Source organism: Schistocerca americana, chromosome 1 (genome assembly GCF_021461395.2).
Source record: "Schistocerca americana isolate TAMUIC-IGC-003095 chromosome 1, iqSchAmer2.1, whole genome shotgun sequence".
In the NCBI taxonomy this organism is placed as follows: Eukaryota; Metazoa; Arthropoda; class Insecta; order Orthoptera; family Acrididae; genus Schistocerca; species Schistocerca americana.
The window spans coordinates 548,918,181-548,990,269 of record NC_060119.1 but is presented as its reverse complement, the minus strand read 5'-3'; positions in this window follow the sequence as shown (position 1 = coordinate 548,990,269).

Sequence of the window (72,089 nt, the reverse complement as noted above, 5' to 3'; positions counted from 1 at the left end):
TTTTCCGTTTCGGCTTTTGAGGAAGGGTTGGTTCCCGTACCCCTCTTACATTCAGACAAAGCATTGAAACTGACCCCAGCGAAGTTCTAGCTGTCATAACGGCGATGGGAGGACCCCATGTTAACGTCCACTAATAAGTGTCTGAATGCTTTTGATCAGATAGTGTATTTGGGGCAATATATCTTACCTGCCACAGTGTGAAGACGCCATAGTGGTTGGAACAGTGTGCGGTCGCTGAATTCTTCTAGTCGCTTTGTTTCAGACAGCGACAAGCGCGTTACAAGAGCGTGTTGATAGAAATGTATTTCTCAGTGCTTGGCGGCGAAGCTAGGATGTCTTGTACTTCGTGCTCTTTCGTTTTATTAAATGCAGCCTCCACATAACCGTATTTAGTTCCGTCTATCTTTATGCACCTCATCTGGCTTACCTCCAGAATGTCATTATTTCTGTTTCTTTCCGATTCTGCTTTTGAACCGTTAAAGCATTCCAGGAAACCTTCGCATGCTTTCAGAATCTCGATCCGTTTGTTAGTTTTCGTTGTTAGTTACATTTGTCATCTTAACTGTTGAGAATTTATTTCCACCCAAAATAAATGTCTAGTTTCTCTTCATCATACTCCTATCTTTTTCAGTCATTTCTGTAGTCATATTTACGTAATACTGACTCACATTCTCTCGAAGACGTTTCAGATATGTTTTGGTTAATTCAGTGTATTCTTTTCTGTACCGAGCGAGGTGGCGCAGTGGTTAGCACACTGGACTCGCATTCGGGAGGACGACGGTTCAATCCCGTCTCCGGCCAACCTGATTTAGGTTTTCCGTGATTTCCCTAAATCGCTTCAGGCAAATGCCGGGATGGTTCCTTTGAAAGGGCACGGCCGATTTCCTTCCCCATCCTTCCCTAACCCGAGCTTGCGCTCCGTCTCTAATGCCCTCGTTGTCGACGGGACGTTAAACACTAATCTCCTCCTCCTCCTCCTCTTTTCTGTATCAAGTGGAATTCTGTTAGCCTATTCTGAATCTTCTCAGAGGTACGTCATGGCAGTGCATCCCGGTATGCATATACAGAGAGAACCGAGCACCTTCTTACATGCTCTGAGAAGTATTGATTTAAATAGGAGTATGGAATGATGATTTTGTTATGGCTGCGTTTAAGTTCAGTGGTCGATACCCTTTTCCCTATCCGATTTACAATAGCAGGCAGAAATCAGTACCGTTATTCAGTCAGCCTCACGGATTCTTACTCTTTTGAGCTACCTTAAACGAGAACAAGTGATCATTCGTCAGCTACCATTATACTGCTCAAACGTTGAACAGTAAACGAAGATTTAGAAAATTAAATAGTAAAGCAAGTACCAATCAGGAAATTTACAGCCCTGGTCTGAGTTATGGTGTACACTTGCAGTTATCCGTCCAAAAATCGCACTCGCTTGTAGTTCAGTGAGTAGTATGACCGTGGTTCAACTGTGTCTATTCACATATTCAATCTAAAACCCGGAATGCGGTCCACATTAAATAGCTACGGCTAACTCCGGTTTTCTAGTCTGCCACTTACCAGTAGATTTATCAAAAAATTCATACCCACGAAAGAAGATCATTGTAAAAGTAGCGTTGGATATACGCGTAAAATGGGCAGCATGAACTCGTGGGTACTAACCTAACACACCGTCGTTCGGTGAAGGTACTCTTACGTAAATATCGGTGTCTGATCAATGAGATATTGACGTTTCCTTCTGCCAGTTTTAGACAATATGCATGCAACGCCCTTCGACGTGGCCGAGGCAGAACTTTAAGCTACTCGCTCTACGGAAATATTAACAAGTACGCCCAAAACGTTACATGGATCGTTAATATGGGAAGGGAGATTATTTTTCGTAAAAGGTAAGCGCCAATAAACGGATACGTTCCTTAATTTTGTTCTTGTGTCGTAAAAATAGCCTCGAAATATTTTCCTGCAATACTTTTTTTGGCTAAATTTTTCTGCCAAATCGGTATTCAGCATGTGTCCCGGAAAGGCCGAAACTCTTCAAAACAGAAAAGGGAAATGATTTTTTTTGATGGGCCATTGCGTGCTTTTGGCTAAAGTGAGAAAAATATGAGAGCCCCAAAAAATATCGGATGTAATGCGTTCTTTTACGTGTTAACAAGTTGTTATTAGGTCCCCTGTACAATGAGTGCTGTTGGCGAGAGTGGTGTTAAAAACAGTATTTAGATGAAAATATGTATCTTGAATAAATGCACAAGAACATTATAATTATGACATTGCGGCAATAGAAGCGAAACTGTAGGAAAAACGAGATGTACTCGAGTGTGCATCGTTCCCGAGAATAGCCCACTAGCCAGTTCCAGAGAATGTAAGTGGTCTTGCTTACATATACCCAAGTATTAGTGGTACTACGTCGTCAAACTAGTGATCTCGCATCGTCAACAACGCACCATGTTAGATGCGATCGGTAAGGAGGGCGGAGATATTCATCTGTGCCTACAGCACCGAAACAGTCATCGCCAGGAACTCTTGGAAACTCTCTGACAGAGGAATTCAAATGTCCAAATGTGTGCGAAATCTTATGGGACTCAACTGCTAAGGTTATCAGTCTCTAAGCTTACACACTACCTAACCTAAATTATTCTAAGGACAAAGACACACACCCATGCCCGAGGGAGGACTCGAACCTCCGCCGGGACGAGCCGCAAGTCCATCACTGCAGCGCCCCAGACCGTTCGGCTAAACCCGCGCGGCTGACAGAGGAATTACGTTGCCTGACAAACAAGGTGAAGCAGCCATTGTAACTTCCTACACATACTCACAATCAAGTAAGAGAGATTCATCGATGAATTTTGAACAGCATTCAAACCATACATGCAGGTGTATGAAACTCTAGAATTTTCCGAATCTATTAAAACCTGTGCTAAAAATTCCGATGATTAACTATAAAATCTGAGTTTTTTTCTAAACATGAAGTTTAAAATGTAAAAGCTCATTCAATTTTTCATAAATCAACTAAATTATAGAGTTTCATGCACCTGTAAGTATGATTTGTTTGCTGTGCAAAATTCATCGAAGAAGCTCGCTTACTTACGAAGAAAAGTGTATCTATAGCAACAAATGCAGCCAATAGTAAGTGAAAAAATGATAAATTTCACGTGTAAAAAAAATTATTTTGTCATTTTTTTGAACTTCCACTGCTATGAGTCTGAATCCGGAATCCTTCCTGGTCATGCTGACAAAGTTTTATGAATTTGTTTGTAAAAGCATAGAGAGTGGAAATTAAAATGTCCTGTGGTGCCTCTCCTCCGCCAGGTGGGCCCGTTTGACGTTCTACCCCCCCCCCCCCCCCCCAAATCTCCCTGAAAATGTCTCTCCTGTTTGGGAATATACGTAATGGGTGTATGAGTGCAGGTTGTAGACACATGGTTGACGACTTATGGTAGTTTGGGACTGGCCGTGAGGTATGCTCCGATGACTTAATGGTAAGGCGACGGCTCGCTACAAGCGGGAAATTCCATTGAAAAATGACATCGTGATGCTGTTACATGAGGGGTAGCCAATGAGCTAACAGGATATCCATCATGCACTGTTGTGTCATCAGAGTTCCCTTAATCACTACCAACTGTAACCTGAAGTCATACCCAATGTCTTCCCACAGTATGGCACCAGGAGTAACACTGCTGTGTCAAAACACTGGAAGTATGAGACCTCCACCCAGATCGTCACCATACTCGTCGACAGTGGTCAACCAGGGTAGCGCAGAACCGCAGTTCATCACTGAACACAATCACACCCCTTTCGTCAACAGTCCGTGGTACCCAGACACAGCACCACTCCAAAAGCAGTTGCTTGCATTGTGGTGTTAATGGCAGCCTACGCATCGGGTGGTAACTACCTAGTCCACTTGCTCCTTCTCTCCATCCAATGGTCTGGAAAGACATGCCTGCATGTCCGAAGGAACTTGCGTCATACTTTAGAACAACACAGGCACTGCAATACTGTACATACAACGAAGGAGGCTCACCATTTTGTGCACCAAGCACATCATAACTAATTCACATCTGCACCTCCATCTGAGAACAAATAATGGACGCATAGCGACGTCCTGTGTCTTCCCAGACCACTGAATGGAGACAAGGAGCAACTGGACTAGGGAGTTACCACCCAAGGCGTTGACTGCCATTGTCACCACAATGCAAGCAACTGCTTTTGGTGTGGTGCGGTGACCGGGTACCACGGGTTGTTGACGAAAGGCGCCAGTGGTGAACTGCGATACTGCAGAAAGGCTTGGCAGGAATGTTACCACTGTACATGTTGGTATCGGTAGTTACGAGACCGTACGGCCACAAGAAGACCGGGCTCCGGGCGGCAGTGTGGCACTACAGACAGGGAAGACCATCGTGTTCGGCGTGTGGCTCTGGCGCATCGCAGTGCTTCTGTAGCAGCAATTTGAACAGCAGTTGGCACCACAGTGCCACAATACTTCCTTTGTTTTCGGATTGCATTTCCTTAGGATTCTTCCAATGAATCTCAGTCTGGCATCTGCTTTACCGACGATCAACATTATATGATCATTCCATTTTAAATTACTCCTAATGCGTACTCCCAGATAATTTATGGTATTAACTGCTTCCAGTTGCTGACCAGCTATTTTGTAGCTAAATGATAAAGGATCTATCTTTCTGTGTATTCGCAGCACATTACACTTGTCTACATTGAGATTCAATTGCCATTCCCTGCACCTCTGCCTGCTTGCATTGAACATTTTGGCGATTGTAATGATAATTAATGTACCAATATTTCACATTTGCAACTGCTTATTTCACTCTTACATTAACCTGTGATCTTGCAATGTTAATCACTTAAATCTGTTACTTTGACAAATGTTTTCCCAAAATTTCATTACTCTACTTTATCATCATCATCATTATCATCATCATTTAAGACTAAATATGCCTTTCAGCGTTCAGTCTGGAGCATAGTCCCCCTTACAAAATTCCACCATGATCCCCTATTCAGTGCTAACATTGGTGCCTCTTCTGATGTTACGCCTATTACTTCAAAATCATTCCTAACCGAATCCAGGTACCTTCTCCTTGGTCTACCCCGACGCCTCCTACCCTCTACTGCTGAACCCATGTGCCTCTTGGGTAACCTTGCTTCTCCCATGCGTGTAACATGACCTCACCATCTAAGCCTGTTCGCCCTGACTGCTACATCTATAGAGTTCATTCCCAGTTTTTCTTTGATTTCCTCATTGTGGACACCCTCTTGCCATTGTTCCCATCTACTAGTACCTGCAATCGTCCTAACTACTTTCATATCCGTAACCTCAACCTTGTTGATAAGGTAGCCTGAATCCACCCAGCTTTCGCTCCCATACAACAAAGTTGGTTGAAAGATTGAACGGTGCACAGATAACTTAGTCTTGGTACTGACTTCCTTCTTGCAGAAGAGAGTAGATCGTAGCTGAGCGTTCACTGCATTAGCTTTGCTACACCTCGCTTCCAGTTCTTTCACTATGTTGCCATCCTGTGAGAATATGCATCCTAACTACTTGAAACCTGTTCTAACTTTGTTCCTCGTATTTGGCACTCAATCCGTTTATATCTCTTCCCCACTGACATTACTTTCGTTTTGGAGAGGCTAATCTTCACACCATAGTCCTTACATTTCTGATCTAGCTCTGAAATATTACTTTGCAAACTTTCAGTCGAATCTGCCATCACAACTAAGTCATCGGCATATGCGAGACTGCTTATTTTGTGTCCACATATCTTAATCTCACCCAGCCAGTTTTCAACATATGTTCCATAAATAATATGAACAACAGTGGAACAGGTTGCAGCCTTGTCTTACCCCTGAAACTACTCTGAACCATGAACTCAATTTACCGTCAACTCTAACTGCTGCCTGACTATCCATGTAAAGACCTTTAATTGCTTGCAAATGTTTGCCTCCTGTTCCATAATCTCGTAGAACAGACAATAACTTCCTCCTAGGAACCCGGTCATATGCCTTTTCTAGATCTATAAAGCATAGATACAATTCCCTGTTCCACTCGTAACACTTCTCCATTATTTGCCGCAAGCTAAAGATCTGGTCCTGACAACCTCTAAGATGCCTAAACCCACACTGATTTTCCTTTCAACAATACCTGAGAAGGTTTTACCCACAACACTGATTAAAGAAATACCTCTGTAGTTGTTACAATCTTTTCTGTTTCCATGTTTAAAGATTGGTGTGATTACTACTTTCGTCCAGTCTGATGGAACCTGTCCCGACTCCCACGCCATTTCAATTATCCTGTGTAGCCATTTAAGACCTGACATTCCACTGTATTTGATGAGTTCCGACTTAATTTCATCCACCCTAGCCGCTTTATTGCACTGCAATCTATTGACCATTTTCTCCACTTCCTCAAATGTGATCCTATTTCCATCATCATTTCTATCCCATTGTATATCGAAATCTGAAACATTATTGATCGTATTTTCACCTACATTGAGCAACTTTTCAAAATATTCCCTCCATCTGCCCAACGCATCAACTGGATTCACCAGCAGTTTTCCTGACCTGTCCAAAATACTTGTCATTTCCTTCTTACCTCCTTTTCGAAGACTGCTGATTACACTCCAGAATGGTTTTCCAGCAGCTTGACCCAAAGTCTCCAACCTGTTCCCAAAGTCTTCCCAAGATTTCTTCTTGGATGCTGCAATTATCTGTTAGGTCTACTTTAATTATCTTTAAATGTTGCAATTTTTTGTCGACACCTCCCCTGCTGGTCGGCCCCAGATTCCCTTCCCCAGCACATGCGGTCCCAGCTTGGTTCTGCGCATAGTGAGCCAAATCACTTGAAAACCTGGACATACAGCAAAATGGATATAATATCGTACAAAACAGTGTTCTTTATATGTTCTTTGGGCTGCTGATTAGGAATCAGATGTCGGAATTACAAAATTCAAAATGGTGAAGCCAATGTGAAGGAGCAAAAAGTTTATAAATTTAGCAGCTTCGATGTAAATCTCGGTATAAAGTATTGTGAGGTCGCTGACAACGAAATATAAGTCAAAATTGCCACGCTGAAATGTTTTATTCGATATTTTACATTTTGCAATCGAAATCATAGTTAAATTCGTCACTTGTGCCATTATTGCTTGCAAGAGGGTCGCTGACGGATTGTCCACTGGGGGATGGTTCAAAAAGCAGATCTTTTATCTCAGGTGGCATCTGTTTATTTTCTTCGTTTGTCATTTTCTGGACTATTGAAGTGAATGGATCCCAAGATGCCAAAAGGCGATGGAATAAGACGTGTATCGTTTCCTCATGGGATTATTAGCGTGTAAAAACTTCTTTGATAATGCCGACCGTCCTTAATTCGAACTTCCTGCGCATCTTCAGACAGCCCACCAATCGGCAGCGGCGCAGCTTCGATTATGGCATACGTGTGCATCAGAACAATGCGGACTGATATTGGCATCGGGCATTATTGCAGGACATTGTGGGACCAGTGAAACTGCCACTCAATTTTCGAGAAATATACTTCTTTTTCATAGTTCTTGATAGTTACGTTTTAGTTCTAGAGCTCTCTGTACAAAATTTAAATAGTTATGCAGCATTTCGCGAAAAAAAACATTATTACTCGGAACGATTTTAATTTTGTAAAAAAAAATTATTTGCCTATTTTCGAAAAAGAAATAATGACCACAATTTCTAATAGCTACCTAAGAATTCTACAGAAAACTATAATAACCTTTTATGTGCAGATAATAGTTTTGTGGTAATTGCAATAAGGAGGGACTCATTACATCGTGTGGCACTGCCGCACTGTAGAAAAATGATCGTCCACTAAAAAAGTGCAAATAGATGCACGCATATACATCAGAACTCTTTAACTACACTGTTAATGTAGTAGGAGAGCCACTTACAAAAGTGAAGCCACACAGAGGAAATTTTGTAGTCAATGATTTCAGATAATATCGATATTTCTATGCCGTTATATGTTCTTACACCAGTTGAAATTGTCGTAAACATACCTTCTAGGGTACTACTCATGTCGTTTCATCCTGACAATTAGGCAGGATCGCTGTCATGTATTAAAAAGGTCACACAAACAATATCTGATAATATATATGAAGATGGTATCTGTTCTTTCAGATATGTCGGGAAGAACAGATACCATGGGTGACCATGCAGCTCGTTAGAATGAAATTCCAATGAAATGAATACCCTTAGCTGCATACAGGCGTTGATATAAGACAACGAGGAGAGTTGAAAATGTGTGTGCCGACCAGGACCCGAACCCGAGATGTGCTGCTTACATGGCAGACGCTCTATCCAGCTGAGCCACCGAGGACACAGAGGATAGTGCGACTATAGGGACTAATCTCTGGTACGCCTCCCGTGAAACCCACAATTGCAACTTATTGTCCCGCACTATATTCATAGTGCCCCTGCCCATTATACTCGTTACTCGTGGCGTTACAGCCGATTCCCGTAAGAGTTCGGGCACTGTTTATGCAGCCACACAGAAGAAGATGGTCGGACATGTCTGAAAGAACAGATACCATCTTCATATATATTTTCAGATATTGTTTGTGTGACCTTTTTTAAAGAAAGAACAGATACCATCTTCATACATATATAGTTAAGGCTCACCAGCCATTTGACCGTCCTCTTCTGTGCGGATGCTCAAACAGTGCCCGAACTCTTACGGGAATCGTCTGTAACGCCATGAGTAATGAGTATAATGGGCAGGGGCACTATGAACATAGTGCGGGACAATAAGTTGCGAATGTGGGTCTCACGGCAGGCGTGCCAGAGATACGTCCTTGCAGTCTCACGATCCTCTGTGTCCTCGGTGGCTCAGATGGAAGCCGGCACGGTAGCTCAGCGTGTTCGGTCAGAGAGTCGGTTGGTCACTGTAATAAAAAAACTGAGTGGAAAGATCAACAAACGAACTTCGACGGATGTCATGTGATGTCCGCAACGACGAAACACAACGACAAACAACGAACAAAATGAAAAAAAAAAAAAATAAAAATGGATAGAGCGTCTGCCATGTAAGCAGGAGATCCCGGGTTCGAGTCGGGACACACATTTTCAACCGTCACCCTTGATTTATACCAGTGCCTCTATGCAGATAATGGTATTCATTTCAATATCTGAAAAATGTGTCGTTGTCCGATTCACTGTTTACCGTTAACTGTCACGGTATGTATCTTAACGATTTGAGACTGGAATGACATCGTACCAGTGGGGAAGTATGCACCAGTGCAATCTACACAAGTTTGCATCGGGCAAAAGTCGGAACGTGCAACAGTTTTTTTTTCCTATTCTGACCAGGTTTCGATGCGAGTTGGCTCACTGTGCGCCGTGGTGCTGTCCACAGGCCGCAGTGTCCTAGCCACGTCCTCTACGTGACCGCAGTGCCATCATATTATTCGGCACTCCAGCAAGTGGGCAGGAATCTGAACTTGCCATCAATCACGGCACAGTAACACCAGTTTATGTGGTAATCAAGACATGAACCACCTTGCTTCTACAGTGTTAGAAATATATGATTCGATGCAGTACATTCCAGTTGTGGGTAGGTGGTTTACACCACTTTGAGCTGTAAAGTATTCGTATGCCAAATGACGTTTTTATACCGAAACGACTCCAAACAAAAGAAGGTGTTGCTTAATAGCAAAGTTTCGTGCCATAAAATGTCTTCTGTACAACGTATCAACATTGTGGACCACAATTTAAAGCAGGTTTTGAAAAATAATTACAGGACCTGGCGAACGAAATGCACCGTCTATTGTCAAGGGGAGGCCACGACATTTGGATCACGGGAAGCTGGCAGTGGTGATGCGGTTAGTGTTCCAAGTCCATAATCGGTGGATCGCTGGGTCTTGCTCTTTTATATATATTTTTCAAGACTAGTCTTATAGTTTCGCACATACTACATTTGAAATGTAATGTGATGAAAAGACACGCGTATCGTCATGAAATTTTATTGAATTTACAGTGTTATCTGGCTGTTTACCAATTTTTATTATTGCAACAAATATTATGCGATTCTTATTTCTGTAGCAACTCCAAAACTTTATCAACCGCCTTAAACTTTTTTTAATTTGATTGACGAACGAGGAACTGTTTCTCGTGAAGATGCTATTAAAATACATTCAAATGTACATCACGAACTTTCGGCACCGATATTTACGAAAACGTTGCGTTACCCTTGGTTTACAATCAAAGGAAGAAAGAGAAATTTTTCAAACTGTCAACGACCTTTGTTTTCCTCTAGAAACCCTGGAGATCTATTGTACATGCGGGAAAACTGCATTCATTCGATATAGTAGATACCTTTTGATTTTTGTTTTCCGTGTCTGAATGATAATATCATCAATAACTTGTAATGTCGAAAGCACATCCAACGATTCATGTTATATTACTATCATATTCTCTCGTATTGTACCTCACTGTATTATTTACCGACGTTTCACTTGGGCTTTCCAAGCCTATCCCCCGTTCTTGAAACCTGTGTCTGCAGATTAAAAATTTTTTTTTCAAATGTGTGTGAATTCTTAATGGACCAAACTGCTGAGGTCATCGGTCCCTAGACTTACACACTACTTAAAATAACTTATACTAGGAACAACACACACACACCCATGCCTGAGGGAGCACTCGAACTGGAGTTATCCTGATGGGAAAAAATTTCACAGTACGACTCGAAACTAGTGTCAGACTTACTCAACTGTACCCTTCACCTACAAGCTAGCAGGAAAAAGGCTGGGTTGTAAGGTACTATCTTTATTTTTTTGCTGGGAAATATTTTCAACTGGTGAGATGTTGGTTTTGTACAGAGAGGAATTTAATAAGAGTATTACCCGTAAGTATACACCTGAGGACTGTATCTATCACTTTTTGACGTAAGAGTTCGCTACAAACGCCTGCTCCACAACCACCCTGCAGTCCAGGTAATTGAAGCCAATACACGCTACCACAACTGACGGAAAATGCATCGCTTTTCTAATTACACATTGAATGTGCCGTGAAAAAACCAGCACTCATAATCAATTGGACATAATGTAACACATGTGGGGGGGATTGGGAAAAAATCAACATAATAACACATCTGCTGCAATAACTGACCCCAGAAGATCGCAGAGCGGCAGCAGTTGCAGCTGTGTCTTCCTTAATGGACACTCATAAATAACCAGCTTGGACGTAGTCTTACCCCATCCCTCTTGCATGTTCTATTCCTCTCTCTCCTCACCACAGGTAGGGGTAGAGGCCTGTTCTATCTTGATGCTGGTGGTCTACAGAGAGATCGTTTTGGTGGCACTGATACACTGTCTCCAGTCTGCGGAAATCAGTCACTGACAGACAAAAGGGAAGAATGAGGCTTTCATGCAATCTGTTAAACGTATTTCTTGGGACGGCTGGACTCCCCCTGGAACAACAACGAAATTTTAGAGAACTCTTCTGATCGCTTTTTCCAACGTCCATTGGTTGGAAAACAGGAAGCCATCTGCCTAAGGCGACCGCAGACACCAGACCAACCTCGTATCAATCTAGTTACAGAGTCTTCACTACAATACATCCCCAATGAGCACATGGCTGGACGGTCAGCATTATCGACGCTAACAAAAGCTACACATACAATAGAGCGTAACACCAGCATCCATCAGAACAAAACCGAGATAAATGAGGGCTATCCTGACCACATGTTTTTTGTCTAAAATAACAGCGGCGACCTCCTATGGAAATCGCCCATCACACCTCTGATAGCCCAGCCAGCAAGCGCACGCCGTTCTGAGGGGGAAAAACACTGCATCCTAACATCTGTATTTAACATCAATGTGTCTCTTATAATCAAGTGTCTATTAAAAAGGAAAACACAAGTGTGATGATAATAAATCTCATCTTTCCCAGAAATTGGAGCAGTCTATTTTCTTTTAGTTTTATGAGCAAAACGCATCTCATTATTTTGCGACATCATCCAAGAAAGTGCACCACCATCAATTACAGATGACCAGACTCTAGAGACATGTCCACCCCGTGTAAGATCAGGCAAAAGCTTCCACTATATTACTGCGAAAACTACTAATCACCACAGAATTTCCTTGTTATTTCGGAAGCGTCATCAGTGTAAAGAAAAAGCGAGAATTTAAACTCAGAAAAAAAATCTACGTTAAGCAATGTATTTCAGCCTGATGGACAAATTACACGACCTCAGAGCATCTCCCATGTTCAAATCAATGTCTGTAAGTAAACTGCCATGGACGTATGTATTACAAATAGTTCAGACACGTGAAATAACATTACAGAATACAGCCTTTCACGCCATTTGCTCACATGTCGGAAAAAACTCAATCATTTTACATTCAACAACAAGAAGCTGTGATTCAAGATGACGTTGCTGTTTTGTACACTATGGCAGGTCCGATTTTACCAGTGCGATGCTATATCACGCTGTCGTTTATGAAACATATCGTGAGAGCGTTTCTTGTAGTAGAACCCCCTATAAGATTTTACTGTGTCCCTCTCTCTTCCATCACATCGAAACCAATTACTGTCTGCATGCTTACATTTGAAGATTTTGCTCCATAATTCCCCTATAACAACATGTCTATAAAGTTTCTATCATACAACAGATTCTTGTCTCCTAGTTTTGTAAGCAATTTGATCATAACCCCCTGTTCCACACAATCTACTCACAAGGGAACCTTCCCATCTCACCCCCCTCAGATTTAGTTATAAGTTGGCACATTGGATAGGCCTTGAAAAACTGAACACAGATCAATCGAGAAAACAGGAAGAAGTTGTGTGGAACTATGAAAAAAATAAGCAAAATATACAAACCGAGTAGTCCATGTGCAAGATAGGCAACATCAAGGATCTGGCGAGCTCAGAAGCGTCGTGGTCCCGTGGTTAGCGTGAGCAGCTGCGGAGTTAGAAGTTCTGGGTTCAAGTCTTCCGGCGGGTGAAATAATTTTATTCTTTATTTTCGCAAAGTTGTGATCTGTCCGTTCGTTCATTGACGTCTCTGTTCACTGTAATAAGTTTAGTGTCTGTGTTTTGCGACCGCACCGCAAAACCGTGCGATGAGTAGACGAAAGGACGTGGCTCTCCAATGGGAACCGAAAACATTTGATCGCAAGGTCATACATCAACCGATTCCTCGACAGGAAAACACGGTTGGTTGGTTTGTTGGGGGAAGGAGACCAGACAGCGAGGTCATCGGTCTCATCAGATTAGGGAAGGATGGGGAAGGAAGTCGGCCGTGCCCTTTGAAAGGAACCATCCCGGCATTTGCCTGGAGCGATTTAGGGAAATCACGGAAAACCTAAATCAGGATGGCCGGACGCGGGATTGAACCGTCGTCCTCCCGAATGCGAGTCCAGTGTCTAACCACTGCGCCACCTCGCTCGGTCAGGAAAACACGTCTGATATATTCTATACGAGACTGGTGACGGCATGTACGTCACATGACAGGAAAATGTTGTCGACCCACCTAACTTGTACACTTGGCGAATGGGTAAAAAGATTCTTCTACCTTGCCCGATTTAGGTTTTCTTGTGGATATGATAATCACTCCCAAAAAAGGGATGAAAACATAAGAGTTTGTCACATGAACTGCAACAAATGAATGCAACAGTTTGGCAGTCGCAGTTTTCCTTGTGCTCTGTCAAAACGTATGTTTTTAACGTTTTCAATTTTTTCCGCGTGTAGACCGTCAAATCCTGCATATGTCCAAGCAAATTTGAACATGTCCTGGAATTCTGGAGAGCGAAGTTGATTTTGTGTAAGTGCTTGAACTTTGATAATTGTCTGAAAATAAAAAATTAAAATTTTTGCCGCCGGGAAGACTCGAACCAAGGACCCCTCGTAGTGCAGCTGCTTACGCTAACCACGGGACCACGGCGTTCCTGAGTCAATATTTACAGTTATATTGCAGATGTTGCCCATGGACTACTCAGTTTGTATATTTTATTTATTTTTTTCATAGTTCCACACAATTTCTTCCTGTTTTCTCGATTAATCTGTGTACAGTTTTTCAAGGCCTATCCACTGTGCCACCTTATAACTAAATCTGAGGGGGGTGCGATGGGGAGGTTCCCTTGTCAGATGTCGGGAGAAACACTGCCATTTTTAGGTTCCATAATAAGCCATAATTCAAGTTGTGTCTACTTTATAATTAGAGGTTATGAAGTAAGAAATAACACAGGACTTGAGCCAACACCTATTTTTTGGTTGACATGAAGCATATTACATATTTACATATTGCTCCATTGGAGCACGTAGCCAGTGCTCGAAGTCACCTGCACAGATCTGCATCAAATGTTGTCGACTCTACTGGAGCAAGACCATATCAAACAGACTATCAATAACAAGAGAGGGTTCCTGTATTAGTCCATCATAAGCAGTTTCTTTTCTGTAACACATCCAAGCAGTGTACGGCTACAACTTTGTACACCACCATGCACTTCGTTTTCCTACCTTGACTTCAAGGTCTGCGTCAGCTGCTAAACTGACAGTAACACGTTTCGATCCTTTGGTTCTCACAGAAAGCTGAACATCACATAGTGTAAACTATGCAGCTCTCTCAACACACAGGTCAGCAGAAATGAAACACAGAGTTGATATTTCCCATTGACAAAAATGTGGAAGACATTGCAACATATGGAAACTGGAAGAGTTTGCGGCATTGTAGAGCATTTCCAACAACTATCCAAAGGTGATGACCAATACAGTTAATCTCATCTTTCACAGCAACAGGGTAGCAGATGTTTCAGTGTTCTATTTTGAAGAGCATTGTTTCCTCATTTTGCAGTCATGTACATGATTACCGTTCCAATGTTGACCATTGCCGGAAGGTGCTGTTCACAACACTTAGGAGGTAGTAGATATAAAAAGATGTTATTGACAAAAAAAAGAAAAGAACAAATAAAAACATGTGGAATGCATCGCAGCATATGGAAATAGGACGAGTCTGAAGCATTGACGAACACTTCCAAACAACTGTCTGAAGGTGATGACCTCTATATTTAATCCCATTCTCCACAGTGACAAGTAGCAGATATCGAGTGTTCCGCCAAGTCTCCCTCCATCTCTACTAAGTGGTGTCACTCAATCATTATGTGATAATCAACAGCGTACCAGTGGATGGACGGATGGGCAAGACACTGTTGATATGGGGCAATGTACAGCAGTACACGCTGCAGTTGACAGTGAAATCAATTTCAGCAATTTTACCAGTTGTTCCGTAATTTCAATGCCAGCCACTGTCACGGCAGAATAACTTCCAGTTTCTGTATCACCATTAAATCACACCTCCACTACTGTGCAATTATCATATACTAGATTGCGAATGCAGATAGGTGACTGTGTAGCACGACAATTCAGCCATATAAACCACAGTAGACCAGACAGCGACTATAGCGGTGCAATTAGGTTATCTACATATTTCCAGTTCATTGATCATAGTGCAGAATTTACGATTGCGACTGGCCACCTTTCCCTGTGTGGATGGGCGTCCCAGAGTATTCTCACATTCGTAGGATAAAGTCGGAGGTTGACAGACCCCTCCCACACTGTCCTTGACCAATCCTACTTGCAACACAAAACTGACCCACAGCACCCATCCAAAAGCACAAGATCTCTCCAGATGCATGTGCATCGAGGAGGGTATCACCCCTTATTGGGGTATGGTAGACATGAGTGTGTTGCGGAGATAGAACAGATGGTTATAAAGAAACATGTGGTTTACATGTGATGGAGCTCCAGATGGCTGGAGTTTGAAAAATTTACGTAAATCAACCGTGCTGTCAATTCTGAAGCATTATTCAACTATTTAGAGTCAGCGTTAGGAAGGTACTGACATGAGAGAAACGATCGTAGAGTATAGACACAAACGCTGATGGTTACATGGTTCTGCACCTAAAACTGCTATATTGTTAGAGCCATAGGGCTTTCAAGGTATTAGTCATGTGGAAGGCAACGCTCTTAATACTCTATAGCCATATATATTTGTCCAACATGAGACATACAACCACTCCACGAGTTTCCTGCCCCAAACCACTATGGTGAAAAACTTTAAAATGATAAAACTACTTCCCTTTACACTATTCTGGTGTCCTAGGAAGGCATCGTCAGTGTATATCCACTGCTCGAGCTGCTTAAAAACCAACTAGTTACTAGAAGAAAGTCTGGAGACTGCTGTTCTGTCTCTTAGGAAGTTAATGGATTTCATACGTCGTTTTAAGTTGGAAACGTATGTACTCTCAATCACACTTCCCATGTCGGACGTGCTAGTATCGGTTTTGCAGGATGTGGTTGTCTCACTAGGAAACAGAGCAAAGAAAATCCGACATGAATATTTTAGATAGCTGATACATTGAGGTACCACCCACACCTTGCTGAAAGAATATGCACGTGAAGAAGCAGCAACGTCTTATGAGGGAGTAAGAACCATGATAAATAGTCAAAGGAGATGTAACAGTCTTATTGCCATTTACAATAGCAGCGCCACAGCTCTGCTAGCACTCCTCTTGCAGAAAGAAGTCCTGGTCTGATGTTAGCTAATTATACTCATGTGTAATATAGCATCACACATCTTGAGTACACGCGCCTCACACTCGGTCCACTCTCCTACAGAACACTCTACGGAATGCCTTAAGTATGATTAACACATTGATTCTTCTTCTTAATACTTAAGGAATAACATTGCGTGTGAGAACCAGCCAGAATTCGGTAATATCCATATTCGATTGCACGTGTGAGAAGACAGTTAAGGATTGGGATACATACGTTTTGCCTGTTTTAATATGGCATCTCTGTATAATACTTATGTCGCCTTTGTTGGGTATGTGTTACGAAAACCCACATAGTTTACAGGGAATGGGGAGGGTTAAACGTGAATGCAGCCAAAGCATAATTTTTAAGCTTTTCTCGGTCTTGAGTGTCCGGGTACTCCCAACTCACCTCAATTCCCCGTATTTCGTGGTACTTTTTTCTTGATCTACTGTATGCATAGCTTTTGTTGCCGTCGATAATGCTGACCACCCAGCTACGTGCTCGTCGGGGACGTATTGTACTGAAGGCTCTGCAATCAGATCGGGGGGAGGCTGCTCCAGGGACTGCGGTTTCTTTAAGTGGAGGGCTTCCTGTTTTCCAACCAGCGGACTTTCGAAAAAGCGATCTGGAGAGTTCTCCGGTAATTCTTTATTGTTCCAGGGGTCCATTCTTTCCAAGAATACGTTTAACAGATTGCATGAAACGTCTTGCTCTTGTCTTTGGTTGTTTCACAAGAATTTCGATGTGTAATTAGAACAGTGCTGCATTTTCCATCAGTTGTGGTAGCGTGTATTGGCTTCGATTACCTGGGCTGCAGGGTGATTGTCGGGAAGGCGTTTGTAGCGAACTCTGATGTCAAAAAGTGACAGATACAGTCCTCAGCTGTATGCCTACAGGTAATACTCTCATTAAACTTCGCTCTCTCAAAAACCAGCATCTCATCAGTTGAATATATTTCCCAGCAAAAAAATAAAGATAGTACCTTACACCCCACCATTTTTCCTGGAAGCTTGTAGATGAAGGGCACAGTTTGAGTACGTCTGCCACAACTTTCGAGTCTTACTGTGAAATTTTTTTCCCAGCGTATGAAGTCATCAACTTTTGAGATGTACTGCTATTTTAGGCAGTCCTTGTGTATATGCGTTATGCATATAATTGTGTAATTAGAACCGATATTTATGGCTAATTACGTAATTAGGACCGATCTCTACTTCAGTTTCCACACCAAAATAAATAAATTACACCATCATAACCTTTCTGTCCTGCATCTAGACACGTTCCATGTGTTGGGGAGTGCACTTGGGATTTCTGTCCAGAAAGACCAGGGCTCGAGTCTCAGAAAGGGCACCACTATTTTTAATTTCCCGCAAATTCCCGGATGGGGGAGTGGGGGGAGTGGGGGGGGGGGGGACGACAGCGCAGCTCTGGGACAAAGAAATTCCCCCCAAATTGGAAATTCTTGTCAGAATTCGAAACTGCCATTAAAATTCGAAATTCCCGCCAAATTTCGAAATTCCCGCAAATAGGCGGGGACCCATATGTCGGCTGAGGAAAATACATGATGTCATCCGCGGGAGGGGGTTGGGGTCGACGAGGTTGGATGGGGTGATTAATTGATCAGTTTAATTAATTTGCATACCAGTTTGGTATGAAAATTGCACCAGCAACACCATCTGCCTATTACTTGCAACTTCTCTCTCGTCAGCCATTTAGCTTCTGTTGGCTCGTCATTAGTCGGGCACACTTCTCTCGAACAATATTACCAAGTACGATGCAACTCACAAAATGAGGCCATGTCATTGGGATCACGGATTTGCTTCAAACTTTGTACATCTTTAGAAGGCCATTAAAACAGCATAATATGCAAGTAGTAAGCCGCACTATTCTGGCAATTCCGCAATAATCGCAAGAGAAGTTTTAAGAGTATATTATGTAACTGCTGCATCTGTGCGTAGGTGACAGATCTTAGAATTCATGATGTTCAAGTGGTTAGCGTTTCAGCTTTGTGAGAGAAATGTACACTACTGACCATTAAAATTGCTACACCACGAAGATGACGTGCTACGGACGCGAAATTTAGCCGACAGGAAGAAGATGCTGTGATATGCAAATGATTAGCTTTTCAGAGCTTTCACACAAGGTTGGCGCCGGTGGCGAACCCTCAAACGTGCTGACGTGAGGAAAGTTTCCAACCGATTTCTCATACACAAACAGCAGTTGACCGCCGTTGCCTGGTGAAACGTTGTTGTGATGCCTCGTGTAAGGAGGAGAAATGCGTACCATCACGTTTCCGACTTTGATAAAGGTCGAATTGTAGCCTATCGCGATTGCGGTTTATCGTATGGCGACATTGCTGCTCGCGTTGGTCGAGATCCAATGACTATTAGCAGAAAATGGAATCGGTGGCTTCAGGAGGGGAATACGGAACGCCGTGCTGGATCCCAACGGCCTCCTATCACTAGCAGTCGAGATGACACGCATCTTATTCGCATGGCTGTAACGGATCGTGCAGCCACGTCTCGATCCCTGAGTCAACAGATGGGGACGTTTGCAAGACAACAACCATCTGCACGAACAGTTCGACGACGTTTGCAGCAGCATGGACTATCACCTCGGAGACCACGGCTGCGGTTACCCTTGACGCTGCATCACAGACAGGAGCGCCTGCGATGGTGTACTCAACGACGAACATGGGTGCACGAATGGCAAAACGTCATTTTTTCGGATGAATCCGGGTTCTGTTTATAGCATCATGATGGTCGCATCCGTGTTTGGCGACATCGCGGTGAACGCACATTGGAAGCGTGTATTCGTCATCGCCATACTGGCGTATCACCTAGTATGATGGTATGGGGTGCCATTGGTTACTCGTCTCGGTCACCTCTTGTTCGCATTGACGGCACTTTGAACAGTGGACGTTACATTTCAGATGTGTTACGACCCGTGGCTCTACCCTTCATTTGATTCCTGCGAAACCCTACATTTCAGCAGGATAATGCACAACCTGTACGGGCTTTTCTTTATACAGAAAATGTTCGACTGCTGCCCTGGACAGCACATTCTCCAGATCTCTCACCAATTGAAAACGTCTGGTCATGGTGGCCGAGCAACTGGCTCGTCACAATACGCCAGTCACTACTCTTGATGAACTGTGGTATCGTGTTGAAGCTACATGGGGAGGTGTACCTGTACACGCCATCCAAGCTCTATTTGATTCAATGCCCAGGTGTATCAAGGCCGTTATTACGGCCAGAGGTGGTTGTTCTGGGTACTGATTTCTCAGGATCTATGAACCCAAATTGCGTGAAAATGTAATCACATGTCAATTGTAGTACAATATATTTGTCCAATGAACACCCGTTTATCATCTGCATTTCTTCTTGGTGTAGTAATTTTAATGGTCAGTAGTGTAGAAACAGATGAGCTGTCAGATAACGTATTTTTGTATTAGCAATGGTTCGACAGAAGTCTGCTAACTAAATCTAACGAAAATCAGAGATGAAAATGGCCCAAAAACTTCCTCAGCAGGAAAAGAACTCTGCCCGAAAACGTTGACACGGCACTGAAGATCATCAGGGACTAGTTAAGCAGATTGTCATAAAAGCTGTACGTCAATATTGTCATTAAATATTTAGCTCTGTTTTGCATATGACAGGTAATAGTTGAAGAGTGATCCGTGCTTGAGGTGGCACGGTGTTTAGGACAATGGACTCTCATTGGGAGGATAGCAGCTGAAATCCCCATCAAACCAACCACATTTAGATTTATTGCGAATTTCCTAATTCGTCCTAGACAAATAAACGAATAGATCTTTTAACCAGGATGCTGCCTATTTCCTTCCTATACGAGTTCAAGAGTGTGGGCTATTAAATCATAATCTTTAGTACACGTAGTTGACTGATCCATAGCCATAAAACTATACAAACAATCTCGCATGATACTGTGAGCCTCGCAGGTTCCTTAGGGAAAAAGGGCATTTAGTAGGCTACAAGTGGTCTCAAGACACTTAGCTGGTAGAGGAATTTTGCAGTGCATCAAATCTCCAGCATGCAGAGTGGTGAGATATACGACACTCAAAGGTACTGTAAACAGGCATGAGACTGCACTGCCCGTCGCCAGATTCTAAAGTGGGTTCTCTGCTGGGCATGAGGAAGAGGATGGTGGAGGTGTTACTACAGACGGCTTCTGACGACTGAATGACAACATTTATTGATCAACTGCTGTACATTGGTTGTCGTTTCTCTGGGCGAGGTTTGCTTCCGTTCGTAGTATGAAAATGGTGGACGATGGACGTTCAGCGTGTGCCCTCTGCTGCGACTGTAGCAGCACTGGCGCAACTGGAATCCGTTGCAGTGCTACAGCTTTGCAGGGTCATGCCACGCGCTGCGGGCCTCTGGAAGTGGTCGCGGCTGAGGGGCGTGGCGGTGGCGGCAGTGGGACAGGTCAGTGTCCTGTCTCTGCGACCATCCGTGGCGGCGGCTCGCTGACATCGGCAAGCCAGGGTCCCTGGCTCTGGGCCTGGTCACGGAATTTGTTGAGGCAGCGTCCCAGGATTATGGTGACCCTACGTTACCACAGCGTACCCCAGGCAATGACTTCCATTACAAGATGCTGTCTGTTGACGGCGTCTGACGATAGTGAGCATGATAATTACAGCGGTGGCGTTACTCTGGCGCCTCCTAGGCGACGACCTGCAGTACGAGGGTGACTATTATGGTGAGCAATGACAGAGACGATTCCAAACTGGTAGCAGTGCTGAGTGACATAGGCTCTGCGTCGCTCCAATGTCTCATGATAGTCGATTTTGACTAGCTGGCTGCCGGTGCTTAAATACCGGCTTACTGCCACTGATGTTTGCGGTTCTTCCTCCCCTCGATGTTGACATCCTAACATGCGGCAAGCTGCTTCTTGTCACGTCATCTGCTGGAAGGTGACACAGTGTTCTCCTTCATGTTTCTTAACATGACCCTCCACCAAGTCACCTTCATCACGGTACCATGCCACTGACTTTTCGTAACAGAATGTAACACACGTATGACTTCTATCTCCAACTATTCCTTGACGTTTTAATTAACTTAATTACTATAAAAGTTCTACCTTTAACTAACTTAATTGCTCTCATCATTCGACCCCCTAAGGTTTGGAGCAAATTTAATGACCAATGGGCCAATCGGACAGTGCTAGTGATGGGAACAGCCAAATGAAAACAACAGATTCATGCGAATGAAAACAACACATTCAGTCGATAGTTGTAGAACAATCGACTCATTTGATTGTAATTTTACCTGTAGGTTGAAATATGCAGTCATTTATTTTAAATGAAACCATTCCACGGGAACAACCCAAAACAGTCAATTCAGTCTGGTTTAGTTTTGCACATTGACTGAATTACTAATTCTTTCTTTTCAAGTGAAGCCAGTCTGTAATTTCCCATTCGGTTGAACGATCCATTCGTTCTTTCATCTAAAACCACTCTTCAGTGGTTTAGTTGGCTGAGCTATCAACACATTGACAAATTGCCTGTTGGCTTCTGTCTGGGGTTTTCCGGCCGACGTTCGTTTGATAACTTTTTTCTGACGTTTTGCCAGAACGAGTGGCTAACATTGTCAAAGTTTCACCCTCCATTGATGGCGGTGGACTGGAGTCGAGCTCGCGGCCGCAGATTATATGTACATGGGGCGCACACATCCAAGGGCTTTTCTGTGGTCATTACAGTTGCTGTTCTCCCCTTACTATCTGCAACAATCGTTCGCTGGAGCATGGAAATCCAGGATCCATTCACATTTAGGCTCTCTTCTTTCTTGTTGAAGCTATTGTCATACTTGTCTATTTCTGTAGCTTCCCTGAATGAGCAGGTGTGATAGCTATTCTCTATAGCAATATCTTCCCAGTCGGTGAAATTTGCTACTCGTTCGGTCTCACTCAGCGTGTGCTTCACCACGGCCGATTTCTGTACCTGTTCTAATCTGCAATGCCGCTTGCGTCCAGTGACTGATCGTCCTGTCATTCCAACGTGACTTTTCCACATTTACATGGTATGCGGCATATTCCCGACATTGCAAATAGATCCCTTTTCTCCTTTTCCGATCTGAGACACTTTTTGATCTTCTTTTTGGTCGGTTTATAAATAGTCTTTATGCCATGTTTCCTCAATATACGGCCAGTCTCGTCTGTCACTCTGGGAATGTATGGCAGAAAGGCCGTATCTGACATTTCTTGTTCTGGTGCTTCACTTCACCCTGTGTCTGATTCTGTGACATTTCTCGTGCAACTAGTGGAGTACCCATTGCTCCTCAGAACCATTTCTAGGCGTTGCACCTCGTATCTGAGCTGCTACGCCTCACATACTCGTCTTTTTCGCGTTACTAGCGTATTAACGATGTCTCTTTTCTGCTTCAAACGGTGATTTTACAGTTTGTGTAAATATTGGTTTGTGTGTGTTGGTTTCCAATATACGCAATGTTCTTGGTTTTCACCATCCCCCCCCCCCCCCCCCCCCCAAAACTAGCACTTCTAGAAAGGGTAGTTGTTGGTGATATTCTACTTCCATGGTGAATTTTATCTACGTCTACATCTACATCCATACTCCGCAAGCCACCTGACGGTGTGTGGCGGTGGGTACCCTGAGTACTTCTATCGGTTCTCCCTTCTATTCCAGTCTCGTATTGTACGTGGAAAGAAGGATTGTCGGAATGCTTCTGTGTGGGCTCTAATCTCTCTGATTTTATCCTCATGGTCTCTTCGCGAGATATACGTAGGAGGGAGCAATATACTGCTTGACTCTTCGGTGAAGGTGTGTTCTCGAAACTTTAACAAAAGCCCGTACCGAGCTACTGAGCGTCTCTCCTGCAGAGTCTTCCACTGGAGATTATCTACCATCTCCGTAACGCTTTCGCGATTACTAAATGATCCTGTAACGAAGCGCGCTGCTTTCCGTTGGATCTTCTCTATCTTTTCTATCAACCCTATCTGGTACGGATCCCACACTGCTGAGCAGTATTCAAGCAGTGGGCGAACAAGCGTACTGTAACCTACTTCCTTTGTTTTCGGATTGCATTTCCTTAGGATTCTTCCAATGAAACTCAGTCTGGTATCTGCTTTACCGACGATCAACTTTATATGATCACTCCATTTTAAATCACTCCTAATGCGTACTCCCAAATAATATATGGAATTAACTGCTTCCAGTTTCTGACCCGCTATTTTGTAGCTAAATGATAAGGGATCTATCTTTCTATGTATTCGCAGCACATTGCACTTGTCTACATTGAGATTCAATTGCCATTCCCTGCACCATGCGTCAATTCGCTGCAGATCCTCCTGCATATCAGTACAATTTTCCATTGTTACAACCTCTCGATACACCACAGCATCATCTGCAAAAAGCGTCAGTGAACTTCCGATGTCATCCACCAGGTCATTTATGTATATTGTGAATAGCAACGGTCCTATGACACTCCCCTGCGGCACACCTGAAATCACTCTTACTTCGGAAGACTTCTCTCCATTGAGAATGACATGCTGCGTTCTGTTGTCTAGGAACTCCTCAATCCAATAACACAATTGGTCTGATAGTCCATATGCTCTTATTTTGTTCATTAAACGACTGTGGGGAACTGTATCGAACGCCTTGCGGAAGTCAAGAAACACGGCATCTACCTGTGAACCCGTGTCTATGGCCCTCTGAGTCTCGTGGACGAATAGCGCGAGCTGGGTTTCACACGACCGTCTTTTTCGAAACCCATGCTGATTCCTACAGAGTAGAATTCTAGTCTCCAGAAAAGTCATTATACTCGAACATAATACGTGTTCCAAAATTCTACAACTGATCGACGTTAGAGATATAGGTCTATAGTTCTGCACATCTGTTCGACGTCCCTCCTTGAAAACGGGGATGACCTGTGCCCTTTTCCAATCCTTTGGAACGCTACGCTCTTCTAGAGACCTACGGTACACCGCTGCAAGAAGGGGGGCAAGTTTCTTCGCGTACTCGGTGTAAAATCGAACTGGTATCCCATCAGGTCCAGCGACCTTTCCTCTTTTGAGCGATTTTAATGGCTAAGTGGCTCTGAGCACTATGCAACTTAACTTCTGAGGCCATCAGTCGCCTAGAGCTTAGAACTAATTAAACCTAACTAACCTAAGGACATCACAAACATCCATGCCCGAGGCAGGATTCGAACCTGCGACCGTAGCGGTCACGCGGTTCCAGACTGAAGCGCCTAGAACCGCGCGCCCACAACGGCCGGCGAGCGATTTTAATTGTTTCTCTATCCCTCTGTCGTCTATTTCGATATCTACCATTTTGTCATCTGTGCGACAATCTAGAGAAGGAACTACAGTGCAGTCTTCCTCTGTGAAACAGCTTTGGAAAAAGACATTTAGTATTTCGGCCTTTAGTCTGTCATCCTCTGTTTCAGTACCATTTTGGTCACAGAGTGTCTGGACATTTTATTTTGATCCACCTACCGCTTTGACATAAGACCAAAATTTCTTAGGATTTTCTGCCAAGTCAGTACATAGAACTTTACTTTCGAATTCATTGAACGCCTCTCGCATAGCCCTCCTCACACTACATTTCGCTTCGCGTAATTTTTGTTTGTCTGCAAGGCTTTGGCTATGTTTATGTTTGCTGTGTAGTTCCCTTTGCTTCCGCAGCAGTTTGTTGTTGTACCACGGTGGCTCTTTTCCATCTCTTACGATCTTGCTTGGCACATACTCATCTAACGCATATTGTACGATGGTTTTGAACTTTGTCCACTGATCCTCAACACTATCTGTACTTGAGACAAAACTACTGTGTTGAGCCGTCAGGTACTCTGTAATCTGCTTTTTGTCACTTTTGCTAAACAGAAAAATCTTCCTACCTTTTTTAATATTTCTAGTTACTGCTGAAATCATGGATGCCGTAACCGCTTTATGATCGCTAATTCCCTGTTCTGCGTTAACTATTTCAAACAGTTCGGGTCTGTTTGTCACCAGAAGGTCTAATATGTTATCGCCACGAGTCGGTTCTCTGTTTAACTGCTCAAGGTAGTTTTCAGATAAAGCACTTAAAAAAATTTCACTGGATTCTTTGTCCCTGCCACCCGTTATGAACGTTTGAGTCTCCCAGTCTATATCCGGCAAATTAAAATCTCCACCCAGAACTATAACATGGTAGGGAAATCTACTCGAAATATTTTCCAAATTATCCTTCAGGTGCTCAGCCACAACAGCTGCTGATCCAGGGGGCCTATAGAGACATCCAATTACCATGTCTTCACCTATAGAGACATCCAATTACCATGCCTTCACCCAAATCATTTCACATTTCGGATCTCCGTCAATTTTCTTCGATACTATTGCACTTCTTATCGCTATAAACACGCCTCCCCCTTCACTGTCCAGCCTGTCTCTGCGGTATACATTCCAATCTGAGTTTAGGATTTCATAACTGTTTACGTCTGGTTTTGGCCAACTTTCTATCCCTAGTACTATATGGGCGTTGTGACCGTTTATTAATGAGAGCGGTTCTGGGACCTTTCTATAGACGCTCCTGCAGTTTACTATTAGCACATTAATATTGTTATTCCCTGTTGCATTTTGCCCACTCCTACCTTGCCGCGTCTCAGGAGGCGTCTTGTCGGGCCTAGGGAGGGAATTCTCTAACCTAAAAAACCCCGATGTCCACTCCAAACGTACTCCGCTACCCTTGTAGCCGCTTCCGGCGTGTAGTGCACGCCTGACCTATTCCGGGGGACCCTACATTTCTCCACCCGATAGCGGAGGTGGAGAAATTAACAACCCAGATCTCCCCAGAATGGTCTGAGCCTATGGTTTAAGCCTTCCATTCGGCTCCAAAGCAGAGGACCGCGATCGGTTCTGGGAACGATACTACAAATAGTTAGCTCTGATTCCACCCCGCGAGCGAGGCTTTCCGCCTTCACCAATTCCGCCAACCACCTATACGAACTGAGGATGACCTCTGAACCCAGACGGCAGGAGTCATTGGTGCCGATATGAGCAACAATTTGCAGTCGGGTGCACCCAGTGCTCTCTATCGCCGCCGGTAGGGCCTCCTCCACATCTCGGATGAGACCCTCCGGCAAGCAGACAGAGTGAACACTGGCCTTCTTCCCCGACCTTTCCGCTATTTCCCTAAGGGGCTCCATCACCCGCCTAACGTTGGAGCTTGGCATGGAGACGGTTCAGGTGTCTTAGGAAGTCACCAAGTTGTTCCTCACCATGGCGCCACACAGCGAAGGTATCGTCGACGTATCTGCGTCACACCGGTGGTGTACATGGTGCCAAGTCCAGCGCCTGTGCTTCGAAATGTAACATAAAGAAACTGGCCGCCGCTGGACTATGTAGACTAACCATGGCGACGCCTTCCAGCTGTATGTTGAAGTTACCATTCCGAATGAAATAGCTCGTGGTGAGACATGCATGGTACAGCTGGGTGATGCCTTGCAGGAAAATGGAAGCAATATACTCCAAAGAATCATTGAGTGAGACTTTGGTAAATAGAGAAAGAACATCAACGCTGATCAGGATGTTATTTGCTCCAAGTTTTAGTTTCTTCAGCTTCTTCTGAGCCCTTTACGTATGTGTCAGACCTTCTCACGTGCGGCTGGAGCAGAGAGGCCAAGTGTTTCTCCAGTTATAGGTCGGTGGGCCAGGAGCGCTAACAATCGGTCGCATTGGAACATTATTCTTATGAATTTTTGGTACTACATACAGCCGAGAAGGTAGGGCTTTTGTCTTGCGCAGGTTCCTCTGTATGTCCGTCGAGAGAGAAGACGCCCTGATTAACCGATTCCTATTTCCTATGATTCGCTGTGTCGGGTCTGTGCTTAGTTTTTGGAACGTCGTCAGATCTGATAGATCCGGGATCCTATGCTCATAGTTTTCGGTCTTCATTATCAGCAGGCAGTACCGATATATTCATTCTTTTGAGCAAAATCAGTAACTGTCACAGACTTGCGTCATTTCGTTGTCACAGGTACACTTACATCTGACGGTTATTGCGTGATGCATACAAAAGTGTACTTAAGTCGTGCAGATGTTTCATTCTGCTTGCCATGTTGAAAGTATCAAAACGCAAAATTACGGCCTATTTAGTTGTTCTATAAATGTCAGAAAAGAAGAAACAACGTTCTATGTGAGTTCGAGAGAGAATTTCAAAACCTGAACATTTCGGTGCCTGCACCCAATAAATGTTTGAGCTCCGTATTAAGGACACAGCACAGTTTTTTTAATTTCTAAGAATAAAAACAGCTGATTTCGAAAAGCTTTCTTGTAAAATTGGTCTGCTTGTATCAAAGCAAGATACTAAATTCAGAAAATCTGCTAGCGTAACAGACTCGTAAGTTTGCGATTTTTAGCATCAGGTATGTTGGTACTATCACTATTTGATAAAACAGAATTTTATTTCATGAAATGTTTATTAAACGTATTTTGTTTGAGACTGGGCATCATACGATTGCAGATGTTTGCTACGCAAGCCTAAGTTATTTATTCAGAATAGCAAAAGTACAATAAACTTCATTCTCCCTGAAGCAAGAAAGGCCAATTATATCAGCATCAAAAGTAGATAACATTAAAACAATTTTTAATGAATGAGTGAAAAGGTACTTTCAGCATCAGTCAATATGTAAGATCCTAAGGTTTTTGGTGGCTCTAGGTTTGTCCCGAATTGCCTGACAATTCGAAAAATCCACTACATGCAATTCTTCAGTATCCTGATCGGCTTTTGTCTTTGAATTTTTTGTTTTTAAATTCGCTGTTAGATTGGTTTCTTAAGTTACGAATTTTTGTTTGAATCTCTTCTACGATAGTACTAAATTCTTTTGCCATTTCCGTTAAGACATTATGTTTCTTCACTCTGTCTTAATAACTCTTGCATGTGTTTCTCATAGTCCAGGTAAACTGTGGTACATATTAATTAATTCTTCAACTTCAGCTTTTAACCACTCTTTTTTGTCATCCCTGTTCACTTTACACTTATTACTCAGTTCAAATGGCTCTGAGCACTATGGGACTTAACAGCTGTGGTCATCAGTCCCCTAGAACTTAGAACTACTTAAACCTAACTAACCTAAGGACATCACACACATCCATGCCCGAGGCAGGATTCGAACCTGCGACCGCAGCAGTCGCGCGGTTCCGGACTGCGTATTACTCAGTGCCAGAGAAGTAGATGAGCAGCCAAATTCTGCGTTATCTGTTGGGCCGAACTGAACTTGCAAAAAAGCGATGGTCATATCCATTGGTACATATGTGCCGATACATATCGCTAAAAAGACTTTCCGCAATTGACAACCCACTGATACAGAAATTAGACGGATTGTATGGAGAAGACATGGACAGACAGAAAATAAATGCTGCCCTACAGGCAGAATTAAGTACAAATCGTTAGATTTAAAGGATATTCTATCTAAACTCCCAATAATATCAACATATTCTAATTCAGACTATCATTATAGTGAAACAATATCAGTAGATGAGTTCTTTACAACAAAAGCGGATGCCGGAGCAGAATAATTAACAAAAACCTAAACTGCTGATAATATCCCGGAATATTTCCGTATTTATACTGACGCCTCCAAAACCCCACATAATGGCAGAGTGGGACGAGCGTTCCTATGCCCAAGCACAGGTCACAAAGAACTGATACTTCAGTTTTCGTGAGAAGGTAGAGCTATACCCGCAGAATTAAATATTCACAGAACCCCTAATAGGAGGCATTTTGATTTTAACGATTTGCAGAACCTTACTCCAAGATATACAGACATCTGCCACTTTCAGGAAAACTAATCCACTAGTAATGGATGTCATGAAAGTTAACAAAGGAAACGAATATATCGGAAAGAAGATAGAACTTACGTGCTTCAGAGCACATGCTAACATTGAAAAATGGTCGCTGGCTCAACGAAAACCGCCGCTCAAAACGACACTTTTAAAAACAACTTATTACTGTCATCAGACCCAAGGCCTAGACTATATAGAAGAGTGAGACTTCAATGGGAACAAGGCTATCATTTGTTAATATCCATCAAAGGGAAATATTATGGAGAATTACAGCCAAACATTCCCTCAATTCCACAAATTAAGGCGAATAAAAATTTATAAGTTCCATCCATAATTCACATGAGATTTAATCATGGATCATTCTATAGCCATCTACACCAAATACTAGTTCGAGATAATCCTTATTGCGAATGTGATGGAATTACGGTAGGGGAGATCAGCCACATACTTTACAATGTAAACTGTATACAGATCAGCAAATAGATTTCATACAACACCAAATCCGACACTATCAACCATTACTTACCTACTATGCCAACTCTCCTCCATCAAAATAATATCGTAGTCTTAAAACTATTTATGAAAATCTTTGATAAATTCACTCTTATTACGTAAAACTCCAAAACACTGATAGATGGCTGTACGGTCTTAAGACCAAAAGTCGCAATAAATAAAAATAAAATAAAATATTGCTGTTGATAGAAATATAAAGGGTGATTCAGCTCCTTCTGCCGATAGATTTCATGCAACTCGCAGTGCCTTCGAGAACCACGTGCGAGATTTTCACATTATCTCACTCGCTACGCGCTACCTATTAAGTCCTACAGAAAAAAATGCAACCGACAGTTTCGTAGGAGATTTAACGCAGTTATATTTTGTACTGGAGGCCACGTTTTCGAGTTAGTCGAGAAAAACGCGTTTAAAGGCCACATTTACATGATTTTCTTGAATATTTCGAATACTACGCCCTCTAGCGAAGACGCATCGAAGAACTACATTAAATTTCCTATAAAAATGTTCTGATCATTTTTCCTTGCACATAGCAAGTGGAATGGAAATGGAAATGTGTGGCTAGAGCCTCCCGTCGGTAAGACCGTTCGCCTGGTGCAGGTCTTTCGATTTGACGCCACTTCGGCGACCTGCGCGTCGATGGGGATGAAATGATGATGATTAGGACAACACAACACCCAGTCCCTGAGCGGAGAAAAATTCCGACCCAGCCGGGAATCGAACCCGGGCCTTTAGGATTGACAGTCTGTCACGCTGACCACTCAGCTACCAGGGCGGAGCCATAGCAAGTAGGAGAATATGAAAAATCCTGCACGTGATGGTGGTGTTGCAGGTTGCATAAACTCCATGTATAGCTGAATCGCCCTGTATACAGGGAGGAGAAAAACTGTCACTAAATTTTAACACTGGATAGCTGATGCCAGCAGGAACCAAAATTACTGCTGGCAACGCACCATTTTTAAACTACAGAAACTTGGCGCCACGCTCTCCCATTGGCCGTGAAATTGCCTTGTCGCCGTACGTCGGTTGACGGGCAGCGCTATGGTTGTCGGTTCACACATACACTTCTGGCCATTAAAATTGCAACACCACGAAGATGACGTGCTACAGACGCGAAATTTAACCGACAGGAAGAAGATGCTGTGAGATGCAAATGGTTAGCTTTTCAGAGCATTCACACAAGGTTGGCGCCGGTGGCTATACCTACAACGTGCTGATATGAGGAAAGTTTCCAAACGATTTCTCATACACAAACAGCAGTTGACCGCCGTTGCCTGGTGAAACGTTGTCGTGATGCCTCGTCTAAGGGGCCGGCCTGGGTGGCCGAGTGGTTCTAGGCGCTACAGTCTGGAACCGCGCGACCGCTACGGTCGCAGGTTCGAATCCTGCCTCGGGCATGGATGTATGTGATGTCCTTAGGTTAGTTAGGTTTAAGTAGTCCTACGTTCTAGGGGACTGATGACCTTAGAAGTTAAGTCCCATAGTGCTCAGAGCCATTTGAGCCATTTGAACCTCGTCTAAGGAGGAGTAATGCGTACCATTACGTTTCCGACTTTGATAAAGGTCTGATTGTGGCCTATCGCGATTGCGGTTTATCGTATCGCGACATTGCTGCTCGCGTTGGTCGAGATCCAATGACTGTTATCAGAATATGGAATCGGTGGGTTCAGGAGGGGAATTCGGAACCCCGTGCTGGATCACAACGGCCTCGTATTACTAGCAGTCGAGATGGCAGGCATCTTATCCGCATGGCTGTAACGGATCGTGCAGCCACATCTCGATCCCTGAGTCAACAGATGGGGACGTTTGCAAGACAACAACCATCTGCACGAACAGTTCGACGACGTTTGCAGCAGCATGGACTATCAGCTCGGAGACCATAGCTGCGGTTACCATTGACGCTGCATTACAGACAGGAGCGCCTGCGATGGTGTACTCAACGACGAAACTGGGTGCACGAATGGCAAAACGTCATTTTTTCGGATGAATCCAGGTTCTGTTTACAGCATCATGATGGTCGCATCCGTGTTTGGCGACAACGCGGTGAACGCACATTGGAAGCGTGTATTCGTCATCGCCATACTGGCGTATCATCTGCCATGATGGTATGGGGTGTCATTGGTTACACGTCTCGGTCACCTCTTGTTCGCATTGACGGCACTTTGAACAGTGGACGTTACATTTCAAACGTGTTACGACCCGTGGCTCTGCCCTTCATTCGATCCCTGCGTAACCCTACCTTTCAGCAGGATAATGCACGACCGCATGTTGCAGGTCCTGTGTGGGCCTTTCTGGATACAGAAAATGTTCGACTGCTGCCATGGCCAGCACATTCTCCAGATCTCTCACCAATTGAAAACGTCTGGTCAGTGGTGGCCGAGCAACTGGCTCGTCACAATACGCCAGTCACTACTCTTGATGAACTGTGGTATCGTGTTGAAGCTGCGTGGGGAAGTGTACCTGTACACGCCATCCAAGCTCTATTTGACTCTATGCCCAGGCGTATCAAGGCCGTTATTACGGCCAGAGGTGGTTGTTCTGGGTACTGATTTCTCAGGATCTATGAACCCAAATTGCGTGAAAATGTAATCACATGCCTGTTCTAGTATAATATATTTGTCCAATGAATACACGTTTATCTTCTGCATTTTTTCTTGGTGTAGCAATTTTAATGGCCTGTAGTGTACAAACGTACCTTGCCCTGTTACTGCTGCAACGTGATACGCACACGTATCAAATAGGTCTTGCTGTTTGTCTCCATCTCACTACAGAGGCATTCACACGTAAGCTTCACTTCGGAGCATAAACACGTCACCTGTGATTTAGCCTTACAGTACCCATGGGAGCACAGTATTCGTTTGAAGAACGACGAGATATGGCTTTTGTTTATGGACTATCCGACGGTAATGAGGATGAAGTTCGGCGGTTGTATGAGGAACGGTACCCAGCAAGACGCCACCCACACTCGCAAACGTTTACAGCAATTCACCGGCGACTTGGCGAAACAGGCTCGCTAGCAGGCTATCATAACGATTCTGGAAGACCTCGAACACGACGGGAGGCTGCTTTTGAAGAGACTGTTCTCGAGCGCTTCGAGAAAGCACCTACGATAAGTACTCGTGCGGTTGGACGCGACAAGGGGGTCACTCTACGGTTGGTCTGGGAGGTTCTGAGGAGCGACGTTTTCACCCTGTCCAAGGCCTAAATCCTGTGACGGACTGTGAACATAGGCTACGGTTTTGCCGGTGGTTTCTGCGACATGTTACACGAGATCCAGACTTCCCCGCCATCGTGTTGCTTCCGGACGAGTGCACCTTCATGGCGATGGCCTTTACAACGCACGCAATGTTCATTACCGGTCAAGAAGAAGTCCTCACGTCACGTGCATCTACGGACACCAGGAACGATTTTCGCTCAACATGTGGGCAGGCATTGTGGGTGACCGTCTGATTGGGTCGGTCCGTCTACCTCTTCGTCTTACGGAGGCAAATTACCTTATCTTTTTGCAAGAAACTCTTCCCGGTCTGCTGGAAGTTGTTCCCCTGGACATAGGGCTACGCATGTGGTTGCAGCATGATAGGACCACCGCACATAGCTGTCATGCTCTGCGAGGATATTTAAATGAACTCTTCGATGGCCAGGTAATTGACAGGACATGGCCCCCGCGATCTCCAGACATCAAGCCACCGAACTCTTTGCTGTGGGGACTATTCAAGGTTCTAGTTCACCCACCCAGACGCGAAACACCTAGAGACGAAGAGGGATTAATAGATCGCATTCGACATGCCGCCGATCACATCAGGGAAATTCCAGGAATCTTTGAAGGAGTTCGGCAAAACACCGTTCGACGTTACCAAGCTTGTGTCGCGTAGAGGGTCGCCAGTTCGAGCACCTGCTTTAAGTAAACAGTGTCCTAGCTACAAAAAGACCCTTTTCAGGGCCTACACAACGTGTAAAAGACTTTCTGTATGGGTTTGTTTCCGCTTCTTCTTATCATGAAACTACAATGAATGTGTCGGGACCCCGGCGGATTTGCCTCCAGAGTGGAAGGCTAGCGCGCTCCCACCGAACGTGCAGGTCGCCTTGGATACATCGCGATATCCGGCTGGCAAAGCATTCGCGGTCCTGCGCTATCCAGAGCATCCGGTAACAGGGCAATCCGGTGGCCAATCGGAGCGCGTGGCGTCAAGTTTCTGTAGTTTAAAAATTGTGCGTTGGCGACCTACACAACACTAGTAATTTTGGTTCCTACTGGCCTCAGCTATCCAGGGTTAAAATCTCGTGACACAATTTTTCTCCACCCTGTATAGCTCATATAAATACTTCACTGTTTACATTAGACGCGATTTGTGTCTGTCACAACTATCATGCAGTCATTGTCAGATGAAAAAGTACCTTCACATTGCGTGGAGCCACTCAGACTCGGAGAGTGTATACACGCAATGCGTGCCTAGCAGCGAGACAGCCTGGTATGACTGCCAAGCCTGAGCTAGCGACTAGCGGAAATTTGCTATCAGCACACCTGCGGTATTGTCCAAAGATTGTGGCGCCATACCACAGTCGGCAACACGCGTCGATACTAGAGACGTTAGCAATGTCTCGCTGTAATCTGCAACGACGAATGGGAGCGGCTAAATAAGACACGCCCCCTCTCTCAGTGCAGCAGCACTCTCGCACTGAGGTCAATACAGAGCCGAGCATAGAAGCTCCTTGCCCATTTCGTGATGTCAGCTGAAGCAGCCAACATCATCGAGCAGAACTAAAGAGTTAGTCAAATCTCAGAAGGAAATGTACTTTCGTAAATGCTGAACATTGCACTTCAAGAAAAGTGCTTGTTAATTAGAATAACAAGAGATGCTTTAATAGTTAACAGCAGTTGTAAATATTCAAGCACTCCTACGGCCAAGGACTGCCACAAGTTAAGTAAATCTTTTTATCATTCATGAAATAACATGAACTAAAATTTCATCTCCCAGAACAATCAAAGAAGCCACTGTTATGGCTGGTCAGTAGTAATTTCGTCTGGTCATAACAACGCCGACATCAGTTCCTGCGCTGAATGGGCAAATGGTGCCTTATGTCGCGGTTTCTGTGAAGACTGGACTAGCTTTACACAAGTAATTTCTACCCATGTCGATCGAAGTTTTGAAAGAAGAAGATCAAACAGTCGAATACGTTAAGGGGCTCCGGAACGCCCTATACTTGCAATGTTAAAATAACGCTTATAAATTACATCTTTCCTCACAAAGTATTTGAGGTAGGAAGTTGAACTTTTTACAGATTATTTATTGGAATATGGGCTACAACTTAACACAGGGATTTTACAAAATTTTAGTTCAGTTATTAAAGATGATTTTTTTCAATTGTAATGAAAATTCACAACATTTTTTTGCAATTTTTTATTTATATATTTAAAAATATACAGTTTTTTGGAAAAAGGCTGTGTTAAATTATGCAGAAGGTACTGTGTAACATTTACTGAAAGTTTGAAACAAATATGTTTGGAAGATCCTTAGAAAACATGTAATTAGTATGAGAAAATAAAAGTTTTGGGAATCGAGTGACAAAGATTGGATTAACTTTTTAGTGCATTCCAGGTCCATAGGATGGATTATCTTCATCCTCTGCAAACTCCTCCTCCAGCTTCCTCTTGTTCCTCCTCCTGTTTACTCTTGCTTGTATTTCTAGACTCTTTACAGCCCTGTCTGCAGCCCGAAGGCGTTCCTTGTCTAAAGCAAGCATCGCTCGTTGTTGTGTTCGTAGATTTTGCTACCATTTTCTTCAGTTGCAGTTACTGCAACACTGTTCCAAAAGGTGGTCATGTATGAACACTTATCACATTTCAGTTGTATTTCACTAGCAAGTCCTACGTGCTTTATTATGGAGAGTTACAGACCAACTTCACTACAATGAATACATCTTACACAGTTTGAAAAAATTCCTTTCAGAACCGACATATCAAATATTTCATTCACATCCGATTCGCCCATAAAACATTCATAGTTTTCACTCATTGAACCAAGCTTCTTCTGTGAAGTATTTTCTTTCCCACTTTGACTGCTATGGGCAGGTGTACTTGAGAGGTTAGGTTCACTCACTTGGTTATCGTCTTTATTGTTTACAGTAATAACACATACCTTTGGCTTTCCAACATTTCTCCTTTTCTTAAAAGCCTTCAGAGGATTTCTAATAACTTTACTTTTACTCATTATTATACTTCAACAAAACAGAGACTCAAGAAACAGAATTAATTACGAATATTTTCGAGATAACGACAGAGTAAATAAACATGAAACAATCGACAATCACACCAGCGATATATATTGAACCATCACAGGTTAGCCACAACACATACTTTACCTCACATCACTAAAATGTACCTGATGAACACGGACGTTAATAATAACACCATTTGACAGCAGTTTAACAGCGCCACAGTGGGTCACGCCCATGTAGAGCACATTTCAAAAAAAATTTAAAAATAGTTGTAGTCTTCGGAATTGAATAAATTATATATCTATTAAAAGGTAATAGTCTGCAGATTCAGAAAACGCAAAAAAGTAAAAATTGAACTTTTCATGATTTTGAGCCTTTCCGGAGCCCCTTAAAAGTAAACTTCAAATGGTGGGTTTGAAAGACAAGGACGTATGTGAAAGTGTAAAATCCAATGCATTTCACGTTAACACGACAGCAGGTACGAGCTACCAGTAGCATTTGTGTTACTGATATGGAAAACTAGGGCATTTCCAAGAGGGACGGTCGCCAGTCAGAAACAAGCAAAGATTCATGGACAAGTGGCGCACATCACCAAGGAGGTGGTCGCAGCAGTTGACAACATGTACAAAGCGATCAGCGCAGCGTGGACAACGAGTGGTCACTTGACCGAAGTGAACATTATAACTAAAGAGGCAGTCGTCCCACAGGACGCAGAGAATGTCAACCGAACGGAATGGGCATCAGCAGTGTTGTAACAGAGGTACAACCTATAGTGGTGTGTAATAACGTTGGCAGGTAACAATGTACAGATTGATTTGTTGTTGGATAGTGGTTGCACAAATCATGTTGCAAATAATGAAAATTTTTTCAGAGTGCATAACCTTAAAAGAGCCTATGAATGTAAAAATTGTGCATTGTAAGGTTTTGCAAGCTACAAAAGTAGTAGCTACAAAAGTAGTAGCTATTTTACAATTTATTATGAGTTGATTCCAGTCAAAATGAAAATTGTATTGGACAGAAATTTGATATTCTTTGCTGAAGAAACAGAAAAACATTAAATTGTATCAGCAGGAAATATCTCAAAAATTTTATTAAAGACTATAATTTACTTGCTATTGCTTTGAAAGAAGATAGATTGCATAAAATTACAAGTAAAATTAACAAGAAACAGATTAATGTAGATAACATTAGTATTAAGGATGGCATGTGAGTAAAGCAGTAATGACAGTATACACTAGCACATGTAAATTTTAACGATTTGAATACATTGTGTAAACATCAGTTTAAAGATGGATTGTCAACAAATTTAGACTCACAATTTATGAAGTCTGAAGTTTGTGTTGAACACAAAATGCACAATTTACCTGTGAAAAACAATAAAAGCGTAACAAAAGAAACATTAGAGATTATTCGTACTGATTTGTCTAGGCCTCGCTCATGGTTTGTTTGGAGAAAGCTAATTTTTCACTTTTATTGGTGATAGCAATAAATAGTAGCAAAGCAACTGGAGTCTACACTGTCAAAACTAAAACTCAAATTTATGATTGTTTTGTTGAATGTGTTAATCAAAATGAAAATTTAACTGCTAAAACTATTAAACAATTGAAATGTGACAATGGAAAATTATATTTAAATTCAGATGTGTATCAGTCTATAAGACAGCAACGAATCATTTCAAATACATTTCCTCCCTATGTAGATTAATTAAATGGTATATCTCAATGATACGATAGGTCAGTTATGGATATGTCAAGATATCTATTAGCTGAGGCGAAAGTTGATAGGAGATTTGGACCTAAAATTGTTTGTGCAACTGCATATTTTAAAAACAGAACTTAAACTAATAATATTAAAAGGAAAACTCCTTATGAAATATTGTTTGGGAAGAAACGTAATGTTAAACATTTAAGGTTGTTCAATGACTGGGTTTTTATACGTGTGCCAGAGCAGCTGAGAAAGGCAAAGTGGGATCGTAAAGCAGACTTGGAAATTTTAATAAGGTACAGTGAAGTGGGGTACAGAATATTAATTAAAACAAACTTACCATGGCCAGACATGTTGATATTGTTGAAGATGACTTCAGATGTGGTTATATTAAGAGTCTGATTCAGGGAGAGAACATTTTCATGATACTGAGTGTAAAAGCATAGACTATAAATCAGCAAATGGAAGAAATGAGCATCGAGAGGTGTCCAAGCAAACGAAAACAGGAACAAGAGTTGAGAAGGTCAACTAAAGAACGTTGAGTGCATGATGGATTTAATGATTATGTCGTGCGTAACTTCATTTACATAAGCTTTCATAGTGCTGAGAGTCCAGAAAATTAAATTTTGAGGAAGCGGTTATTATTATTCTCAAGTCAGAAACATACAAATTTACAGTAGCCATACACATCAAACTGTATTTATACTACGAGTGCCCAGTACTTTGCAACCTCCACGGCGTTTGGAGTGGCTTGCAGGAGATCATTCTTCGTGCAGGATGTAGGCCACAAAGGGCACTGAAGCATGTGGCTTGTGGTTTGTCCTTGTCCACAATCACAAGACGTGTCTTTTGTTATGAAGCCCCATCTCTTCACGTTGTCTCTGGATCGCCCAACTCCTGATCGTAATCTGTTTAAAGATATCCACTCCAGTCAGCTTTCATTGTGTCCAGGTGGTAGTCCTTCAGCTTCTGGCGTCTGCAGGTGAGACGTCGACTTCTTCCATAACTCCAGCCTTGCCTTCTCTGGTGAAATGGTGAGCTACTCGGATGTTCTCAGGAAGCTCTTTCGCGATCTCAGCCGTTGCTGTGGTTGATTATGTCCGTGCAGTGGATGGGCACTGTTCTGTTCCACTTTCAGTCCCTCCTTCTTGGCAGCCACTGTTCCGCGTAACCATGGTGGTGCTGTTCCAGAAAGGTAGTAGAGCTTATCGGTTGGGGTAGATCTCAGCCAACCTGTGATCAACCTGCAGGTTTCGTTGAGAGCAGTGTCTGCTTGTCTGGCTTGAGATGACCTGTACCAGATTGGGGAAGCTTATTCGGCAGTAGAAATGCACTGTGCCATTGCAGAACAGCGAATAGTTTGTGCATGTGAGCCCCACTGTGTCCCCACTAGTTCGCGAATTAGGTTGTTTCGAGCTGAAATTTTCTTTTTGGTATTCTTGCAGTGGGTTCTCAATGTCAGAGTTCTATCGAGAGTTACTTCGAAGTATTTAGGGGCATGATGATGCTGCAACTGGATGCCTGACGATTGAACATGTAGCTCACGATTAGCTTCCCTGTTCCTTAGATGAAAGGCACACACTTGTGTCTTCGAACGGTTTGGTCTGAGTTGGTTCCGATTGTAGTAGCTTGACAGTGTTCTTAGTGCAGTTGTCACGTTTCTTTCCACTGTTTCAAAGCATAAGCACTGCGTAGCAAGTGCTAGGTCATCTGCATGTAAGAATCTCCTCATGACCGGGGTCAGTAGCTGGTCGTTGGTATAAATGTTGAAGAGAACTCGAGCCAAGACGCTTCCCTGAGGTAGACAATTTTTCTGCACTTTGCAGCGACTGCGTTGTCCTTGAAATTCAACAAAAAACCTGCGGTTTTGGGGGAGGGTGCTGATTAGTCTAACTAGGTGAAGGTTCTTGATCATATTGTATAATTTTGCATGGAGTAACCGATGACAGTATCATACGCTGCTGTGAGACACATGAAGACCATGCCCGTTACTTGTCGGGTCTCAAAGCCATCCTCTATATACTGAGTGAGATACAAAAGTTGCCCTTGCAGCTTCTGTTTGGTCGAAATCCTGCTTGTTCGGGTATGAGAAGAGGGTCTATAACTGGTAGGATACTATTCAGAATCATACGTTCAAAAAAATGTTCAAATGTGTGTGAAATCTTATAGGACTTAACTACTAAGGTCATCAGTCCCTAAGCTTACACACTACCTAACCTAAATTATCCTAAAGACAAACACACACACCCATGCCCGAGGGAGGACTCGAACCTCTGCCGGGACCAACCGCACAGTCCATGACTGCAGCACCTTAGAACGCTCGGCTAATCCCACGCGGCAATCATACGTTCGAACAGTTTATAAAGGTGACTCAAAAGGCTAACTGATTTGAAGTCTTGGGATGATTTGCTGAGGAAGCGGTGAACAGTAATGAGTCAGAAATTTGGAAGCTAGCAATGGACACGGAAATCCGAAGTTTAAATAAAAATAAAACATGGAAACTAGTAACTAAACCAGTGAGTGTAAACGTTCTTGATGAAAAGTGGGTTTTTGCAACATTATCAGATAACACTTGTAAAGCAAGATTAGCTGTAATGAAATGAAATGTCGCGTGACGAGGGCCTCCCGTAGGGTAGACCGCTCGCCTGGTGCAAGTCTTTCGATTTGACGCCACTTCGGCGACTTGCGCGTCGATGGGGATGAAATGATGATGATTAGGACAACACAACACCCAGTCCCTGAGCGGAGAAAATCTCCGACCCAGCCGGGAATCGAACCCGGGCCCTTAGGATTGACAGTCTGTCGCGCTGACCACTCAGCTACCGGGGGCGGACCGATTAGTTGTAAAGGAATATCAACAAAAAGAAACTGTGGATGTTATTCATTCGCTAGTTGCTATGACACAAACATTCAAAGTTTTGTTCTCATTATCTAGTCAAAAAAGTTTAAAATTTTAGAACAAATGGATGTCAGATTACATTTCTTAACGGTCACGTTTTCTCAGAAATTTATGTGAAGCAACCTTATGGATACAAGGGTGTAACAGGCAGAGTCTGTAAGTTATTTGAGGCATTATGTGGCTTGAGGAGAAAGTCCTAGAGCATGGTGCGAATGTTTGGAGCAGTCTTCAAAAGGTTTTGAAGAAAGTGAATACGATAACTGCCTACTTATGTTGATGACGGCAAATTATATGATCTACATAACTGTATGTGTTGATGATTTGCTAATCTGTTGAAAAAGTAAAGGGAAAATACAAAAAATAAAAAAATCTCTTATCCAACCGATTTCATATGGAAGACTTAGGCGAAGTAAAGATCTGTCTTGGGATAAATGTTAATTACATTTATGTAAAGAATGTAATGATTGTGAATCAGGAGATCTGTATTGAATGTCTAGTTAAGAAATATCAATTGAACATTCAAAGTACAGTACTCCACTGGAAGTAAATTCGAAACTACATCTACATCTACATTTATACTCCGCAAGCCACCCAACGGTGTGTGGGGGAGGGCACTTTACGTGCCACTGTCATTGCCTCCCTTTCCTGTTCCAGTCGCGTATGGTTCGCGGGAAGAACGACCGTCTGAAAGCCTCCGTGCGCGCTCTAATCTCTCTAATTTTACATTCGTGATCTCCTCTGGAAGTATAAGTAGGGGGAAGCAATATATTCGATACCTCATCCAGTAACGCACCCTCTCGAAACCTGGCGAGCAAGCTACACCGCGATGCAGAGCGCCTCTCTTGCAGAGTATGCCACTTGAGTTTGTTAAACATCTCCGTAACGCTATCACGGTTACCAAATAACCCTGTGACGAAACGCGCCGCTCTTCTTTGGATCTTCTCTATCTCCTCCGTCAACCCGATCTGGTACGGATCCCACACTGATGAGCAATACTCAAGTATAGGTCGAACGAGTGTTTTGTAAGCCACCTCCTTTGTTGATGGATTACATTTTCTAAGGACTCTCCCAATGAATCTCAACCTGGTACCCGCCTTACCAACAATTAATTTTATATGATCATTCCACTTCAAATCGTTCGGCACGCATACTCCCAGATATTTTACAGAAGTAACTGCTACCAGTGTTTGTTCCGCTATCATATAATCATACAATAAAGGATCCTTCTTCCTATGTATTCGCAATACATTACATTTGTCTATGTTAAGGGTCAGTTGCCACTCCCTGCACCAAGTGCCTATCCGCTGCAGATCTTCCTGCATTTCGCTACAATTTTCTAATGCTGCAACTTCTCTGTATACTACAGCATCATCCGCGAAAAGCCGCATGGGACTTTCAACACTATCTACTAGGTCATTTATATATATCGTGAAAAGCAATGGTCCCATAACACTCCCCTATGACACGCCAGAGGTTACTTTAACGTCTGTAGACGTCTCTCCATTGATAACAACATGCTGTGTTCTGTTTGCTAAAAACTCTTCAATCCAGCCACACAGCTGGTCTGATATTCCGTAGGTTCTTACTTTGTTTATCAGGCGACAGTGCGGAACTGTATCGAACGACTTCCGGAAGTCAATAAAAATAGCATCTACCTGGGAGCCTGTATCTAATATTTTCTGGGTCTCATGAACAAATAAAGCGAGTTGGGTCTCACACGATCGCTGTTTCCGGAATCCATGTTGGTTCCTACATAGTAGATTCTGGCTTTCCAAAAACGACATGATACTCGAGCAAAAAACATGTTCTAAAATTCTACATCAGATCGACGTCAGAGATATAGGTCTATAGTTTTGCGCATCTGCTCGACGACCCTTCTTGAAGACTGGGACTACCTGTGCTCTTTTCCAATCATTTGGAACCTTCCGTTCCTCTAGAGACTTGCGGTACACGGCTATTAGAAGGGGGGCAAGTTCTTTCGCGTACTCTGTGTAGAATCGAATTGGTATCCCGTCAGGTCCAGTGGACATTCCTCTGTTGAGTGATTCCAGTTGCTTTTCTATTCCTTGGACACTTATTTCGATGTCAGCCATTTTCTCGTTTGTGCGAGGATTTAGAGAAGGAACTGCAGTGCGGTCTTCCTCTGTGAAACAGCTTTGGAAAAAGGTGTTTAGTATTTCAGCTTTACTCGTGTCATCCTCTGTTTCAATGCCATCATCATCCCGGAGTGTCTGGATATGCTGTTTCGAGCCACTTACTGATTTAACGTAAGACCAGAACTTCCTAGGATTTTCTGTCAAGTCGGTACATAGAATTTTACTTTCGAATTCACTGAACGCTTCACGCATAGCCCTCCTTACGCTAACTTTGACATCGTTTAGCTTCTGTTTGTCTGAGAGGTTTTGGCTGCGTTTAAACTTAGAGTGAAGCTCTCTTTGCTTTCGCAGTAGTTTCCTAACTTTGTTGTTGTACCACGGTGGGTTTTTCCCGTCCCTCACAAAAAAAATGGTTCAAATGGCTCTGAGCACTATAGGACTCAACTGCTGTGGTCATAAGTCCTCTAGAACTTAGAACTACTTAAACCTAACTAACCTAAGAACATCACACACATCCAAGCCCAAGGCAGGATTCGAACCTGCGACCGTAGCGGTCGTGCGGTTCCAGACTGTAGCGCCTTTAACCGCTCGGCCACTTCGGCCGGCCCGTCCCTCACAGTTTTACTCGGCACGTACCTGTCTAAAACGCATTTTACGATTGCCTTGAACTTTTTCCATAAACACTCAACATTGTCAGTGTCGGAATAGAAATTTTCGTTTTGATCTGTTAGGTAGTCTGAAATCTGCCTTTTTTTATATTCCTACTAACTTCCATATTCAGGGATGCTGCAACGGCCTTATGATCACTGATTCCCTGTTCTGTACATACAGAGTCGAAAAGTTCGGGTCTGTTTGTTGTCAGTAGGTCCAAGATGTTATCTCCACGAGTCGGTTCTCTGTTTAATTGCTCGAGGTAATTTTCGGATAGTGCACTCAGTATAATGTCACTCGATGCTATGTCCCTACCACCCGTCCTAGCTAGAAGTAGCACAAGATGAAATTACAGGAACGTGATAGGTGCTCTCCTGTACATTAGCTCAGGAGCACGGCTAGATACGCTACAGTGCGAACCAATTGAGTAGATTTCTGAACTGTTACAATGGTACTCACTTTAAGTATACTTTAGGTGTACTGAAATACACTGACGGAAAAATTCCAACACCAAAAAATTATTAACGTAGATCAATGAAATTTTGGGAATACATTTGTCTAGGTAAGATATTTACGTGATTTAATATCGAAATATAAGAGGTTAAAGTAAGCGCGAGATACTCCATTGGAAATGTGAAATGTTGGTACATTAGTAACCAGTGTAACCTCCAGAATGTTGAGAGCAAGCATAAACGTTTGCTTTGTACAGGTGCCCTATGTCAGTTTGTTCACGTGGTTCAAATGGCTCTGAGCACTATGGGACTTAACTTCTGAGGTCATCAGTCCCCTAGAACTTAGAACTACTTAAACGTAACCTAACGGCATCACACCCATCCATGCCCGAGACAGGATTCGAACCTGCAACCGTAGCGGTCGCGCGGTTCGAGACTGCAGCTCCTAGAACCGCTCGGCCACGTCAGTTTGTAGGATGAAGTTCCATGCCTGTTGCACCTGATTGGTCAGTGGAGGGACGGTTAATTCTAGTCGTGGATGACGCTACAGATACCGACTGATGATGTATCATATGCACTCGAGTAGAGAGAGGAGGTGAAGGCAATGTGTCGACACCCTGTAGAGCATGCTGGGATACAATAGCGGTTATGTGGGCGACCGTTATCCTGTTGGAAAACACCCCCTGGATTGCTGTTCATGAATGACAGTACAACAGGTGGAATCACCTAACTAATGCACAAATTTGCAGTTAGGGTGCGTGGGGTAACCAGGAGAGTGCTCCTGCTGTCATACGAAATCGCATCCCAGATCTTAACTCCAGGAGTAGATCCAGAGCGTCCAGCTCGCAGACAGGATGGTCGCTGGCCTTGGCTAAATGGTTAAAATGGCTCTGAGCACTATGCGACTTAACTTCTGAGGTCATCAGTCGCCTAGAACTTAGAACTACTTAAACCTAACTAACCTAAGGACATGACACACGTCCATGCTCGAGGCAGGATTCGAACCTGCGACCGTAGCCGTCGCTCGGTTCCAGACTGTAGCTCGCTGGCCTTCAACTGGCCTACTAACCAACAGACAGCCATCTCTTGCACCGAGGCAGAACAAACTTTCATCAGAAAATACAACAGACCTCGACCCTGCCCTCCAATGGGCTCTCGGGTGACACCACTTAAGTCGCAAATGGCGGTGGTTAGGGGTCAGTGGAATACACGGTAAAAGGCGTCTGAATCGAAGCTTTCCTTGGAGTAACAGATTTGTAACAGTTCGTGGTGTGTATGTGATGCCAAGTAATGCTCAAATTTCTGCTGCAGACGCATAACGATGCACCAGAGCCATATGTAGTATATGATGGTCTTCCCTGTCGGTAGTGCCACGTGACCATATGATGCCAGGTCTTCTTGCGGCCGTACATCCCCGTGACCACCGCTGCCCAGTAATCATGTACAGTCTTTGCATTCCTGCCAAGTCATCCTGCAGTATCGTAGAGGGAACATCCAGCTTCTCGTAGCTCTGTTACACGATCTCGCTCAAACTCAGGGGGGTACTGATATTGGGGCCTTTGTCGCCTAATCACGTTGAATCTCAAAGTTAACTAACGCTCACGACCGCTACAGCTTGTATTCAAAGCAAACCTGATCTGGATCTTCATAGTGGCGCTACTAGCACTGGCGCCAAGTTTGAGTAATCATCATCTTCCAGGTGTAGAAACACGCCTACCAACTTTCGTTTATGTCGCACATCCCTTCTCCATGCTGCGATTTTTTTCCGTCAGTGTATTTGCATTAAACGAAAGATCTGAAGTTAACATGTGAAAGAGCTGAAAAATTAATTTCTTAGATTATTTTGTAGATGCGGATTGGGCAGTTGATTCTGTAGATCGTAAGTCCACATCTGGCTATGCAATTAGATTACTTCGAAACGTGGTATTTTGGAAATGTAAGACATAAGGAAGTGTTATAAATTTTTCTACTTTTTATGGATATGTAGCATAATCGGAATATCATGTTAATTCAAGATATTTGGAATATTTTTGATGCAAAGTCTAACAAACCTAAGTATGTTGAAGTACACCACCATTATATGAATGAATGTTATATGAATGGAATTGTAGATATTTGTAAAATAGATTCAGAAAGCAATGTAGCAGATATTTTTACCATATCTTTGAGCAAGGATTAATTTATAAAATTTCGAGTGCTGTTTAATGTAATTTGATTGCAATATAAATGTAAGGAGGCGGACTGTGGTAGGCCTACATTTACGACGACGGCATTGACTGTGTCGATAGGGATCCCAACAATGATTACTATATTTTTACTGGTCAACAATAGTCAGTTAGTTGTGTGCCATGAATGTTTTCACTGTGTGAAGACAGAAGTATTTTAATTTACCTTTTTCTAAACAAATATTCTTAACACCAAGGTAATCCATTACCGCGTCCTACTCAGAAACAGTTTTAAACTTTTACAGTAAGTGTTTATGACAGAGTTGCACTCCAAAACAGCTGCAGAAATTTTATTTGGACTATGGTAATTAATAATTTCTCTATTGGCAAGATAGAGCAACTACCATTTTCTTGTAGTCCAGCGATTTTCAAAGAACAGCTGCGTTGTGATGGCAACAAAGAGTTTTCCGTTACTGTGGTACAACCGTATAGAGCCACGGATGTGAAAAAAAAAAAGAACGGAGATGGCACTATGGACTCAACGCTGTACCACAGTGTAACTGTGGCTGTACGTTGTTCTGAAGCCAGAGTGGACCGGGCCTGCCGTCATCTTACACAGCCCAAAACATTAGCAAACTACTGTTTACGATTGATTCTTGTTCATTATTTCTGTCGTGTACCCGCAACAACAGTCTTAAGTACTAAACATTACGGTGCTTACTGTATAACATAGTGTCAGGAAGGTAATTTCTAAAGTTTTTCTGTTCTTTAAGCGCGTATTTACTCTATGGCTCTGAGCACTATGGGACTTAACATCTATGGTCATCAGTCCCCTAGAACTTCGAACTACTTAAACCTAACTAACCTAAGGACAGCGCACAACACCCAGCCATCACGAGGCAGAGAAAATCCCTGACCCCCCCGGGAATCGAACCCGGGAACCCGGGCGTGGGAAGCGAGAACGCTACCGCACGACCACGAGATGCGGTCATTTACTCTATTAATAAGCCATATTTGGCCTGATTAATGTAACTTGTTTTTTGTTGATACATTTGGAATAACCACGAAGAAAAGAAAGTGATGTGAAAAGCATGTTTTCGTAATCCATTTAATTCCACTTTTACTGTATTTGTACCGATGGCAAATGAAGCTGGAACTCCGAAACCAATGCTTGTTTGCTTACTGGTACTGCTTGTTGCTCGTTGTGTTTTTCAGCTTTCAACTCGTATGCACAACGTTTTTAATGTTGAAGTTTGCGAAAAAAATCACCTACGTGTTCTTTGCTAGTCCATAAACGTGTGTAGTGAGGGAAGACGCAAAGCATGCTATCGTATCTTGAGCTTCTCAACAAAATGAACAATTATTGAAATGTCAAAGGAAATGAACTGTATAGAAGTGTACGTCCATTCAGAATAGAAAAATTGAAATCTTACTTATGATGTGTCATTCAGTGTGTGACCAATAATAGCAGTTTACAGGACAAAAAATGATATAATTTTTTAAAATATGTTCTAGCATTGTGCAATACTATAAATGTGACTAAGACATGATCTCAAACGCTTAGTTCCCGTAAAATGGATATTTTACTTTAACATGTATATAAGTCATTTTTTAGTTATGATAGCTTAACCTGTGTGATATATAGACTTACCTTTCAACAGTAGCCTGTTTGTTTCTTTCCCCAGAATATTTCTCAACAGCAACTGTCAGTTTTTTAGGAATAATTAAACATATTGCAACTGAAATGTACGTCTACTTTGATAATCTGACTCATTTTGCTTTTAAATTTCACTTTGAGGTTTTCAAAATATAAAAGTCTTATCATACTTTGTGATATACCAACAGTTATTTTTATGTTCCATGTATCAATTACACGGTAAATCTTAATGATGGTGTGTAACGTGTGATTTTACGTTAACATCAATTTTATTCTAAATATGCCTCTATACTGATCACTTATTAGTTTTTGTTGTTTTTAATGAAAGACGGACAAGTGTTAGTATTTCCTAGTCATCTCCAGTTACACATTACAATAACAGATAGTCTTTTGCTCAATAGGAGAAGTTGTCAAAGACAATCATTTTTAGTTTAGTTTCAAATTTTACTTTTCTTTCTGTCAGACGTTTTATATCACTGGGTAAGCGATCGAAACTTTTGGTTGCGGCATTGTGAACCCTTGTTTGTGCTACAGACGATGTCAATGTGGCGTAATGAATGTCCATTTTTTCTTCTGGTATTATAATTATGTGCGTCATTGTTTCTGTTGAAGTGCGTTGGATCATCAACAACAAACTTCGCGAAGAATAACTGTACTGTGAAGCGGTTAGATCACTGTTCACACGCCAAGCAGCAAGCCGGTTCAACGAAGTGTCCACCCAAATTTTCGGCAAAGCCTTTCTCAGAAAAGATGTAAAACGCTCATACACAGACATGCATGCAATCACACACAAAACTCACACACACAGGACCTCTGTCTCCTGCTGTTCTAACCAGAGAGGGTGGAAATGCGAACAATAAATAATTATCGGCGGAAGGAATTTAGGTGATGAGACACTGCACCGACAGCCACAGCGGTAACGTAGCCGTGTGTTGTGCGGGGACGAGGCCGTTGGTACAGTGTGGCTCGGATGTCGAGAGCATTTGCGGCTTGGAAGGCAATAAAAAACGCAGGCAAGGATAAAAGCAAACAGTGCAGCCATAATTCATGTATATAAAAGAAAATATTGCTTGAATGATTCCGCTTAATAATGAAATATGATTCCTTTAAACTTTAGATTACAATAGAATCGACTGTCAACCCTGTAAACGACGCAAACTGGAGTTTTTGATGACACAGTTACGTCTCCACACAATCAAAGCACCAGATGCTATCTGGGATACGACTACAAAAGTCGATAGATATCCCCAACGGTCGAAACTGAGCACGGCCACGTGAGAGTAAGATCACGGGGAATAGCACCGAGGTGAACTATAGAGGCATAAATGTTTTGGGCTATGTAAGATGCTCGACGTCCGATTCAAGTTTGTGACGTAATGACAACTCCCTTCTCTTTTTACTTCCATGAGTACAACAAAAGGTGAGCCATTTCTGAACTTCAGAGTTTATCACCCAGCTTTTATCTTCGTTTTACATCGTGTGGCAAGAGGATATTTAACCAGTCATTGAGTAAGTGTGGACTAAATCGGAAAAACAACGTTAACTCTTCTTAAAAGAAATAATCAACAATATTTCATAGTCCGTCTATTACATTAGCGGCACAGAATTCTCTCTCGCGGCTAGAATTACTGTTAAGAAGTTAGGACTATAGGTGATTCAAATAAGGAATTAAAAACTGCAATCGACAGTAATTCTGATCTTAGCTTTCGTTCACGTGCTTTGTCATTCTTTGTCGTGTCACTCCACACTGCTATAACCTGACTCTTGTTAAGCTTTGCACATTCATACATAACTAAAACTTACAATATCAAATATTTTGTTATTACTTTCGGCCTCAGTATCTTATGAAACACCGAACAGCCAATACCCGTCAGTAAACGTAACTATTCACATGCTCCGTGCATAACGCTACAGCAAATGTTACTGATATACGTAACCACGTATCCATTTTCAATAATCAACAATTAATTTCTTAATAATGATTATTGCAATAGAGCCTCATGTGTATGTGCATTTATATGTGTGTGTGTGTGTGTGTGTGTGTGTGTGTGTGTGTGTGTGTGTGTGTGTGATAGGTATTTCTAAGAGTGTACGCGAACGTGTGAGTTTATCGCTTAGTTCGTCCCAGTCAGTCGTTAGAGGAAAGCTAGTCCCAAAGTAGCTCCACAGGTATATTCATTCAGGTTTAAAATATCCTGTGTTGAGCTGAATTGGTCAAAAGGGGGCGTTTTACTTTGGGTTACCTTTGATAATAAGGTTTTATCGTGGATACATTGTGCATTAAAGTTATCAGTACTGGTCACGGTAAAGCAATGTCTTACTATTAGTGCGTTATAGACTGTGTGGGGAGAGTACTAAATTTTGCTATCGTATTTAGTTACGCTAGAACGTTCACGTATTCACAGCGATTTTTGAATTTGATTACATCTTGTGAAACAAAGTTAACTAATCCAGCAGCAGCCGTGATGGTTAGCCAGAAGAAGGCAGTAGTTAGGAGCGTTTTAATATGAAAAGAAGAACTTCTGATGTCTTTTGAAGCGGCATAACCAAAAATATTAGAAGCAGATTAGCACACGTAAAGAGAGATTTTCTTAGTCAAAGAAGTTTCCTGGTATTATACTTAAGGATTAATACTATCGGAAAACTGGAATAGAAGAGACTCGAAGAATTTGACTTATAGTGCTGTAGAAAGAAGTTGGACATTCAGCGGATTGACAGATAGTAAGTGAGGATATTCGCCACAGAACCGGCGAGGAAGCGAATATGTGGAAAATACTAAGTAGAAGAGTGGACAAGGTGATAGGAAAATGTTAAGACATCAGAGAATAATTTGTGTGATGGAAAGAATATATTGCTGATACAATTGCCCCATCATCTGTTAATCCTCCAATAATTACGTTTCATCTCACAGCGAAGGAGCACTTGGTATTTACCACCATTACAATGACGAACTTCAACAGGCGGTGAAGTACCGTCCCTAGGATTAACTATGGTGGCACAATTTCCACCAGAGGCATTATAGTTTCTGCGACGCATCCTCAGTGAAATGTGGCCTATGGAACCGCTAACAACAAAATGGATCACACAAATCTTTGTGTCAAGGAAAAAAGCCAACTGCACGCAGTTCATGTGTCAGGAGAACTCCCAGGTGTGTCGAATGACAAATATCTCTCTTACAGACACAAAAGAAAAAAAAGTGCGGTGATCACTAAATCCAACTTACCGTCATACATCCCTCTAACACAGCCTTCTGTACAGAGACAGAAGCGATGAGCTACTCAAAATTCTGCTGTAAAATGAGGTCTTGTTTGTAGACCAGCTCCAAACAGACAGTATCTGGTGGCCCTAGCTGATACTCTGGCTGCTACATTAGCTGTAAATTACGATGTGTCTATCGTACTATCAGGGGGTGAATCTACACTCCACTAGCGTCGACAATTGGAGTGATGGGTAGGTGCGCTAACCTTGGACCATCATCACTGATACACAGCTGATACCATACTTCCACTATGCTGGGCAATCCTTCATAGCGAATGTTCCCGAAAACCCACAATAAGACAGTGTTAATACTTCGCTCTCAGTATGTTGGTCAATTCTGTGAAAGGAAGCTATAGTAAAACGACAATATGACGTTACTGAAACACTAGCCCCATTATTTAGGGGCTATTATTCACAAGGACACATCCAGGAGACCCGCAATGCGACCTTTACTGATATCTCATTTCCAATACGTTGCCCAGTTCCTCTGAAGGAAGCCACCAGGAGACTGTGATAGGACATACTATGAGGAGACTTTTATGAAGTATTCGATACCACGCTTTTATGTATTATGCACTACACATTTTACAGTACAGGAAATGTTAAAATACAACTTTCAGTGCTCTGTATAGTATCAAGCAGCATTGTACACGAGATGTATAAAACGTAACACACCCATTTAGTCAACTGCAGCTCATTTAAATACAGTTATCAGGAATCTTTAATTAGTAGAAAAATATATTATTGTAATCATCAATTTCACGAAATTACAGAAAAACTAATTATTTCATTTGTGAACCTATGAGACAATAACCACGATTTAATGTTAGTGTTCAAATCAGTTCATTAATTAAATGGGAAATTAACTGTCAAAATACCATTATTTCATAAAAGGGAAAATTAATGTTTTGAGTAGATTTCTGGCTAACTGATAAACTGAAAGTTACGTTCGCTCTTAAGAGATTATGTTTCTATAGAAGCTCAAATCAAATTCATCGTAGTTAATTTTGTAATTACGAGTTCTAGAACTTTCTGTCTTAAACAAACTATTATTTCGATCATTTGGTCAAAGCGAGATTATTACGTAAAATTTGAGTCTCAGAATCTATTTCCACATTGTGTAAAGTACTCCAGAATATCTTAGCATCAAAATTCCTGTTGTAATTAACGACATATTAACTATTTTGTTTCAAGTATTGTTCCTCACATTTTTCTAGTAGCATTTTGATACTAAATTTGGAAATCAATTTTAGAAATCACATTTGTTATAACCAGACATTTATTATCTTCAAAACTGTAGTTTTAATTTATTATGAAACAGCCGATTTTAGCTGTAACGCAATTACTGTGACTTTGTTGAACAATACTTTCAAAGAACTTGTATTGTTAAGAAACAATGTAAGCAGTGAACCTAAGATTTCGGGGATGGCAGTAGAGTGGCATTTTTTCCCAGTTAGTTCGAGTAGGGGAGAAAGGGCCACGTTTTCCATCTTTTTACATTTGTATTTTTGTACTTTTTATTTTTATCAGTTTTGAGGTTGTAAGTAGGCTGTTTATGTTTTCTCTATGTAAGTAGGCTGTTTATGTTTTCTCTATGTAAGTAGGCTGTTTAGGTTTTTTTATTGGTAACGCCACCTCTGTATGAAAATCACTGGCTGTGCTGTGTGCAGTCTGTGGCTGCTTTGCATTGTTGTAATACTCGCCATTGTAGTGTTGGGCAGCGGCAGCTGGATGTGAACAGCGCGTAGCGTTGCGCAGTTGGAGGTGAGCCGCCAGCAGTGGTGGATGTGGGGAGAGAGATGGCGGAGATTTGTAATTTGTCATGAACTGCTATATTTATATATGATGATATCAAGGTAAATACATTGTTTGTTCTCTACTAATATCTTTCATTTGCTAACTATCCCTATCAGTAGTTAGTGCCTTCCATAGTTTGAATCTTTTATGTAGCTGGCAGTAGTGGTGCTCGCTGTATTGCAGTAGCTTGAGCAGCGAAGATTTTTGTGAGGTAAGTGATTTGTGAAAGGTATAGTTTAATGTTAGTCAGGGCCATTCTTTTGTAGGGATTTTTGAAAGTCAGATTGCGTTGCGCAAAAAAAAAAAAAATATTGTGTATCAGTTTAAGGACAGTCGTGTATATATGTTCAAAGGGGACGTTTCATATGTCGACCCTTAGCCTAGGATACCTCACTGGAATCTTCTGATTTTTTTCTTGTAGTTTGTGTAATTAGTGTAGCTATTGTTTATTGCTAGCGCGTAATTATAGAGAGAATTTCCTTTGTAGTTGTAGTTTTTCATTGTTGTACAGTAAAACAGTTGTGGCATGCATGTAGATTTGCACCAAGTATTTCGCAGCTGCGCTGGCAATTAAGTAGACATTATTTCCATTGCTATGTTATTTTATTTTGCTCTTCAAATTGCGTGTGAAATACTGTGACAATAATGGCGTGTGAAAAACGTAATACTAGGCTCCAAAGTAAACTGAGAAATGACAGTGAAGACGAAAGCAGTGTGTTAGCGCCGCAGAGTAATGAATTAACTAATGCTCAAAGTAGTAATTTGGTAATTACGCATAGGGAAATGGAGCGGGCAGCAAACAATGGTGTAGACAGTGAAACAGGTAGTGAACAGGGAAGCGTTATCGATCGATTGGTCGGCAACAGCTCGCCTCAGGAATCGGGAATGACAGAACACAATATTGCAAATACTGCAGACTCAGGTTTTGGGTTCCCACCGTTTTCTCAAATGAATCAAGACACATTTTCCACTTGTGAAAATGTGAATGTTGCCGGTGCAACTTCACTGCCGAAAAGCACTGAGGAACATGTTTCAGACACCAGTGCATTGTTATTACAATTAATGCAACAAATGGGACAAAAGCTTGAAAAGTTAGACACAATGGAACAACATCAGAGACAAACGCAGCAACAGTTAGACACAATGGAACAAAATCAGAGACAAACACAGCAAAAGCTTCAAAAGTTAGACACAGTGGAACAAAATCTTAAAAAGTTAGACTCATTGGAACAAACACTTGAACAAACACGTGAAGATTTAACTACTGAGTTACATAACATTGAATCGAAATGTCAAAAAGTCTGTAATGACGTAAAAACACAAATTTGTGAGCATTTTCAACCTGTTTTTTCGCGGCATGAAAATGCGTTACAGAATCACGAAGCAGCCATAAAAGAACTGCAAATTATTGTTCATGAAAATCATGAGACCTTGCAAGCTAAATTTGACTCAGTTGCATCTACCGATTCGGTTACGCAACTTGCAAAAACTCAGGAAAACTTTAAGGACACAGTAGATACTCTGAAACTTGGTTCAGAAAAACACACTGAAGAAATAAGTACACTATCGGAGAAAGTAGCCGAACTTTCGGATCAGGTCACTAACTTATCTACAAAGGTAGATGATGATCTGAATGACACAAGACCTGTAGCCTTCACTGACACAGAAGAGTATGAACAAATAAGAAAATTCAAACAAAATCAGAATCAAATTAATACACAACACCAAAGAGAAATCCGGGAAGTACAAGATCAGCTGACACAGGTAATACAAGAATTACGTATTTCAGAGGACACTCGCGCTCCAACACGGGAAGAGGGACTTAGAAACACGGAAAAGCCGCAAAATAATAACACAGGGCATTTTGGAAGTTATGAAAGAAATTGGCAATGTGCACCGAATTTTGAGATGGAACGGCCGACACGACCTAACAATGACCGATATGCGACTCGGCGACATGATGATTTTGACTATAAGCTGTTCATTACTACACGTAAATTCAAAACATTTAAGAATTCTGGCAACGACATTCATTCACAAGCATGGCTCCATCAATTCTCACATTGTTTTCCTCCCAACTGGTCGTTAGAACACAGATTAGAATTTATGTGTGGCTACTTGGAGAATGAACCAGCTGTAAGAATGCGATCGGTAATTCACGATTGCCACAGTGAAGGAGAGTTTTACCATGCCTTCCTCTCAGCATATTGGTCTCAAGCCACACAAGACCGAGTAAAACATGGTATCATAATGATGAAACATTTCGAACAATCTGAATTCTCCAGTCTTGTGAAATATTTTGAAGACATGTTGCACAAGAATCAGTACCTGTCAAACCCATACAGCCCCTCAGAACTCATCCGCATTTGCTTAATCAAATTACCTGAACATTTACGACATATTATTTTGGCAGGACGTTGCAAAGACGACATTGAAGCATTTCAAGGACTCTTACAAGAACTGGAAATTGACACTGACAATCGCGGAACGCAGGAGCAGAACAATTACGGATCACATCCGTCGCAATTCCGCGATGAAAGAAATAATAAGTGGACACGACAAGGCTATTCTTACAACGCAAATCGTGACCAAAACAGACACCACCCATATGACAACCACTGGCAGAGTAATAATAGTTACAGAGAAAGATCGCATTTCCGTAGTAATGAATATGACAGAGACAATCATAGAAATAGACAATATGACAACCAGAACTATTATTATTAAGGGAGACAGAATAACTTTAGACGCAACGGTCCAGCGCGCAGTTACGACTCAGGGAGAAATTCTCCACCACATGACCGACAAACAAGAAACTATGTAAACTACCGACAAAACGACAGACGTGAATTTCATCAGAACTGGCGGGATTCTAACAGAGCTGGGCCCTCTCGGCAAGGCGAATTTGTAGAAGTTAGGTCTCCTAATCCCAATAACAATGCACGCCAGCAAAGAGACAGACAATGACTCGCGCCGCAGGCACCCACGTGCGCCGGCTGGCTCAGAGAAAAATAACATAGACGCTAACCTTGTGAAAAATTCCAGTATTCTTTACCGATGTATACACATGACAATTGCTTTGAAGTTGAAACTCTGTGCACTAGGAAGAGTAAAGGTTTACACCACATTTCACATGTAAAACCGTTTATTGAAAGATAATCTGCTTTTTAACTTTTTCTTTGCCATAAAACTTTTCAATTCACATTACTAATATGCTTTGTCAGACTTAGAATCTGTTAACATACAACAATGTTTGAAGTTAAATATCCAATCAAGAACCAAGAGAACTTATTTGAACAGAAATGACGAATGCATTGTTACAGTGAACAGACGTCACAGTGTTATTGTGTGTGTACATTCTTGCTTGTTTGTTGCACGATTACGTAACGACTATAAGGCTCACATACTTAGAACATTTACCAGTACTGCTAATGAGATTTTAATGCAACATTTTGGTTTACTTGAAAATATATTCTGGATTTAAAGCACTTTCTGTGAGATACCAGATGACACAGTGGTTAGTTTATGTGACAGCTACACGATTTTATCACGACGCTACTAATGAGTGACAATATACAATGTTGCTTTTGCGGTGTTTCTGTTTTATATCTGCACAGTTTTTCTGTTTTATTCTGGAAAGTAAAACATGTTTTAGTAGTAACTTTTGTGGTATAGCTACAATGAGACTGCCTTTTCCGTAGCACAACAATACGTTACAGCACAGTACTTTCTTCATCATGGCAATAAGCGCAATAACTACGATATCTATACATAAAGCATTTCACTTTTGTTTATCATGAGGTAAGTACATTGGCTTCTGCAGAACTTAGCTTTCAGAGGACAATAACTACGACACTTCCACAGAGATTATCTTACAGCAAGACGCATATTAGCACTACAGGACATGTATTTTAGTGATTAATTTTGCACTTAAATCATTTATTTTTAAAGATATTTGAAGTACAATGATACAAAGGTTTTCAGTGATACATTTCATTTCATTGCTGTAATCTGTAACACCTGAGGGTATAATTACATTAATCCTCAGGGGGTACACGCTTACTTTGTGTACCATGTGTGTGGCAACCACAAGGAACCCTAGCTAATATGGTATTTGCTTATACAACTTTACACATCGGTACCATATTTCTCTAACACACAAATTACACAGCTATCTGATCATTTAACTGAGAGATAAACATTTTTTTACTACATCAGTGACACATGTTTACGCAATACACAGTTGGGTAACTTCACACTTATGAAACTGTATTTTGTCTGTACTTTGTAAACTGTTCATATTTTTTTTCGGAATCATTGTGATACTATGAGAGCTTTGAATGATGTATTTGGTAAGGGAGCATGATTTTAAAGTACGTTTGAGGTAGATGACACTATTGAAATGAGCAGAGAATTTTTTTAGGTTTTGAAATTATTGCAGAAAGCTACGACATTTTTGAGATTTGACTGAAGTGTTATGATGTTATTATTACGACGACGATGTGTACTATGCTGTTGAGATATGTTTATGATCAATAAGATGATGCTACCGTATATGAGGAATAAGAAGTATGTTGGAAACCAAGAATCGTACTTTAAGAGTTATGAAATGTGCGTAAATTCGTGACTGTGACGAATATTTTATTTGGACACTTATATTTATAGGATTTTCTTTCTACAGATTTGCAACGCTAATTCTTGACCTGTGAAATATTTTTATGTGAGACTGTCACTGTATCGGAAACTGCTGTCATAAATATTTCCGTAAGAAAGTTAAGTGACCACCTGCAACTAATGCGTCGCGGGCACCCACCTGGGCGTCGGCCGCCCGAAAAAAAAAGCCATTAGCCTTTCAGAGGCGCAGGTGGAGAAAAAAAAAGGAGAGACCATTAACCTGGCTATTGACATTCCTTTGTGGAAAGCATCGCAAATAAGACACGCTCATTACTTGGAAACATATGATTATATCGTGGAGCGCCTACTTTCTGCTACTTACTGAAATGCTTATAAACTGATGGGAAATATTCTTACATCTGCACACCTGATAATGACAAGTGTCTTTCTACGAGAGTTGAGAGCTACCGACTTATGAAATGTCACATGACTATTGAATGATATTTGTATGCTTTGGTTTGCGTAATTGCTTATTTCATTTGATACCTGTTTTCCAGCTGTGTTACAGCATTAGTTTTATAAAATAAACTTAGATGCATTTGCTAATGTGAACACTTTCTGTCAACAGATCTATTAAATAATAATATTGTAATCCACATTCTTAAAAAAAAAGGAGCACTTGGAAAGGAAAGATCAATAAGAAGGGACTAGTAACAGTAACTGGACACATAATTTTCTTTTCAAGTACATGGTAATATTTTTTTACAATAAGTTGTTGTGGTGCACCACTTTAATTACTTAGACATTAAGATGTGATTATACATTTCCCTTATCTGCATTGTTATCTTTAGTGTACTATTTTTTCTGCTTGAGCTATGTCATGTATAGATATAAGTTTTATATTTTTTATGTTTGCTGCTGCTGTTTGCCAGGCATAATGTTACAGAATTTGACTTTGTATTACGCTGTTAAGCCAGTTTACTACTGATTTATTTTTCTTGTTGCTGCACATTGGCTCATATTAGTTGTAATGTTGAATTGCTTGGTAATTTAGATTTACTGTAGCTTGCTTTGCGATTTTCCATTTTTTTATTGCTGTTTATATTAATTGTTTTATATGCTGCTGCATTGCCTCGTTCCTTAGTTTAGCATCTGAGCTCAGTAGATTTAAGTTAGCTTAAGAGGAGGTAGACTATGTAAGAAACTGACTATGGACAATATGAAAAAGATTTGGGCCAAAATGAGTATTGTACACTGAGAAATAATTATATTGAAAGAAATATGAATAGAATACAGATAGCAGATATAGATAGGACTTTTTGGGAATAATGATGAATGAAGGGAGATCTCCAAGAAGTAAAGAAAGTTTTGTTTGCAAAATACTGCAGTACAACAAACCCTGTCCTTTCCTTTTGTGTTATCCCACTATATGTTTGTGTACCCTTGAGTATTTGTTTTCTTCCTGTCTCTGTGTAGTTTCATAGAATTTTTTCTTCTTTTAATATTAAGCTACATTCACTATGATGAGGAATACTGTTATCCTCAAATATAATTTGCATTAATAATATGTTATTTGCTTTGTAAAGATGTTAGACATTATTAATTCCGTTCTGTTTAATGCTCATGTGTGAAGTTGATGTTTCAAAAGTTATTGTGATCTTTTATGTATGTACTCATGTCATAATTCCACTGATGAGTATGTTAGTTCAATTCTTTTGTAAAGCCTGTACTTCAAATGTTATCTGTATTATTATGTTCTTTAATGATGTATTTTGTACCTTTGTAATTGTATTTTCATGTTGTAAATTTATAAAATTGTAATTGACACCAGTTCATCTTATTATTAACTTGTAAGTTACATTTCACTGCACACGTTTCTGTTGGTCATAGTATATGGACAATATGTGAGAAGTAGGGACTGTTAGTGTTTGCACGTGTGTTAATAATTCAGCAAGGGACTGGATAACAGCATTGCTGGTTCTAAGGACAATTCCAAAAACTTTGTGAATGCACAAGTGGTGGTTATGGACTTGCTATATTATTCACAAGACTCTTCGATGGTGATTGTGCACCTGCACAATCGCAATAGATCGCAACAGATGGCTGCTGGCCATCTCTACAAGGACTACAGTGGGTCTGCATCTTTGATGACCCACCATGCCATTATTTCTACAAGGACTGCAGTGGGTCTGCACCTCTGGTGGCCCACCAATACCACAATCTCTACCAGGACTCCAGTGGGTCTGCTCTGTGATGACCTACCTACCAATATTCTTCAAAACTTCGAATGACTCTGCTGTGGGTTTGCTCCATTGTGGCCCATTACCTGTCAGCATGTCAAGAGTCAGCACTGTCTTTCCGTTGGAAGGACAACACTACTTCTTCAAGACGGCATGGAAATCCACTACTTCCATGTGCATTGTCTTTTACTGCTCAGACTTTGAGAAAAGAAACGGCAGTTTCACTGTGATGAATAATCAGGACTGTCTTTATAGACTGTGAGAAAATTTGAGCTTTTGACCAACATAATATCAATAAGTGTGTGCATTTGATTTCTTTGTTATTGTAATTATGAAAAATTTTATCAAATCATTATTGGCCACTGCCCAAAAAAAATTTGTAAAATTTTTTGTGGGGAGCATGGGGGCTATGTAAGTAGGCTGTTTATGTTTTCTCTATGTAAGTAGGCTGTTTATGTTTTCTCTATGTAAGTAGGCTGTTTAGGTTTTTTTATTGGTAATGCCACCTCTGTATGAAAATCACTGGCTGTGCTGTGTGCAGTCTGTGGCTGCTTTGCATTGTTGTAATACTCGCCATTGTAGGGTTGGGCAGCGGCAGCTGGATGTGAACAGCGCGTAGCGTTGCGCAGTTGGAGGTGAGCCGCCAGCAGTGGTGGATGTGGGGAGAGAGATGGCGGAGATTTGTAATTTGTCATGAACTGCTATATTTATATATGATGATATCAAGGTAAATACATTGTTTGTTCTCTACTAATATCTTTCATTTGCTAAATATCCCTATCAGTAGTTAGTGCCTTCCATAGTTTGAATCTTTTATTTAGCTGGCAGTAGTGGCGCTCGCTGTATTGCAGTAGCTTGAGCAGCGAAGATTTTTGTGAGGTAAGTGATTTGTGAAAGGTATAGTTTAATGTTAGTCAGGGCCATTCTTTTGTAGGGATTTTCGAAAGTCAGATTGCGTTGCGCTAAAAAAAAAATATTGTGTATCAGTTTAAGGACAGTCGTGTATATATGTTCAAAGGGGACGTTACAAGGTCAACAGTGGATCATTGTATTTCCTATACCTTTATCTACAGTCTTGTACAAATATTTTTGAAAATTGTAAATATCCTTCTGGGCAGCAAATGATTTTGTCTGACCATGTTGCATTGGAAAATTTGCCATGTATGCGGGGCAAGTTTTCCAGGTTACTTAAAATGTACTGGGGCAAATTTTCCAACTATACTTTAAATCGTAAAACAGAGATAATTATCTTGATTTTGAATATGTATTTTTATTGTGAATTTACAGTACATTATGAAAGAAGGATAGCAAAAGGAGCCACATTAAACAAAAACAAATGCTACTTAAAGGTTTTACAAAATATGTCACTTAAATATTTTACAAACACAGACTTTTTTTAACAATACTCATACTTATTGTGTGAATCACAATGCAAGCAAACAAAAAATGCAATATCCCCTTTCGTACAGTGTTCATGTGCCCATTTCTTGCATTTCGTGTACTGTACCCACCTTTCATTTGCTTTAGACTTGGTGTAAGATTCAAGGCAATAAATGCATAAACAATCTTCATCTTCTTCATCATCAGTGGAATTTAGACCTTCAGTACCTTTGTGAGATTTTGTTTTACTGCCTTTTACATTTGCAGAGGGTGATACAAACTGTTTCCTGGCTGGGATTAGCTTTTGTTTTTTCTCATCTCTGTTATTTGCTTCCTTTTGCAGTTTCCTTTCTTTAGATAAATCGTTTTCGATTTTCATCTGATTTTTAATTGGAGTATCAGTCAATATAGCTGACTTATTTTTTTTCCTTCCATGTCGTGTTTGCTTCCTAGGTGCCGCCTTCTCAAAAGGCCTAATTTCTTCTGGTGTTGGTCAAGTCTGTGTGGATGTAGAAGGAACGCCTTCTTAACAAGCAAGAGGAAAGGTCTTTGTAGAACTAAAGGGAACAGCTTCTTCGGAAATGCTAGTCTGTGTTGGTGCAGTAGGAGTTGATGAATTCGATGGGTTCGAATGGAGGCTGTGATCAGTCATTTTTTCTGGCAAGTTTGAATCCAGTCCAGGACTGATAGGGCATTCAGAATTTGATAAAGTGGGAGCTGGTCTGTCTGTAAAGTAGGATGGCGTAAATTCTGAGTCTGCAAAAATTTCAGGATTAAGTGGGAAAAATTCCTGAAACTTTAAAACCTGCCATTATATTGACTAGTGTTAGCGCCTGCGGCACAGCTCTTGCCAAAATAGATGGGATTTCACAAACTGTCATAGGTCTTTTGTTTGTGCACAGCTATGCATCACAAGCTGTGTTAATTTGCTTTTTGAGGGGCCCAAACACACTGCGATCTAAGGGCTGCAGGTTATGGCTGCAGTGAGGTGGGAAAGACAACAATGTGACACCGTTATCTTTGAAATAGTCCAATGCTTCTGCTGACGGGTGGGAATCATGATTGTCTAGAAGAAGCAGACTTGGTCGTGTTGCAGAACAACGTGCATAATTTACAAAGTGCTTGGCGAACTTAACAAAATTTTTTTCTATCAGCCATCCAGATGGGTTCGCATCACCGTCACATCCAGAAGGGCCATCACGTAGAAAGTGTTGATGAAATTTCACCCTGGGGAAAATCAGAAATGGTGGGATGGCGTTTCCTGCAACGTTTACAGAAAATGCTACTGTCACCAATGTTCCTCTTTCTGCTGAGGTTAATTTATCTATTTGTTTAAAGCCACGACGTCCAACTACTCTGTTTGGCTTTTGAACCGTGGTTGTCCCTGTTTCGTCCATATTCCATATGTCATTAGGTCCAAAGTTTGAGCGCTTCAATACATTTGTCAAATTATTAAAAAACATATCAACGTTTGTCCCGTTGAAACTGGTGACTCGAGACATGCTGGTGGCTTGAGGAGTTCTGATTGAAATTTGACGGTTTCCTTTTAAAAACGAGATGAACCAGTCAGACCCTGCCATTTCATTTACTGTCCAGTTTTCTGGAACTTTTCGCTTGCGTGCAAGAGCATACGTATAGGCCAATTGCCTGACTTCTTTGGGAGTAAGCTCGAAACAGATGTCAGAAGCCTTCATCAGATACTGAACCAGCATTTGCTCTTGTTCATGAGTAAAAACCTGTGTAAACAAACCCAAAGTGTATAAGAAATTTAATATTTAAAAGGGAAATTGTAACTTATGTATATATTGCTCTTGTTCATGAGTAAAAACCTGTATAAACAAACCCAAAGTGAATAACAAATTTAATATTTAAAAGGGAAATTATAACTTATATATATATATATATATATATATATATATATATATATATATATATATATATATATTTGAGCGTTCTTACTATGTTAGTGTGGGTGCGAAGGGTACTTACACGCCATGGTTTTGCATATCCTTTGGCAGTGTGTTTGGTGGAGGCATTGCGAGTGGTGCTACTTGTGGCAGTGGTAGGTCTATTTCTGGCAGTGTTTCTTCTGCTTGTGGCAAGTCTGGGACAGGCGATCCCAATCCGACAAGAGGAACTTGCGTTCCTGATAGTTCTGCCAGTGGAGGCGGCGGGATCACAGCTGTTGATTGCACTGGTAGAGGGGGATTGTCTGAGGAACGGAATTTCAACCAGTAATTATTCAGAGTCCTACGTGGAATATTGAAGTCCATGGATGCTTTTCTGACACTGCTCCCGCCTCTGATTGCTAATAGTTCACCATTTATTACTTCAGGAGTGTACGAGCCTCCATCGGTCTTCTTTTTATAATTGCGGACCATTTTAAGTCTCTAAAAAAACATTTTACTATTAACCATTTGAAAGAGGGCTATTTGGCAGAATTTATTATACAACATATTTAAAGTAATAATACCAGATGTTCTAGGCCGGGGCACGTTTTCCAACGGGATACGTGCAGGAATATGTGCCCCTTATGCTCTCCGAAAACGTGTCCCCTCGCCATATTCGGAACTATAACACTACGTCCATGAGTAACCGTGTAAGCTATTTACAAAACAAAAGCACAGTTACCTAAAGAAAGAAACCCGCTTTCAGTGTGTGCAATGTCAAAATAATAAGTTTAAAAGCTAGTATCTTTATTTTAAGTTTCAATGAAAACGTGAAAGTTTACTCACCTTTGCAAAAATGACGAAAACAGCCCTGCCGACAATGTGACTGCTGGTACAACACTGAAACTTTCGTAAATGAAGCGTGCTTTTTTGCTACTTCCTACAGTATCGCCGGTGGTACCATCTTCCGGTTTGTTTCGAAACTAAAGCGAGTTGGAAAACTTGCCCCTATGGAAAATGTGCCCCGGTCTCCCCTTCATTATCTGTAAAGCCAGATGTGCATTGTACGAATGTTATGGAACAGAATAAACATTAACACAAAAGCAAACCGTGTGTTGGTTTAAATTATTCACACTGACTCCTCGGGTTTCTGCAGTGAAGCAATTAATATTATGCACCGCAAGTAACACTGAATTGATATAGAAATGTCGTCGAAACCAACAAGTACATACTCCAAGAATTCAATTGAATTTAACATAGACTGGTAATCTGCGACTATGTTAATCGCACGTTTTTAGCTAGAACCTGGTAAAAAGAGTGTGTTGCAAGGATCACAAGAAGACTGTGCTGCAAGGCATCTCCTTTTGTCTGTTAATGATGGAAAATAGTACAGATGATGAAGTAATTATTATTTCACGTAGTTTTCACATATGAATGGTAATTGTTGTTGTTCGCTCGAAAATTTTCGTGCTTAAAGGTACATTTTGTCGTCGGTTAATGAATGCAGAACTACTGTGGCAGACTTTCTATGGTGTGTATATATTTACCATGAAATACTTACAAAACGCAATGCATCGCTGGTCCCAGCACTCCGTAATGTTTCTTGCACATTCAGTTCTTTCGCTTAGCACATTGGACTCGCATTTGGAGGGCGACAGTTCAATCACGCGTCCGGTCATCCTGATTTAGGTTTCCCGTGATTTTCTAAATCGCTTCAGGCAAATTCCGGGATGGTTCCTGTAAAGGGCCACGACCGATTTCCTTCCCTATCCTTCCCGAACGTCCTCATTATCGACGGGACGTTTAACGCTAATCTCCTCCTTAGTTCTTTCGCAATACATCATTATTTAAATAACTCGGAGAAGAATTATCAGCAGATAGTCATTCCCATACCTAAGTAGAGTGATTACAAACAGCGACCATGATCCCCACTGCAAAGTCTAACGAGTCGGCCTATTCTGGGCTGTTATGTCTCAGGATGGCTCAGAGCAATAGTGAGGAAGAGGGCAGATTTAGACCGGGGCGTATAGTCAAACATTGGTAGTATTGATAGGTGTTTGGTTCAAATGGCTCTAAGCACTATGGGAGTGAACATTGGAGGTCATCAGTCCCCTAGACTTAGAACTACTTAAACTTAACTAACCTAAGAACATCACACACATTCATACCCGAGGCAGGATTCGAACCTGCGACCGTAGCAGCAGCGCGGTTCCGGACTGAAGCGCCTAGAACTGCTCGGCCACAGCGTCCGACAGCTGTATATTCAAGCAGCGTTACACAGCACTCCAGGTCACTCCCAAGGACTGACTGCGTGTTTGCTAAGAGTGTCGATCACGGAATGAATTGACATCCCAGTGCACCAGTGACGTCCCTTGTCCTGGGTCGCGGGCTACAGTTACTATGATGCCGAGCAGCCCACAAGCAAGCGTTGCCGTGAGTTCCGCCAGCGGTGAAGAACAAGCGTGTTCTGCCCTGGTCCTCCGGAGTCCTGCTTGCTACGCATCACAACGCTTACTCGTGGCTCCGCATGTCGTGCGCTTGGGTGCAGTAGCCGATACCAGAGGCTCATTGCCGAGCAGCATACCCCGGACTCTTTGCCAGGGATCGACCAAGACGATGGCCGAAAGACGTCTGGCTGGCTAGGAGGCTACGAGGGCTCGCATCCCGCAGCCGCTTCGTAGACCGTTTGCAGTACGTCGGCCGAAGTCCCTCAAAGGGCGTATGCGGCCGCATACCAGCTCTCCGCATCGGTGAAGTTTCGCGAGTCCCGCGGCCGCTACGTCACAGGTAGGTGCGCCTTGCTGTAGCTCAGTGAGTCAATCTGCGGCACGTAGCCAGCCGATCTTCAGCATCTCTGAAACTCGAGACCCCGTCATGTCCTCTGGTTCAAGAAGCAAACAAAATGGCGGCACCACTGCATGCCTGAGCCCTTAAGCTCGATTTTTTAAACCCTAATAGCTACGCTTCTGATATGCGAGGGTCACTCCAAAAGAAATGCACACTATTTTTTTAAATCCATCTTTTATTCGACATGTTTGAAAGTTTTACAGTGTGTAGATACATCCTTTAGGAGCAATGTTTTCATTTCTCCACATAATTTCCATCCCTCTCAACTGCCTTATGCCATCTTGGAACCAGCGCTTGTATACCCGCATGGTAAAATTCTGGACCGACCTGTTGGAGCCATTGTTTGGCAGCGTGCACAAGGGAGTCATCATCTTCAAACCTTGTTACACGAAGAGAGTCTTTTAGTTTACCAAAGAGATGATAGTCACATGGTGTCAGGTCAGGACTGTGAGGCGGGTGTTTCAGTGTTGTCCATCCGAGTTTTGTGATCGCTTCCATGGCATTTTGACTGACATGTGGCTGTGCATTGTCGTGCAACAGCAAAACATCCTGCTTTCGCCGATGTTGTCGAACACGTCTCAGTCGAGCTTGAAGTTTCTTCAGTGTCGTCACTTATGCATCAGAATTTATGGTGGTTCCACTTGGCATGATGTCCACAAGCAAGAGTCCTCCGGAATCGAAAAACACCATAGCCATAACTTTTCCAGTAGAAGGTGTGGTTTTGAATTTTTTTTTCTTGGGTGAATTTGCGTGATGCCACTTCATTCCTTGCCTCTTCGTCTCTGGTGAAAAATGAGAGAGCCATGTTTCATCACCTGTCACAATTCTTCCGAGAAATTCATCTCCACCATTCTCGTACTATTCCAGAAGTTCGCTGCATACCGTTTTTCTTGTTTCTTTGTGAGCCACTGTCGACATCCTGGGAACCCATCTGGCACAAACCTTTTTTAACGCCAACACTTTCAGTATTCTGCAAACTTCCTTCCCCTATCCCAACGTAGCGTGACAATTCGTTCACTGTGATGCGTCTGTCAGCAGTCACCAATTCGTTAACTCTCTGCACATTGTCTGGAGTGTGTGCAGTACGAGGCCTACCGCTGCGAGGACGATCCTCAACATTGCCGTGCCCGCTTTCATCACGTAACCTGCCTGCCCACCGACTAACTGTACTGCGGTCGACAGCAGCGTCTCCATACACCTTTTTCAACCTCTTGTGGATGTTTCCCACTGTCTCGTTTTCAGAGCACAGGAATTCTATGACAGCACGTTGCTTCTGACGAACGTCAAATGTAGCAGCCATCTTGAAGACATGCTGTGACGGCGCCACTCACGGGAACAGGTTGAACTAAGTTTGAAAACAAGCGGGAAGGTTGTATCTACACACTGTAAAACTTTGACACATGCAGAATGAAAACTGTTTTTTTTTTTTTACAAAAATAGTGTGCATTTCTTTTGGAGTGACCCTCGTAATACTACTGGAGGGGAACGAGAGGCTATGCTTCATATCACTTGTTCTGTCAGCTTTTCCTACCTCACTCTGCCTCGAGCACTAGTTGCGTTAGCTGCTCCATGTGCCCGACAGCTCAACGGTGTCGCAAACTCCCGTCTGCCCGGAGCGTTTTGTCATAATGTCACCAGTACTGGCCAGTGATTTACTTTATTAGCACATCGGTCGGGCTGTCCTCTACTGCCTGGCCGCTGTAGGAATAAAACTTTAAAACTTCACAATCCGCACACCAAACTTTTTGGGGGCGCAGCAATAGTGTCTCAACTACAAGCTGGTTACTATTACACTCTCGTAATTATCATACGATCATCGAACGAGGTCCATAATGGCTAACGTTCATTTGTACAAGCCTTGTATAACTTGATTAGATGCGCGATTTTTGGGTAAGCTGACCTAATGGATTAGTGTCTTATTATTTTTCAAAGCCACATTGCGATATGAAATTGCTTATGTGGTCACCATTTGTTTTTCGGTGAGATGACAAAAGTCATGTGATAGCGAAATGCATGTGTACAGATGGCGATAGTGTCACGTACACAAGGTATAAAAGGGCAGTGCATTAGCGGAGCTTTCATTTGTATTCAGGTCATTCATGTGAAAAGGTTTCCGACGTGATTTTGGACGCACGATGGGAATTAATAGACTTTGAACGCGCAATGGTAGTTGGAGATAGACGCATGGGACACTCCATTTCGGGAATCGTTAGCAAATTCAGCATTCCGAGATCCACAAAGTTAAGAGTGTGTCGAGATTGCCAAATTTCAGGCATTATCTCTCACCATTGACAACGCTGAGGCCGTTGGCCTTCACTTAATGACTGAGAGCAGTGGCGTTTGCGTAAAGTTGTCAGTGATAACAGACGTGAAATAATCGCAGAAATCAACGTGGGAATTAAGACGTACATGACAGTGCGGCCAAATTAGGCGGTAGTGGGCTACGATTGATGCGCGTGCCTAAACTTATCACACGACATTGCCTGCAGCGCCTCTTCTGGGCTCTTGACCATATCAGTTAGATTCCAGATGATTGGAAAACCGTGGTGCGGTCAGATGAGTCCCGATTTCAGTTGATAAGAGCTGATGGTAGGGTTCAAGTGTGGCGCAGACCCCACGAAGCCATGAACCGGCCGGCCGGAGTGGCCGAGCGGTTCTAGGCGCTACAGTCTGGAACCGCGTGACCGCTACGGTCGCTGGTTCCAATCCTGCTTCGGGCATGGATGTCCTTAGGTTAGTTAGGTTTAAGTAGTTCTAAGTTCTAGGGGACTGATGACCTTAGAAGTTAAGTCCCATAGTGCTCAGAGCCATTTGAACCAAGCCATGAACCCAAGTTGTCAACAAGGCACTGTGCAAGCTGGTGGTGGCTCTGTAAAGGTGTGGGCTGTGTTTACATGGAACGGACTGGGTACTCTGGACCTACTGAGCCAATCATTAACAGGAAATGGTTATTTTCGGCATTGGTGGACTTTATATTCCCAAACAACGATGGTATTTTTAAGAATGACAATACGCCATGTCAACGGCCGACACAGTTGTTCACGACTGGCTTGAACAACATTCTGAACAATCCGAGCGAATGGTTCGGCCACCCAGATCGCCCGACACCAGTCACATCGAAAATTTGTTAGATAAAACCGAGAGATCAGTGCACAAAATCCTGCACCAGCATTCCTGGACGGCTGTAGAGGCAGCATGGCTCAATATTTCTGCAGGGGACTTCCAACGACTTGTTGAGTCCATGTCACGTCTAGTTGGTACACTACGCCGGACAAATGGAGTTCCGGCACGATATTAGGAGATATCCCACGACTTTTGTCACCTCAATAGATATCACGGCATAGTTTCACTAAATCAGGGTTCAGAGTTTCCACTTGCATTGGTAGTCCACCATCCTAAAACAGTAGCCAGCTTGCACTATACAGAACCGCGTTTGATCACATTGCGTTCGTGGACCACAGAAGTTTTACCGCCTCTCTCTATTCGTGCAGATATCCGTTTCTGAAACGAACGAGAGCAGTGTGAAATTGCGTTTGCATGAAACTGTTTGTGAATTCTACGCTGTTTATTTCTCTTGTTCTGAACGTGGTGTGCATTAAAATGTTCCTGCCTAATTATTCTGTCATTAGTGTGCTTCCGGTCAGTGAATACATTTGCTGCTGCTGTCATACACTTCCAAAAGGTCAGCAGTAAAGTGATCCCTGAACCGGAAAATTAATCGAATAACATCGTTGCACGATTTTATACTTCCATCGTTCGAATGACCTTTTCATCTCTGTACAGTCGTAAAGTTCTTATTATTTTTCCGCTCAGCTTTGAGGAGTTAGTATTGGCAGAATGTTCACGCACAGATCCAGACTGTATATTAATCAGGTTCCTTTCAGAGTATGCTGATGCAACAGCTCTACACTTAACAATCACATACAACCGTTCACTCCACGGAAGAATCGTATGCAGAGACTGGAAATTTGCACAGGTCACACCAATATTCAAGAAAGGTACTAGGATTAATCCACTAATTTACAGGCGCTTATCATTAACGTCGATATGCAGCAGAATTTTGGAACATATACTATGTTCGAACCTTACGAAGTACCTCGAAGATAACGGTCTATTGACACACAGTCAACACGGATTTAGAAAATAATGTTCTTGTAAAACACGACTAGCTCTTTACTCTCACGAAGTATTGAATGCTATTGACAAGGGATTTCAAATGGATTCCGAATTTCTGGATTTCCGGAAGGCTTTTGACACTATACCATACAAGCGGCTTGTAGTGAAATTACGTGCTTACGGCATACAGTCTCAGTTGTGTGACTGGTTTCGTGATTTCCTGTCAGAGAGGTCACAGTACGTAGTAACTGACGGAAGGTCATCAAGTAAAACGGAAGTGATTTCTGGCGTCCCCAAAGTTGTGTTGTGGACCTACGTTAAATTTCCTACAAAAAGGTCCTGTTCATTTTTTCTGTTGGACTAATAGTTTGCACGTAGCAAGCGAAAGAACATGAAAATCTCGCGCTTGGTTTTTGAAGGCCAGATATAGCACTGCGAGATCGACAGAGGCAGCTGAACCATCCTCTATACAAACAGGACCGCTTTATTTATATAAAGGGTAATTCAGCTAAGCTGAATTCAACGGCGGTTCACTCTTCAAAATCTAGTTAGAAATTAAAATACTCGTAATTCAGAATTTTTCTGTTTTGAATACGTGACCAATTGCTGTCTTATGCGGAAGTTCGTGACTTCATACTGCTATACGGCTTCCCCCATAGGAGGTCCGAGTCCTCCCTCGGGGCCGGCCGAAGTGGCCGTGCGGTTAAAGGCGCTGCAGTCTGGAACCGCAAGACCGCTACGGTCGCAGGTTCGAATCCTGCCTCGGGCATGGATGTTTGTGATGTCCTTAGGTTAGTTAGGTTTAACTAGTTCTAAGTTCTAGGGGACTAATGACCTCAGCAGTTGAGTCCCATAGTGCTCAGAGCCATTTGAGCCATCCTCCCTCGGGCATGGGTGTCTGTGTTGTCCTTAACGTAAGTTAGTTTAAGTTAGACTAAGTAATATGTAAACCTAGAGACCGATGACCTCAGCAGTTTGATCCCATAGGAACTTACCATAAATTTCCAATTTCCATACTGATATTAGGAAATACGCCACGTCGGATATGGAGGACACCGAGTACTGCACCTCCATGACACCGGTAAAACTAGGACACAGACGATATATATCTTTCATTCTGTTTTGTGTCGTTAATGTGTATCGAATGCTGGTTGTTTTGAAAAAATAAAATAAAAATAAAACTCTTTCACAAACCAAGAGAAACTATATACCTGGCTTCTTTACGGATAAAGCAGAAGGGAACGCAAAGACAATAATTGAGTTGTGCGCACGAAAGATATCCCGACAGACGGTAGCTAACAACAAAGACAATTCAGCGAATGTGTAAAAAATTGTTATTGGGAGGCCACTGGAATACTACGCAGAAGGTAAGGAGAAAGCCTGAAACGAGCTGCGTGAATGAAATACGGTAAACGGAAAGGCCGTGTGGCTAGGGCCTCCAGTCGGGTAGAACGTTCGCCTGATGCAAGTCTTTCGAGCTGACGCCACTTCAGCGAGTTGCGTGTCGATGGGGATGAAAGGATGATGATAAGGACAACACCCAGTCCCTGAGCGGAGAAAATCTCCGACCCAGCCGGGAATCGAGCCCGGGACGTTAGGCATGACATTCCGTCGCGCTGACCAGTCAGCTACCAGGGACGGACAATGAAATACGGTATCCAACAACAAAGACAATTCAGTGAATGTGCCAAAAATTGTATTGGGAGGCGACAGGAATACTACGCAGAAGGTAAGGAGAAAGCCGGAAACGAGCTGCGTGAATGGAATACGGGAGGCGTTTAATAAGTAACGTAACAATTTTTTTCTCGGCCAGTTTCGGTTAAAAATGCAGAATTTGTTGTGCGACATTGTGGAATATTCTCGCATCGGCCCCTATAGTCGGCCCCTATGGTTTCATGAAGTTACGATAGGTGGTGGCGCTATAAGGAACCTTCAAAATGGCGTCTGTAAGGGGCGTGCATTCAGGGCAAAGAGTTGCCATTGAGTTTCTTTTGGAGGAAAACTAGACCATGTCAGACGTGCATAGAGGCTTGTCTCCGGACCTGGCAGCTAACAAAGGCACGGCGAGTCGTTGGGCGACGCGTCTGTCATCATCGCAACAAGGTCGCGCAAGTAAGAATGATCTTCAGCGTGCCGGCCGACCGCACACAGCTGCAACTCCTGCGGTGTTGGAACGTGCAGATTCTCTCCTTCGAGGTGATCGAGGGATCACAAACAAACGCATCGCTGCTCAACTGGACGTCTCTGTT